General features: G+C 37.2%; 1 protein-coding gene across 1 annotated transcript; it reads left to right on the top strand.

The window, feature by feature from the left end:
• Positions 1–31535: 31535 nt before the first annotated feature.
• On the top strand, positions 31536–51518 carry rab11fip2 (RAB11 family interacting protein 2 (class I)). The gene is made up of 6 exons (XM_084093039.1): positions 31536–31746; positions 32479–33079; positions 40653–41056; positions 41776–42124; positions 44411–44507; positions 48041–51518. Exons 2-6 carry the CDS (start codon positions 32727–32729, stop codon positions 48269–48271), a joined length of 1434 nt encoding a protein of 477 aa, XP_083949165.1. The 5' UTR covers positions 31536–31746; positions 32479–32726; the 3' UTR covers positions 48272–51518.
• Positions 51519–72089: the final 20571 nt, after the last annotated feature.

Genomic DNA, 72089 nt, shown 5'->3' with positions numbered 1-72089 from the left:
ATATATATTTATTTATTTATAGCATATACTTATTTCTTGTACACACACACACACACACACACACACTGTATATTATATTTCTAAATTCTCACTTTTTTTTTATAGTTATGACTGTTTAGGATTTACATCTACTGTGTACAGTATATTCCGAATTATAACTATCTATTCAGATATTTAAATCTATTTAGACCTACAAATGTAGATATTGAGATTAACATCTGTATTTTCATGATATCCATTTATATATTCATATTTACATTATATTCACTTATATATTCAGATTTATAAATAAATATTCAGATTTACATTTATATATTTCGAAATGTGACATTATATTCAGGATTTATGCATGTAGGCTGTATGTATTTACTTAATGTCCAAATATACACTGACATGAAAAACAGTAGGTTTACTGGTCTACACACACACATCTGTATCTCTCAGTATCTGTTCTCTATTATAGTAAAGGTCTTTGTAAACGTGTGAGTGGCAGCGATATTACCTGTTGCTCATCTGTTTCTGCTTTCACGTATGAACACCACAAAGCAGTAAAACTTCCAGTGCGATAGACACCAATACAACCGACCTCCTCGTTTTGTTTTGATATACTTATTCTGGGAGACACAGACTGAAATGTTAGAAGAGAGTAAAATTTAGCAGAACAGGACAGATACTGTAACATGGTTCCCCTTTGTTGACAGCCAAAGTCACAACAGATGAGAAAATCCCCTCTTTTCAACATGACATGCTTACTGTATGGAAGAGAATCCTTAACATGGTCAATTTGAAGGCCATGTCACACACAGATGTTTATCTCAAGCGTGGAAAGACAGGAAAACTTTCTGACAGGAGAGCGGCGAGGAACAGGTGGAGCACTTCTGCTGCACAGGTTCTCTGGGAAAGAGATATTCTCTTTCACTAGCATGTGTTTGTGAATTGCCCCTAGACGTGAATTAAATGGTCCCATCTGTAGCCTTATAAGACGCAGCTTTGCTCGCAAGACCTGAGATCGATTTTGTGCACTTATTCTTTGAGAGGAAAAACGCAAAAGAAGCTCGCCGGGGATCCGTTTTCAGACGGATAATGGCATTGTGAAACAAGGGGGCAATAAAGGGCAGCGCTTTCACACATTCTTACATCTTTATATCTACATAACATGAACCATATTTACGATCAAAATCGCAGCCGCACACACAGAAGGTTCCACTTCATTCAATCTACCTCAAGCTATTACATTTCTACTGTGTGCTGTTCGTTCGTTTATTAGCTTATACAAACAGCTGTACTGGAACTAGATATTTCATCCACAAGGAATCATACGTTTTACTTTTCTTAAGTAAAAAAAACTTTTTTTCCCCATTTTGCTGTATTCCTTTTTATTCTTTCATATAGACTTGCATGTGTAATAATAGCTTTTGACTGACACTTGACCTTTGGCTCTATTCCTGCTGCTTGCAGACAGTGTGGAGAGGAGAGAGAGGTTTGCTGGCTCGTCTTAGTTTATCAGTCTAACCGGCTCCAGCCACTAGATGGGGTATGATAACCATGAAGAGATTCCCGGCAAGCTCTCAACTACTTGAAAACCTTTAGATCAGTGGCTCACTGGTTTTGTTTGAGCATCCATGTTTACGCTGGTCGTCATGTGGCGACCAACAGAGTTCTAGAATTATTTTGTGTGTAAATGTGAAGAATATTAAAATTTACAATTGAAACTTGATACATTCTTAATATGACAGATTGAACAGGACAATTGACATGTTTAAATCCATGAGCAACAGAAGATTTAACAAATGTAACAAACACTAAACTAAATATTACATTGGGCTATCCATATTGTGTAGTAGTTTTAGGCTTTATTTTTTTCCGTTTTATTTTTTCACTTTTAAAAACAGAAATTCTAAAAACCTAAATTCTTTACTGTCCTATGCACAATTTGATGGTTAGTTGCAGTTTATTATTTGTTTATTAGTATTTTGTTCGTTTTTACCTCTTGACTACATGAAAAAAAGACTAGAAAGAAAGAAAGATTTAAATCTCTTTTTTTCCACAGGTCTTGTTGGTGATTTATGGTTTCTTTTTCCTCAAATGAAAACTTTGCACTTGCAGTACACTGTAATAATTTTTATGGCTGTCTTTAAAGACGGGGAATTTCATAGTAAGTGGTAGACCAATAAAAGTCAATTGTAATTTACATTAACAACATGATAACTGGTCTGTATTTCTGTACTTGAAATGTGGTGACATACCAACTTGCCATGATGCCAGGGCTTGATAGGAAATTCTGCTGTTGTAATACTATGTAAATCTATGTGTGTAAACAACTGTTGAACTCACTATTTTTGTGATGATGAATCTGTAATATCAAAGCTGCAGTGAAGTTAGTGAATTGAATCAGTGAGAAATACTGCAAGCATTTTACAATTTTTATGTATTAGAAATAAAGTTAAAACAGTAGAAATATTTTTTTTACTTGATGTCTAACTTGAAACTAAAAATCGCAATTACAGCAACTTTCTGACCCCCAAAAATAAAAATGCAGGTGTGCAAGAATCAATTTACATAAAGTTTTGGTTTCAATTGATAAATTCCCAAGCTAGCGAAAATGTCAGCATGTAACCAAAGCAAAACACTCTGCATGGGTGGATATTCCATCCTTCATGAATATTAAAATCTTTCCAAAGTAATCACGGGTGTTTTGGGTTTCATCCATGTAACCTGATGTAGGTTTGTGTATGTGCTGATGGTCTGCATTGAATTTTTTTTACAATCCATACTGATATTTTTAGAGAAATGAGAGAAAATCACACACTGTATGTATGTGTATATATATATATATATATATATATATACATATACAAATTTTGGGGTCGGTAAGATTTTAAATGGTTTTGCTCACCAAGGCTGCATTTATTTGAAAAACATTAAGTAAAAAGTAATATTGTGCAATATTATTACAATTAAAAATAACAATTTTTCATTTTATCTTATGTGAAATATTTAAAAATGTAATTTAAATATTTTAAACTAACTTAATTCTGTGATGCAAAGCTGAATTTTGTTAAAATTTCACGTTTGATTTTTTTAAACCATTTTTTTTTTTCAGGATTCTTTAATGAATAGAACATACATTTTTAACATTATAAATGTCTTTACTGACACTATCAATAGTTTGATGAATAAAAGTATTAATTTCTTTAAAAAAATATATAGTTATGTAATATATGCACTTATTGTCACATTATCTGTCACATGGCAAAAATGTTTTACATCTACAAGTAATTTTTTCATAGCCAGATTTAACCACCGAGTCTGTGAGTAAGAGAAGTGATAAAGCTCTACTGGTCACTAGAAAATTTAAAGCAGGTCCTAGATTACTAGAGAGAGACACTGAGACAGAATATTTCCCCACCTGCTCTGAGTTCAGCAAGGGTTCACTCCTCAACGTTAAGCCGCTTTGAGTTCACTCTCCTCAGGGCACCCTCAGTGTAACACCAGTCAGACTCACACTCACACACATGCACAGTTCAAGCCATCTGATTGTAAGTGCTCGAATATTTTTAATGTCTTTAGTGGTGCAGTGAGCGGACAGGAGTGGAGGAACATTCCTGGGACTGAGTTGGTACTGACGTGCGCTTCTCACCGCAACTGGCCAGGCCGATCGTGCTGTTATACCGAATAAAATACATAAAAGCAAACATTTGCTCCCCACAGTTTAAACACACTTTTGGATGAGATGGTGTGGATATATTGTAAGTGTGGGACATACCGTATCAAGGGGAATTTATTCCCTGCTCAATTGTAACACCCACCGACCAGCACCTCTATTAAAATCAACCTACACCATCCCCATCTCTTATTTGACCTTTCTTCTGAAATTTTCCCTCGCCCCAAAATAATGAATGCCTCCTGACTACTTCAGAGAGATGACCTAACACGTCGTCCTGCAGTAGTGGAATGTCATATCGCTCCAAAATCGCCCAATCAGCATGCCGGAGCACAGAGCAAACAGAGAGGGGGCCCGGTTGTGGGCCGAGGATGAGTTTGCGCTAGGCTGAAGTGCGCTCCTCGGGATGTCAATGTAATAGACTGGCTTATGATGTGTAAATAGCACGCTGCTTTAATGGCGGCTGTGTCGCGCCGATGCTCTCAGCGATTGAATTTAAATCACAGGGGAGAGGAGATGGAGGTAGAGTGAGGGGAGGCTCACACCAGGCCATCCCTGGCTTCCTCTCACGTTCCCCGGGCTAATCTCGTTGACCTCCGGGGTGGCAGGAACTGGTGGAAGACCGGTGAAACATTTTACGTGACATACATTTACTGCAGAGCAGCATGGTATAGTTCACATTTAGCATTCTCCTTTTGATGTCAAGAGCTGTTGTTGGATTCACATTGTTTCATGTGAAAAGTGTAGATATTTGTAAATGTGTTTTTCTGTGAGCCTTTCTGTGTAATTACTGAAGTTACTAATCAACATAGAGATTGTAAAATAAGGGAAGTTCATAAATTCACACTTTTTTCCTTGTACTTATCTGTTTTTGTATCTTATACAAATAAATCTGTAGTCATTTTTAGTCCCATGTATGAATATATATCGGATAGCAGACAACTCTTTTGTATTTTACCTATGCATCATTGACAAAAAGGAAAAAAGACAGTCTTTTAGAGGAAAAATGCATTTTCAGAATGCCCTGCATTATACATTTTTTGTTGCATATATATTGTCATATGTTATCTTTAATTTAATTATAACAATATATATTTATTTAATATTTAAAATAATTATAGTGTATTTATTCTATTAAATCATAAAAATGCAAAATATTCAGATAAATGAAATAAAAAAAGAACACGTAGCCTTTGTCTGAATCTGGCAGCTGAAACTCCTCAAGCCGGGAATTTCTTTTAAACACACACAACGTTCACACACCAAATGCTTGTGTCTCTGCTACTGTCAAGACTTTTTAATAGCTGAGAGAAAGGTTTATAATGTAAGACTTATAGATTTAGTGTAGAGTTTAAGTAGTGAAGCTTTAGATTAACATCACATCAAGGATTTAATACTGAATCAAAGGTCAAATATAAACCTTTTATTATTTTATTTTGTTTTCACTTCAATCACAGATGCATGGAAATAATATTAATAACGTATAACGTAATAAGTTAATACGTTTAGCAACCAAAATATACCCACCATCTCCGTCCTTTATTAATCTCTTTCTTTTTCATTTTTTTGGGGAAAAGAACTCACGTGGTCAAAATGATTTTTGGATTGACAAGAATACCATGTTCATCTGTTTATATTTACTTATGTGGTTACATAAGTTTCACATTTTAATTTTGTACTTGGCTGCATGTTTCCAATTTTACTTTGAATTAAATGTGGTAGATGCAAACTTACTTTTAACTACATTTAGCCCCCCAGTTATGCCACATATACTTTACAAGGCCTCCATCAACATGAAGTAGACATATGATAGTGTCCGCTGAGAGAGGTGAAAGCAAGAGTTTGAATCCAGCCTCCGTGGAGGTAGCAGCCTTTGATACGTTCTCCGTTTCCTTTTTCATTCTGGCAAAAGTGTCGGTTCCCACAGCAATTGACCTTGGAGTCTCTTCAGAACTTTCTCCCCACCCAATCTGCTGGTGCTAAAAGCTTGCCTGGAATCTGGATGTTGTTTCATTACATCACTAAACTCCGACTCTCCCGAGATCCTCTTTTGAAAAATAACACCTGAGTTTTGGTGCAGCAGTGGCACGGGAAAGGAGGATCGGATTGGAAGCGGCAGGTTGGAGAGGGCAGATAAAGAGAAGAGGAAGAAATAAACAAAGTAGATGAAGTGAAATATAATTTGGCCTCCTGTGTAATCCAGGGCTGCTGGAGACACCTCTGATCTGGTGGTTTGTGTGGTTAGCTTAGCGGGACTGAGCGAAGCTCGACTGGCTGCTGCTTTTCGCTCTGATCCTGAGAAGCAATCAGGCCTAGGTCGCTATCTCAGGAGCTGAGGAACACTCTAAGCCCACGTGCATCTGAGGCAAGTCAGCACAAAGTGGAAAAACTGAAGTGTGGCTCGAAATCCCATGATGCACTGGGGGAAACAATATTTAATAAACATTTGCTGAAACAAATTAAACATCTTAGTTATTATTATTAGTGGTGGTTCAGCCAATGTATTTTTTATATTTATTATGATTATTATTATTATTAATAATAATAAATATTAATATAAATAAGAACTACTACTACTACTACTAATTATAATTATTATTAGTGGTGGTGGTTCAGACAATAAAATGTAGCTCTTATATTTAGTAATATTATTATTATTATTATTAGTAGTAGTAGTAGTAGTAGTAGTAGTAGTAGTTATTATATTTAATAATACTATTTATTATTAATATTATTATTATTATTAGTGATGATATTAGTTATTAGTGAGGCAATAAAATGGGCAAAAAAATATCCCATAGAGATTTTTTGCAATGGCCTATCAATTCCCTAGCAACCATCCACAACACCTTAGCAACAGCATAGCAACACCCTAGCAACCACTGAGTACACTCTAGAAAGTTTTCTAACTCCAACATTGTGGAGGAAAGTTTTGCACGAGCAAACAATTTTCCATAAAAAATATAAAAAGTACATTTAGTAGTAGTAGTACTTATATTTAATAATATTTTATAAAAATAATAATAATTATTATTATTAGTGGTGGTGGTTCAGCCAATATAATTTAGCTCTTATATTTAGTAATATAATTATTATTATTATTATTATTAGTAGTAGTAGTAGTAGTAGTTCTTATATTTAATAATAATAACAACAATAATATGTATTATTATTATTAGTGATGTTATTAGTTATTAGTGAGGCAATAAAATGGGCAAAAAAATATATCAGAGATTTTTTGCAATGGCCTATCAATTCCCTAGCAACCACTCACAACACCTTAGCAACACCATAGCAACACCCTAGCAACCACTGAGTACACTCTAGAAAGTTTTCTAACTCCAACATTGTGGAGGAAAGTTTTGCACGAGCAAACAATTTTCCATAAAAAATATAAAAAGTACATTTAGTAGTAGTAGTACTTATATTTAATAATATTTTATAAAAATAATAATAATTATTATTATTAGTGGTGGTGGTTCAGCCAATATAATTTAGCTCTTATATTTAGTAATATAATTATTATTATTATTATTATTAGTAGTAGTAGTAGTAGTAGTTCTTATATTTAATAATAATAACAACAATAATATGTATTATTATTATTAGTGATGTTATTAGTTATTAGTGAGGCAATAAAATGGGCAAAAAAATATATCAGAGATTTTTTGCAATGGCCTATCAATTCCCTAGCAACCACTCACAACACCTTAGCAACACCATAGCAACACCCTAGCAACCACTGAGTACACTCTAGAAAGTTTTGCACGAGCAAGCACTTTTCCATAGAAAATATAAAAATCTAGTTAATATTATTTTGGTCTTGTAAATGTTATGCAGTCTTTTAATGTTTGACACAGGCACATTACTTACTCCATACTTCCATAGAGTATTTTTGCTGAAGTCGTGGATTAATTTACATTTTGCTCCGGCATATTCACAGTCCATCTTGAGCGGAAACTGCACTTTAAAATTATAAACACAAGTGCTTGTGTAAAGCATATTTCAAGACATTAGTCTCTCAGATGTGTTTGTGTTCTCTGTTTATACAAAAATCTTTGGTGGTAAAATGATATATCACAGGAAACCTAATTCTTCGATAAACCTTAACACAAGGGCAAAGAAAGAAAAAGAAAACAGTGAGAAAGAAGAAAAACAAAGTGCTATGTCCTCCAGAGGAACTCGCACTATATGCTAATAATGCGTCTGCAAATCATCTGGACAGACAGACCATCTCCCTCTCCTGATATACTGCTTCCTTTCAGCCCGTTTCAAATTCCTGTGACACTTCTAATAAAGGGTGACTAATACACATTAGTCATCATTTACTAATTAAAGTCCTAACATGTTTATACACTTTTGCTTCGCTGACATGTCAAACATTTTGAAGAGTAGTTAGATGAATCTACGTGAATTCAAATGTTTATTGTGTTTAAATTACTTACTGGCACAGAAAGAGAGTTTGACAAAGCACATCTTGGAAATTCTGTTTGCGTTGTGTTGGATATTTGCGTAGCATATACGCTGGTCAGGCAGTATGAATGAATTAAACTCTGATCATGTAGCTAAAAGTCAAAAAGAGATTATGCGTGGAGCTGAAACACTTTACCAGCTCTTGCAAAGACCATGACATAATTTTAAGTTTGTTTATGAAACTTTTACAGCGGAACTTTGATGCACAAACTTGTGTTTGAAGAAGCAGCTTAGTGTGTGAACATACCATTCTTCATATCAAGAATCAGTAATGCTTTCTAACAGAGACAATAATGCACACTATAAAGTCAAATGTCTTGCATTGAGCGCTGAACATGATATAATTCCCATATTACTTATGTCCCACCTTGATACCTTTCTGATTTCTACCTTGTGAAAAAAGATTTACAAGAAAATACTATTTCAGTCTTTCTAGTTCAAAATTTCACGTTTAATTCAATGTTACTTGCCATTGTTTCATTGTAATTATTTGTGAAAATAATTGTAAAAATTTGATTGGAAACTTTTGAAAACTTTTTTAGTGTACCTGCTTCATATCCCATTGCATTCCATGTTACCATAATGTTCATTTCCTTTAATGAGTGTCATGCTATAAGAAGTTTATTGTGACATCCTGAGTAGCGTGACCATTCAAATCATTTGATATGTGCTTGTTTAGAACCGCAATCAACTGTATTTCAGTCATTTGGTTCTATTTAAGTTATTTGATCCATTTCACTGATCAGATTCACTCCTAGAAATGTGTTTAGACGAAGCTTTTCCTCCTTTTTGAGCACCACCAGATGACTGGTTCAGGCTACAGCGTTTATCCCAGGCCCAAAGGCATGGCGAATTCCATGCATGTGCGTTTATTTGATTGTTTAAGAGTGATTTCCGGAAACCAAGTATTAAAGCGCCAGGAGCTGCCTTGTAACAATTAGGGGGTTAAATGGTAGTTGGCCACACAGGAGGGCATCGTCACACTGCACCCCTCTTCCTGGTCCCCACAGGTCAAAGTTCAAGGAACTTTTCAGGAAACGTCAATTTCTCAACTGCCCCAAAGCAGGTGGACACCAGGCTGGCACTGTTTACCCAAACAGAATGAGGGAAGTGAGGGAACGGCCAGCGAACGAAGGCTCACAAGAAAGTCCAAGGATGAGGGTGTCCCGTTGTCTCTCCTGAAACCCTCATCTCCGAACTGTGTGGCGTGACGTGTGCAAAGTGGAGTTTGTTATTATTATATTAGGTTAATCCTGCCCTTCGGCAATAGCAAGTCTAATTTAACTTAAACTTTAGTTCAGGTACTCCAGCTTTGAAGCTGATGCCCTTAAAGCTGATGGTCCCTCAGAGTTATGCACTTCCACCATGTTATTGTATTGAGACCTGAAGATGAACCCTCCGGGGAAGAGTTAGCCATTAGTAAAAGGATCAGACTGTTATTTGAAGAGCCAGGGTCAGATTTAGAAGATTGAAGGAGAGATAAGCTTTAGGCTTCAGTGTTTTGATTATGAGGTAAACATTATAGACGAGGTTGGGACGTCTCTTGAAGGAACGCTCCGCCCCTTCTCCACCGATCGCAACGCACCTGCGAGAGGAGCTCGAGGAGTACAGCAGGGGACAGAGGTCCCGGGAACTCTGTGGCGTTGTTCTCCTTGACACCAGCTGCCATCACCAGCGTGGCCAAGGGCAAGGTCACTACGCAGACCAGAGGGAACAGCAGGCAGATTGTTTTCGCTCCAGCAATAGACAAACAGCCGCCGTGGACACGCTGAGAGAGCCAGCTGTGGCCGTGACCTTTATACCCCACAGCCTGACCCCAAATTAGCACTATAAAGGCAAGCAGGGATGACAACTAATTATTGGCCTTTTGGCCGCCTCTGGCCCCACCTGAGAAAAATGCAGCTTAGATGTGCTGCTATGTGCTGCTTGTTTAAAGGCATAAATTTGAGTTATTACTTCAGTGGGTTTTTCATTTTATACAAGCAGCAACTTGTATCATTCATTCATTCATCAACTATGACTTTTGCTACAAAAAACTACTAATTACTGTTTATTAATAGTTAGTAAGGTAGTTGTTAATTTTAGGTATTGGGTATTAAGGGATGAAGAATATGGTCATGTAGAATAAGGCATTAATATGTGCTTTATAAGTTCTAATAAACAGCCAATATCCTAGTAGTATGTTAATAGTGAGAATTGGACCATAAACTGAAGTGTTACCATATATTTACAAATCTTTATATATGAAGACTTCAGATGCAAAAGCCTCTAAGTCCGTCTAACGTTTTTGTTTAATATTAACATTTTTATCAGGCTCCTATGTTTCTACCTAAGTACTGATATTTCTGAATGGGCTGAGGCTGGGATTTAGTGAGTTTGAAGTGAAAGTATTTGATGAACGTATACTATGTGCGGAGAGCATTCACTCAATATTATCTAATTTTTTACATAGGTGGCTTTTAGAGGCTTTTGCATCGGAGGTCTACTTATATAGTACTGAGCAAAAGTCTTAGGTGTTTTGCTCCTTACTGCCTACATAAGCATTGCCTTCTAAGAAAGCATCAGATCTGAAATGGGACTTCATTAGTGATGATTTGAAATGGTCAACATATGGGCAGCAACTCTGCACAGCGCACAAATAACGCTTGACAATGTAGACTTGACTTGCAATTGATTTCAATTGAGTTTAATGTTAGCATGTTGCTAAGCAAAATACTCTACAAAAATTACAGCACAAATGTTCATGATAATATGATAATACATTAAATATTTGATGATTTGATTATATTGAACTAATCTGAACAATGCTTTTTTGTAATGAATTAAGGAATTGTGAGTTTATATATATATATATATATATATATATATATATACTGTATATATATTATAATTGATTAATTTATATATTTTTGAATTGTAATATAAACATTGATCTTTTCTCCCATCTTGGATTTTTTTTTCAGTGAGCTTGTTACGCAGCATCCTAGGATCGTCTTTTCTGTGAAGGATACCATGCCAGAAACATTATAATGGGAGGAGATGGGCCATAATAGATTTTAGTCACGATTATATATGTTTTTCAAAAGGACTGTTCATTTCTTAATTGTGCACCTCTAATTTTTATGTTTTACTTGTAAGTAAATTTAGCTTGTAATTTTATCTTTAACTCTTAAATACTGTTATGCTCAATATTTGTCCATGTGAATTATTAGTATTATTATTGTGGGTGTATTTTACAACACACACATTCATCCCATGACCTATATTCACCGTCAGACAAGCCTCTGTAATGACACCGATTTTGTAGTCTGTCCCCTGACAGCCTGCTTGTCTAAAACATAGGTTTTATAGGTTCATATGACATAACATTTAGCGCTAAATTAAAGAACTGCATGTAGTGTTGGCTCGGTTCCCTCTGATGGAAATACCCACATAGTCGTCTAATTATTATCATTTCAGCACTGTAATCACGGAAACGTTTGGTAAAAGCTACAGGTTAGCATTTGAAAACGTTTTGCACAAACACGATTCTCACGAAGATTGTGCTCCACCTGTTTTACCACCCAAATGAAAAAAATATAGTTCCATTAAAACAACTCAATTTTTCCATTACGTTTCCCATCGACCACAAGCTCGTGAGCTCATAGCACATATTGTGCTGATGTTGCCTGGTGTTCTTTGCGCAGTATGTCGCTAAGTTGGCCTTATCCCATTATTAGGCTAATGTAATGGGCTGGCCTAATCCAAACACACCAACTCGCTGGACCACAGGGGGTGAAACGTTGGGGCACCATGTTATCTGGGCACAATGCGGCTTCTTCCACTGATACTCTGGCAGGCATTAGGCCTGTTCAAACAAGTCCTTCACACCAGCTCTCTTTTAAAATGATTTTCTCCCTTCAGTCTCTCTTTTTCTCTCGCCCCGACTCTGACTGACAATCACATCGCTGGCTGTGCACATTCTACGGTCTTTAATGCCAAATTAAGCTCCGGACTCTTTTATTTTAAATGGGGGAGCCAGAGAGAGTGCTGACAATCACGATTGTGCCAGAGAGAGGAAAAATTAAACGGTATTTAAAAAATACAGAACCCCACATTAAAACCCTCCGCCACAATTGCTGCTAATTGGTAGATTATCCGGCCGCTCTTGGAAGCCTAATGCACGGGGTGAGGAAGAGGAGACCCGGCCCCCGTACTCTTCCTCGGAGCGGCGGGGTGTGGGTCCAATCGCGTCTGAGTGGGCGAAGGATTAGAGTAGCGCCATTGTCGGAGAACATGACCTTGAGTGGAGTTTGGTTTAGCCCCTCCCTGTCCTCTCCGCAATCTCTGTCACCATATTCTTTAACGGCACATAATGATATGCTTTGGGAGAGCCGCCGATCCCACAACAGACAGGATCATGCTCGCCGATGCCAAAGGAGGTCTGATTTACAAGTATATAAAAGTGTCACGTTTCATGTCCTTTTGAAATAAAAGAGAAACAACTGGTAATGAATTCCTCCAACTTGACCTTCCAGAGTGACAGACATAAAACACACTGATTTGGGATTTCACCCCAAAAAATATATCCTCATGTTGTTCCAAACCTCTGTGACTTTCTTTCTTCTGTGACACAAAAGATATTTGAAGAAAATAGTCATATGGATTCATTTCATGTTAAATACACTATTGGTCAAAAGTTTGGATTAATTATGATTTTTTAAATGTTTTTGAAAGAGGTCTCATGCTTACCAAGGCTGCATTTATTTAATGACATACACACTACAAACAGTAATATTATGAACTATTATTACAATTTAAAAGAATTGTTTTCTGTTTTAATATATTTTGAAATGTAAGTTAGTCTGTGTATAAGAATGATTTCTGAAGGATCATGTGACACTAAAGACTGGAGTAATGGCTGCTGCATCACTAAATTACATTTTAAAATATAAGTTATTTACTGTATTTTTCATCAAATAAATGCAGCCATGGTTAGCAATAGCATATTTCTTTCAAAAGGATTTAAAAAAAGTAATCATTCCAAACTTTGAATGCATGTGCTTTTTAGAGCTTGAAGGTTTTGCACTGCACTGATTTTCAGAATATGGTTAAAGGAGATGATGCATTCTTCAAAATATCTTTTGTTTCCTGAAGAATAAAGAAAGTCCTACAAGTTTAGAACATCGTGAGGGTGAGTTTTTGGTCGAACTATCCCTTTAATATTCAGAATTTTCTCCAAAGTTGTGCTTGTTCCATTTGAAGGGAGAGATCAAATGCCCAAGCTGTTGACGAGCAATTATCTTCATTAATAAGAAAAATATTTAATTCCTGTACATTATAACTAACTGCTGTTCTATCTCCCTCACGTTTATTGCAAAGCCTCTTTTAATTAATCACTACTGCACCATAATAACACTCAAATTACATTTAAACTTCATTACTATTTGGCTTACTGATCCATAAACAGGGGGCTGGGAACAAATTAGCAGTGTGTTGTCCAGTATTGCGCTCCTAATAATTTGAACCCTAATCCTTTAATTGCGAGTGTGTGTGACTCGGATATCGTAGCAGGAAGACGTGTACAATGTCCACACCTGTGCAGGCGACTGCTTTTCAGCACTCTGAGTGGACACTTTACACAGTCCTTGGCTGTGTGATTTCCCAGAACGAGAGCGAGACCCATTACCGTCCCAAAGAAAGAGATGTTTTTCGGTGCTGCTTTTGATGAGCGTCCATTTGCATCAAAAAAGGCCTCAGTTTCCGACTGTAACTTGTGAACTGATCAAAAGGCCAAGCGATGTCTTAAAAGCTGAGCGGCTTTTCCCCTCTTTTGACATAAGAGAGGCTCTCCAGAGGCCCCCTTGCTGTTGTGGCCTTGGAGGTTAGCTAAACCAGCCTCTCAGACTGTACTGAACAGATCTGTGCGCTCCTCTCCACTGTGGCCCGTTTCAAAGGAGAGGCTCAGTCACAGCGTATCGACGCCCCCTTTCACGAAAACACAATGAAAGCAACTTGTGTGCCTGCAATATGCGTATATGTGCGTATCGGTGGTCATAATGTGCGCTGCTGTGAGTGCATGTTGGAATGCGTTGGAATAAAACGCCTGGAATTCTAGAATTATCCCTCGAGTGGCATTATTTGCATTTATACTCCTGAATCTGCGTAAGATATATGAGAAGAAATACAGTGAGGGTCTAAATGTCTGAGAGCACTATAGTGAAAAAAATTTTTTTTGCAAATATTTTATAAACATAAAAAATTTAATAAAAATGTATTGTTGTTTTTTATAAAATATATTTTCATTTTAAAATATTTTTTTAATATTTTTTATATTTGAATATTATTTTACAAATTGTATTATCAGCATGACAATTTGAGAGAAAGGTTAAACTTAAAAATTGTGAATCTCAGGACATATTTGGTCTGTGTTTTAATGACAGCTGTAGCTGCATGAAGTTTGTGTCAGACCTGATGATCATGTTTTCAGCATGATTCTAAAGAGTATCTTATGCTGTAATGGAAGCAATAATGTTTGCATGATCAATGTCATAAATTAGCTTTTTGAAATTTGCTATTTTATTACTGGCATAGAAAAAGCACAGAACATTAATTATATATTTTAAATAAATATAAAAATATATTTTACATCATAATTTTTCATAAGCCCTCTGTTTATTTCCGTGTTAAAAAAAAAAAAAAAAACAGATTTAAGATTTTCAATTTGAACCCCACTATACTGTATGTTCCCATGACTTGCTTTCCTCCATTTGTTCTGCTAAGGTAAGTAATAGAGCACTTCCTTTTAAAAATAAACGTCAATTTAGTTAATTTAAGAGCTATCGTTCCATCTCAGTTTTAAAATATAAATATTTGTAAAAACCTTTACAGATGTCATATTGACCCTTCATAACATTTAAAAGTTCTACATTTTGTGAAAGGGTTTACATGTTTTCATTGACCGGCACTTTATTACAACACAGAATAGAGATGAGAACAGGTTGTATGTGTGCGTGTATGAGTGTGTACATGTGCAAATCTCTCCTGATCTGCACCCAGCTGCTTTCACTTACAGGACATAGGGGTATAGGGGTCACAAGGTCACAGCATGACCTCATCAAATTAGCCCCAACCGAGCGAGGTGTTTAGCACGAGTTAACGCTCGTAATCTGAAGGGCATTAAATGCAAATGCAGCAACCATATGCCCACTTCAAACAGGCACCTCTCTCTGCCCCCCCACCCACCCCCACCCCCACCAGTATGTATTCACTGCCCAATCATTCACATGCCTGCCTGAGTAGGGGGCTGTTCAAATGACAATGGTTTTCTCTCATACTGACCAGGTGCAAAACATTTCCATCCCTGCAGAGGGAAAGACTGGGAATGGAAAGGCATTTGATATCTGTTACAGAAAGATTTGCCATCAAAATATCTAATGGTAAGCACCAAATTGTGTATTCTAACTCTTCCATGCATATCTCCTGATGAGTCAATGACGTGATGCAGATTTTTTGTCCTAACTATTACTTTATTTAAAAATCCATAGTGCAATTCAGATATACTGTATAATTTGAATACAGAAAAAAAAGATAAATATGACATATTTATGACAAGGCACAGGGATTTCAGGTTATAAAATCCCATGAGGTGCAACTCCCAGAAAGAGTGATCGAGACATTCAATTTAAAAGTTTTAAACATTTGCCACTAACATTTAAACTATAACTTTGTTAAAGGTTTTTTAAAGGTGGACATTCTTATGACCCTTATATCTATATACTAGAGTACTTTAGGGATGTTGATCTAGTGAAGTGAACTTTAGGGTGTATTTACAAAATGGTTTGCTGCCGTAGTCGATCTCTCATGAGACAGAATGAGTGAGTAAAAGAGAGAGAGTGAGTGCTGCCAGGGTTGCTGATGATTATGGGTGTGAGGGCTGATTGTACACCCTGAGGCTGTGTTGCATGCTGGGACATATGGCAGCTCCTATGTGCTAATAAACACCTGTGGACAAAGTGAAACAGGGGAGACCCCCACTGGGCCTGAGGCCTTTAATGCCACCTGTGCAGACCTCCACTATTCATACTTTTGTTTTTTCTCCTCTTGACTTTGTAATTTTACCCAATAGTTATCTTTTATCTCCTTTTTGGTCTGGATTTCTTTAATGATGCACTCAGGGGTTTTCTGATTTAAAAAGTAACCCAACTAAAAATTACTGAATGCACCTTGAATTACTCAAAAAAAAAAAAAAAAGTATTTTTTAAGAAATTTGAAGATACTCACCATTAAAGCGTAATGCAGTGTTAAAATGTGTATCATGACCACCACGTACTATTATTATGGTGGCATTTGAATAAGGAAATGTTTTCATAATGCTCTCAGAGTGAGATTCAAGTGTTGGGTTAAGACGCACCTCTGCACAGCTGCTGTGGAGTAGGAGGAGTTCCCGGCAAAAAGAGAGCATTGTGGGAGAGCTCCCCCCTGTCACTCAAAGCTCCTCTGATTAAATTTGTTTAAGCTGTAAAAGCACTTTGACAAGAGTTAGACTGTGTGCCTCATAACATATTCCAAATGGTAAACCTGAAAATTAGGGATGCACTATCAGGGATTCCCAGAGAACAGTTTACTGCTTTGAAACCAAGTGAAATCGAGTCTACTATTAATGTCTTTTAAAACTAATATCACCACTGCTTTTAATATAACCTCAGAAAATATTTATTTCCCACCATTAATGAATGACACACTATCCATTATTGTTATGTGTTGGTATAATATTATGTTGGTGAGATTCATGATCCCTTAAGGCCTGGACAGAGTGGCCAGAAAGCACATGATGGTATGTGTGTGAGATGTACACACGCATTTATACCCACTTAAAACTCTGAGTCTTGGTTTCCTCAGATAATTAGATTCTTTACTGTGGGTCCAGTCTGCAAAACCACATTACAGAGGGGCAAAATATGTGGGGCTTTAATCTGGGAAAAAGGCTATGAGCGATGTCCTGGTACATATTTCAACTTATTTCAAAATAATTTATAGAATTTCATTTTAAACATCTGCTTTTCATTAAGAGATTTGTGTGATGTATGCTGACCTCTGTGGACATTCTGTGTATTTCAATGAAGATTTGAAATTTATTTTAATAAATGTTTTTCTGCTTTTATCCGTTTTTGATAAATTACACAGAAATTCTGGAAAAAAGAATACATCAGTCGGTATAAAAGAAGTATATTGTAACTGAAGAATAAGTGTATCTTTTGTCGTCCAGGTGCTGATTTTTTTAAAACATTCTAATCAATAATACACATTAACAATAAATAAAGAGTGATTTTTAAAAAGGATTATAATTTTTAAGAATAGCTCAAATGTACCAATGCACTCACCATAGAAATATTTGTAGACACACAATTCAATCCTTTACCTTCTGTCAAAATAAAAGTTCCACAAGGACTTTTTTGTTCCTAAGCGGTTGTCAACTTTTTTGTACTGTCTGTCCGTCTACACGACTTATTTATATGTATTATTTGATTGCATGGACTTTCATAATATCAAGATGTAAATGAAATAAAAATGAGTTTAATTCATTTGCAGTAGATCACATCATCATTTATCACTTTAGTCAGTTGCCACTCCTACAAAGGTTACACGTGTTTTGCGTCGTTTTCTTGTTTGTTTTGGTGGCAGTATTACAAATCTGAGATTTAGTTCACCCTACACTGGCAGGATTCTCAAGATTACGTCAGTTCAATTCTCTGTTACGCCATTTATGTGAAGACTAACATTAGACTACCCACCTTTAATCCTTTTCTTGAGCCTCTGTCCTAAACAAGGGCCTTTTGACCCATTCATTGAGCCTGTGCCCTTTGATATTGAGGACTGGTTGTAGAGGAGCGCAGCCCCTTTTGCAATGCCTTAATAAGTAGCTTCAAGCGCAAGGTATGGAGATCTGCTCTTGAAGGTGAAGGGTTAGCATTGCTAGGGCATGAGATCAAGCACTGGTTTATCCCAGCATGGTATTGAAAAGCAGAGCCACTTCAGACACTAACTGCCCGGACAATGCCGATCGGGTCGAACAGCGTTTGGATGAAGTGGTGCCCCTTTCACATCCGCAACAAGTGACAAAAGAGGCAGAATGAGAGACTAACCTGCTGTTTAGATAAATAAAGCTACTCTATCAGCTCTCATAATTGCTCCGGCCCCCTTCTCCTCTTCAGAGTCCCAGCACCCCTATTGTCCAGCGGCGAGTGCTGCATGGCCCCCTCAGATCCTCCTAATTGCTGACAGATTTGATTTCTCAGTGACGGCGGGAGCTCTGTTCGTGGCCTTTACATCCAGTAATTGCTTTCTCTTCTCCCCCCTCGTTCTCCCCTTCCCCTTCCCCTTCCTTCTTCACTCTGCAGTCCGTTCTGCCCCCACTCTTCTCCCAAAACGGAATTCCCCCCTCCCCGTTCCGAACCCCCTTTTAATGGTTTCCTTCTATGTTAATAAATCCTCGCCATTTAAATCACATTTAGAGATGTTTTGAATAACTGATTCCAATTACCCCGTGCCCCTCTCGCAGAGGAGAGTCTCGGTGCGAGACCGAGCTGCAGTTGGAAAGTGGGAAAAAGTACAGGGTTTAAAGTGAAAGAGGGGTCCTCGAGTGACGAGTCTCTCTTCAACCCTCAATAGTGCATGAGCGCATACTGCGGAAGTTTCCAGAAGCCCTCTGAATCGCAGAATCATTTGACTTTCCTCTTGAATATTTTAGGGAGATTGAAATGACACAATTGTGCTTCGTAATTCTTTTTCCTGTCTAAAAATTATTATTATTTTATTAATTATTATGAATACTGTATATCTAATCATTTCCATTTTAAACAAGAAAAGGAATTAATAAATTAAAAGTAATAATAATAAATATTTCTAGATAACAGTTCAATGCAGCTTCAATGACATGAAAGACAAATCATACAAGTTTTCTTGTTTTATGTTCTTATTCATGTATGTGTGTGTATACAGTATTATATATATATATATACACACACAGAGAAATTAATTGATGCAGTTTAGCCAAACATGTCTCAAATATGCTTATTTAGCCACTAAAAATGCAGCTTTTCTGAAATATCAGTTCAGTACTCTTTTATTCTATTTGTGTATTATATTACATATTCTAGTTTAAAACCAAAAATGTTTGATATATCAAATATATAAAAAAATCTTTCTTTATATATATATATGTAGAGCGTAATTTTTATATACATACTGTAAAATAATATTATAAAATATACTGTAAATAATTACACGTGTAGGTGCACCAAAATATTTTACAATGAAATTCACGAAGCACATTCAAAACACAAAGCAATTTTGGCTCTGTAAATGTGTTTTAAACATGAATGAAGGGGCAATTCAAAAGCAACTAACCTATTAATGCAACTCCATTAAAATATGTACAAAGCCTCAAGCATAAAATCAAAAAGAAGTCTAAACAAACAAATATGCTGAACTACAAAGTTATTTACAGCCAGAAAGTCACTTTTCCCCGCTAATAAAAGTCCTCAACACACATACACAAGCAAACAGAAGTCTCATTCCCCTCAGGAAAGCTAGAGGGCCCACTTGAAAAAAGAACAGGCGCCAGAGCACAGCTCCCACAATCACTCCAGCAAACATTAAAAAGCTAATTATCCCGGGAACAAAAGTGCCAGTTTATTTTCACTTAACACAATTAGTCATAAACTGCATTTTGAGTTGTTAATCCAAGCCAGCTCCCATTCTCTGCCAATTATTCATAGTTGCATATTCATGCCGACCGTATTCAAAGTTTCAAAGCAAATGTTTTTTTTTTTCATTTGGTTGTGTGAACGTTAATCACCCCACCCACACATTGCATGGATTAGCCATTTAGATATGAGGCCGTATCAGGGCCCGAACGCAGCACCGCCAAGTGCTCGCTTTAATGTATATAGTGTTTATTCTCTTACTGTGGTAAGTGGCTAGGTACTATGTTCTCTGTCGAAATCATTCTAATCCACTCTCAGAGTGGGTGGAATAATTAAATGATTAGCAAAATATAGAAATATTTAATGCGTCTTGCCTTTTATTCACTGAGCATCAATGTAGCCCCTTGAAGTGTCATAGGAGCTTGAAATGCTCAAAATCAAATTGGCTTGACGTTCATTTTCAAATGCTTGAAACTAATTCAAATGAACTCTGTCAACGCATGACCCTGAAAGCCACAACTTTTCATTACCGTCCTGCAGACTTACACGTTCACAAGTGTGCGTGTGCTTGTGAAACTGACCAACTGCTTTTTTGTTTGTCGTGCCCACCAAAAATTTTGTGAATGTTCCATAAAGAGAAATGTGCAGAATCACTTGTTTGGAAGTTGCATCTCTGTTCCGTATGTTTAAAAATATCACCTCTGAAGGTCATAAACCTCAATGTGTCAGTCAAACACGTCTAAGGAGCATAATGTCATCTTGGTAACCTTTAATGTTAAGATATCATTTTTTAATCGAAACACCTCTCTGATGTGAGATGCCCTTTGTTCAGCCAGCAAATATACAAATAATTATGTGGCTTGTGATTCAAAGACTTTCTTGCACTCGACGCTGTTGTATGCAACCTCCCCGTTTGTTTGACTATGACAATGAAAAATAAAAGTAGATGATCTGCAGGCCACGTTCAGGATAAGGCACAGAGAATAGTAGGTGTACAAAAACATCAAACATAAAGCCGAATGCATAACATCTGGATAGTGCATTAGCAGTCTGGTCAGATATAAGTGATTTTTTGGTAAGGTCACTAACACGTCTTGCGCAGCGCAGGATGAAGAGTGATGGTGACAGTAAAGCAGTGCTGTGACTCGCTGACCCTCCTGTGCTACCACTCCTGGGACACCTGGGAAGAGTTTTTAACAATACCCATGACAGCTATGGTCTACACAGAGGCGTTATTTAAAACATTTAGAAGTTACGGCATTTCCGCTGCAACTTACTTCATTTTAGCGTCCTAGTGCAGACTTATAAAATACACATACAGAAACATCACATACACAAATAACATGAAAAATGTAAAGTGTGACCAAATTTTCTCTGATTTGATTGGGTACAATTTTTCAATAGTGCACTTTAGACATTCTACTAAATATAAGTAACTTTGCAACTACGTCAGCTAACTTAATTTGCAACATCAACTAAGTGTACGTTTACACAACAAAGATGTATTAAAAACGGGGGGAAAAAAAACGTTGCGTTTTTTTGCATACAGACGTTTTCAAAATGATCCCCATTCACACGGATCCTCAAAAATGATTAAAAACGCTGTAAGCCAGGCCAGTCGTTGATGATGTCCCTTTGTTTTAAAGAAACAATATGTGCCGATAGACTGAAAACATAACTTGCATGCACATGACGTCACCGTTTTCATTTTTTTAGCTTACACAAAAACGATAACGGTATCGTTTTTAAAAACTTGCACTCTGAAACCTGTTTTTAGGCCTCCAAATCGCTGTTGTCGCGTACATGAGCGGCCAAAACGCATAATGTCGTGTAAATGGCCAACACTATCTCACGACCAATTCGTACGAATTCGTACGAGTGATAAAAAGGTGGCTAATTTGTATGAATTCGTACGACCTCACTTGTACGAATTTGTACGATTTGTCTAAACCCACGTGATTGGTAGGTTTAGGGGCGGGGTCAGGGGTAGGTCATTCGTATGAATTCATACAAATTGGGCAATTCGTAAAATATGTACGATTTAGCAAAAATCGTACTAATTCATACGAGTGAGGTCGGATGAATTCGTACGAATTAGCCACCTCGTTGAATTGTTACGAATTGGCGTGAGATCAGGTTGAAATGGCCTTTTACTCTCATTAATTTGCAACTACATGTCAACTAACTCTCATTAGAGTAGTTACTGGTAGCTTATAGGGTTAGTAGAATAAGTTGACTTGTTATAGTCAGTATAGTGTCTTTTGGGGAGCATCAAAATAGTGTTAGCAGATATTAAGTCTACTAATACTTAAAGGACTGCTAGATGACATGTAGTTGCAAAGATATATTTAGTAGAATGTCTAAAGTGGAATATCAAAATAAAGCGTTACATTTTGATTTTCCTTATCATTATTTTCTTGCCTTATTATTCTTTTCTTTTCACTTGCATACATCAGCAAAACTTGATTTATGAGTACCTGGCTTTTGCAGGTACTTGCAACACCATTTGCGGTGTTAAACAACCATAAATAGCTCTGTCTCTGCCAGTGGATTTGTACAGTACTAGCCTTGTAACCGTCTAGTCCCAAAACATTTGTAAATGATTTCTAAGCTAGACGAAAGCATGTCAAGACCCCGAGATGACTTCATCACAGCTGCGGAGTGAAGATGTGTGAGTGTTTGTACAGTAGTTTTGTACGCCGCTCTCTTCTGCTTCAGGGATGAGATGAGTGTGCTGATGTAGCTGGAGTAGAACTTCGCCTCTAGTCAACAACACAGCGCTCTGCCTGCACTGGCCTCCACTCTCACCATTCTGGCTAACAAAGGTAACGGGAAAAAAAGCTATTCAAGGAAATATTGTCTAACCAAATGCATTTGTTATGTATATTTTTATGGATTGTTCATTGTGTTTTTTAAAACCATCTAAATATATTTTGTGTGAGTAACTATGTATGTTAAAAAGATATTTTTTAAGTAAATCTCTATTTAAATGATTAAATAATTATTTGTGAAGTAATGAATTTGTGGTAATTATATTAGATGAATTATAATATTTGTTGCTTTAAAAGGAACGATAAAGACAATCAGCAGTAAATGAAGCATGCAGTCACCTGATAAATTAGTCAACCTAAAAATCATTCATTTTAAAATGTATTTTCAGATTCAGAATAAAGCAAAATGTCTCATATATCAGTGTTTTTACTTAAGGATAGATAAATACAGAATGCAGTTTTCAGCTAATTTTTCATCCATAAATAAATTATAAGGTAACACTTTATTTCAGTGTCCTTGCTACATATCTTACATGTACTTATAACAGTAAATTATGTATAATTACATGCAACTAACCCTAAACCAAACAGTAAATCTATAGTAAGTATCCTATAGTAAGTACATGTTGTTAATTAATATTACTTAGTATTTAAATAAGTAAAATAAAATGACACCTTAAAAAAATACCAATTATAATTTATATAAAATATTATTTCACATTCCCTGTAATAGCTTCGGTCTCACTTCATGATGTGTCTTTAACTACTTTTACTATGTGCATTTAAATTAATCATTTGAGACAATGCACTTCTTGTGTGCATACAAGTTTTTGTACTTTTTGTTTTTTTTAAATACCTGCATGTAATTACAGCTGTAATTAATTTCTGTAATGACATCTATAATTACACTGTTGACCCTTCCCTTACCTCTTAACCCTCCCTTAAACCTAACCATATTACTAACCTGACCCGTATCTCACCTCAATAGCAGCAAAAGTGTTTTGCAATACAACATGAACACAATAAGCACACTGTACCAGACATTTTTGTTGTTGTTGTTGTAAGTACATAGTAGTTAAATACACCTAATGAAAAGTGTGAGTGTGACCATAGCTTCATTTTATAATGGGCAAATATCTCTTTGGTTGTGTTTTGAAGCTGCTCACAATGCAACAATTTATCAGTTATGGTATCGCTCATGTGCATGGCAGGTCAAGACAACCTTTATCGGTGTAATGCATTCCCGTGGGAGAGAGAAGACCTTCGCCACAATCCTAACCTTTGGCACCAGGTGCACACAAAGGGCATCAATTTAGCTAAATGTTACCAATAAAAAGAGATGTATCTACTTATCTCATATATTACAAAAGAAAACTGCAATGACATTAGCAGCTAGATAATATTTGATGGATAAATATCATTCTGTTCATGGTAGTAAAGATCACCAAATGAAGGCTGTCTGTAAAATTATGAAACTGTTTCTTATACAAATATGCGTATGGCCGAAATAATCACTAGTTACAAATCGCTACTTTGCAAATTTGCTAAAATTTATGAATTATTATTATTATCATTATTTTGATGAGAAAGACTGCAAATGCTGTTAAATCTTGGAGGGAAAGATTCTGTATTTGTTAACGCTAATCAAAAATAAATCATATATTATTCTGTATTTAATGCATTTACACAATGCGGCGACGAGCACAAAACGTGTCCATTATTTTATTATTAACCTGAGTGTGTATTCAGTACATGTAAAAATGTTTTTTTTTTTAATTGTGCAATTTCTGTTTAATTGACATTACTGATTACTGTAATTGCATCATGTGTTTGTCTGTGTTTAGAATGTGAGAGGTTTTATAAAGCTGTTGAAAAAGTCCTGTCCATACGCATTCAATAATAAATCTTTGCACATTTTCACAAACATCTTCAGGAATTTTGATTGATTTGTTTAAACAGATTGAGAAAAGCCTCGTCTTGTGCTAAGATTTTGCTTATTCGGCGAGGCTTTCAATGTGGGTGTCTTTTCATTGTGTATGTGATTAACCGCATGGAGTTTGATTTATATATGTGCAATGTGTTTATTTAATTTATTCTAATATGCTGCTCAATATGAGCTATTTTCAAGCATCTTAAATAGATAAGGCTTTATCACTGAGGGAAGACATGAAAACAGTACGCCGTTTAGTGCGGAGTTGAGCTTCCCAGTGACTGCTAATAGGCTTTCACTAGAGCGCTTTAGCACTTTGAAGCCGAGGAGACTTAATGATCCCACAGAGTGCATTTCCATGCAGGGTAAAGCTGTTTCTCACACATTTTTTTGAACTCATCATTACTTTAGATGTATAGCCCCTTTCCCCGTAACACTTCTCCTGCATGTAATACAGCTTAAATATGTCCCTGGTATGCAAATAACACAGGCTCTTATACTCCTACATGGAAAAAAATGGAATGCCGTAACAGCTTTTTCTCCATTTCTCCTACTTCAGGCTATAAGCAAAAAAAATGTGGAATAATAATTTCAAATTCTGAGAGCAAAAATGTTTGACTGCCTTCCTCAAAGACATCTGTAGATTTGCTCATCCTTGTTACACACAAAAAAAGATATAGGCCTAAAGAATTTACATAAGAATATACACACAAACACATTACTCTATCAGAACAATGTTTTTTTTTTTTTTGGTAAAACAGCTATTAAAATGTTAATATAATGTTGACAGTCATTATATTAATATAACACACGATAGATAGATAGATAGATAGATAGATAGATAGATAGGAACAACTTTAAGAAAGTATAGTGTATGTGTGTGTGTGTATATATATATATATAGAGAGAGAGAGAGAGAGAGAGAGAGAGAGAGAGAGCATTACCGTATTCTTTATTTTAGTATTAAATAGTATTAAATTATATATTAAATGTGTGTATTCTGAGACTGAAATCATCAACAACAACCACATTAGGTTACAATCTCTCATGAAGGCAGTGATGAAGCATCGTAAAATTCCAGCGGAATTTTTGGCTTGCGAAATCTAACCTGTCAGTTTCCATAGGGCAGATGCCTGATCTTCGGTTGCCCAGCACATTTCATCAGGCGTCAGAATTACTGACATGCTATAGCTTAACTCATCAGCACCAACAGAGAGATCTTACTGAGAGATACAGTAAACTCACATGGCTCCTGTGTTAAAGGACAGGTCTTTGATATGGACTTGACACGTTTTCTTTCGTCAAGTGTAAAATGAAGATGGGTTTGAGCATTTTACAGTTATTCAAACATTAATGTCACTTTGAAATCAAAATTGATCATTCTTATTTATATGCAGTATCGCAGTATTTATTATAAATGATTTATCCATGCACATTATTATCATTATAATTTGTATGTGCCCTCAAAATATCAAAATAACTTCCCCTCCCTCTTGTAGCGACCTCTTCTCTGATGACTTGTTTACTTGGACGAGGGCGGGACAACCTGTCACTCACATGAGATCACAGCAATAGCAAACCATCCAATCAATTAAAGTAAAAAAAAAAACAAGTCCCGCCCTACATTTTTTCTTGTTCGAGAAGCTGTTTCTCTCTGATATATGGCACAATTAACAAGAAAATTCTATTGCAACTTCCGTTTCATGCCGTCCTTAAATGGAATCAGTCTGCAATCTGCTAATAAGAAATATCTCAGCACAAATGCAGACTGTGGCAGTCAAAAAGATGAGTAATTTATTAATTGAAAAGCAATTAACACATTTCTATCACCATGCATACGATCACCACATTAATCAGATATAACATGTCATTCAGTTCTAACACTGTCACTCCATCCCTTTACGATGACTTCTGGTTGTTATTTTAATATTATTGCTGATAAAACCTATTATATGCCCATAACTTTCTCATCTTTCAGAAAGCCCCTGTGTCTTTTAACACAACACCTTCAAAGCTTTTCTCCTTCGTCTATTCCCAACTTATTTCTGGGAGCGCATTAGCATGTGTCTGAACTATGGCACTGCATACCTCCCCATCACTCTAATATATACATACACACAAGGGGGAAAAGAGGGGCCGCGGGGCACACACATGTGTGTCTTTTCTTTCTTTCTCCCTCTCTCTTTCTCTTTACTATCTCACTCTCTCAGGCTGGGGCACAGGGGACTTCTCTTAAACTCCAGCAGGAGGGACACCTGTTCACTCGCCCCCTGAAGACATGAGTTTAGTATTGCTCTGTCAATCTCTCAGCATCCTGGCTGTTGAACACATGGCAGCGGCTAACCATTCACTGACTTCATTGAGAATGGAATGACTGAGTAAAAACCTGAGCAGTTTAGACATGCTTTACAATTGAAGATGTACATTTGAAAAAGAACAAGAGAAAATAAACTGAATTACAATTCTTTTAACATAATTTGCGTTTCATGTGGTAACATCTAAATTAATTGAGTTTTATTCAAGCCATGAATGTTTAATCTGACTAAATAAACTTGGCAAATCACAGTTTTTTTATTCACTTTCATACTGTTTTCGGAACATTTTCAAAACGACAAAAATCCAGACTGATCACACTAGCAACACTACTAATCACACTTTCAAAACCTAATTTACTTTCATTACTGTTATACACATTTTCTTCACATAATCAGCTTCAAAACACAATATCATGTTTGTAATGAGGTACATTTGGTTTAATCACTGAAACACAATAGTATGATTTAGTACTTATAACAACCATTTAATTCAGTAAATAATGCAAGATATGTGTTTCAAATCAGCTTTGTTGCTGAATTAAAGATGTTAGAGTAATACAGGCCACTATAGAAAATAAACTTACATTACCTAACTTAAGGAAATTACATTAATCCATAATGTTTGTAATATTATATGTGCAGTGTGTTATTAAAAGGTTTGATATGGTGTGAAGTGAAGAAATGACATGACTACAAGGTTTTGTGCTAGAACAGTTTGCTGCAAATACAGTTATGACTTTACCATATGACATATATATACTGACATATAGTATACTATATACTATACTGTTTTTAAAAAGGTGACCTAACTAATAATTAATCTATATCTATAATCTATTCCAAAAGAAATCTACTGATGTAACAAATGCAACTGAGCGAGAAGAGATTCAAATGAAAAGTTTGATAGTAAAAGCATTATGAAAGGCAGTTACTGTGAATAAAATGTTTAAATAGATGAGCTTTGATGAACATTTTTTGATGTAACTGATTACTTGTTTTTTTTTTTTTAGTTTTGCCAGCTTATTTGGGTTTACAGTGTGCATCAGTTTCTTTCTTGAAAAAAACCCATAAATAACTAAAAAACTATGATTTTAAACTCCCTTGCAAAAATTACACTTCTTGGAAAGCCAAAATTAGTTTTAACAAAATGATAACACATAAAACCCAACCTTATGAAAGTATGTTTTTTTTCTTCTTTTTTTCTAAATTTCCCAACAATATTATGAAATGCAATGCCATTTGAGGATTTCGACATAAAGAACTCTTACTGCAAATGAATTGCTTTGGAGAGAAGAGCTTTATAAAGACTTCAGCTGAATAACAGCAGAAGGACACAGGGGATTCTACTGCTAATTTAATGTAATATGAATTGCACAGTAGAAACAGACCATTTAAATTAATGCATCTGAGAAGCGCAAAGTGGGTGTACCTCATTTACTATATAATTGCGTGCATTTGCCTCCATAATTCCCTGAATTGGTCATGCCATTTGTGGATCCAGCTGTTTTAATCACTCTCATTTGTTTAATTTGTTTGTCATATCCCTGGTCTGCACGTCCTCTCATGCATACAAAAGAGCGTTCAAAGGCAGCACTTGATTCATGCAGTGGAATGTGGATAAAATCCAGATAACTTGTTTATTTTACAACAATACCAGCAGTATGTTTACATTTGCAAATGACTTGCTTGCCAGTTCACAATGCTCAGCATCATTAAATAAGCACCACTCGACTGTGTCATCCTGGTAGCAGTTTTGCACTTCTATGTGCAGCCATGAAAAATAAAATAAAAAGACTTGTTTAATTTACTGTAATTTGTTTGTAGTCATAAAATAGTAACCTCAATATCCTCATATGACTATTCAGACATATGAATGCACACAAAATACACACACGGACAGTTGCATCATGAAGAGAATTTGTGCTGACACAAGATAAGATAAAAGAAATGTGCTCTCATAAAACATCTTAATGTTACCCTTGACAATGTTAACATCGTTTTTTTTTTTTTTTTCATACCCATCACCGTTTATGATTTGGCCTCAGAGGTTTTCTCGACGCTCAAAGTGCAAACCTGACTTCCGTGACAGTCTTGAGCGGCTATGAAGGGGTGAGAGGTGATAGCCTTTAGTGATACTCAAATAAACACTCTTGAAGTATTGTTCCACACAATGGACCTTTCGGCAGCCGTACGCCCCCAACAATTTCTGCTCCAGCCGTCGCGGGCTACATGCACATCTGCAGATCTATATATCACCATGCATTGCACACCCTAACATTCCACAGAGTGCAGCGCCGGCAGTGATTTGTGCTCTTCTCTCCTACTTTTTTTTTTATTATTATTAAATTTTCATCTGCAATCTGAATGTCCTCTTGACTAAAAGCACAGCCTTTTAAATCAATCTCGCAACCCGACCGTAAACCTGAAGTGCATTATGAGGCTTACTGATGTTACAATGGCATCCGCTCACCTTCTTTTGCTCCCTCTGCACTTGGAGCGCATATATATTGTCGTGCGCTAACAGATGGGCAATCTTGCAGCCAGAGATGCTTAAAAGTGTTTAATAAATGTAAAACAACCTATATAGTGTTGAAGAAAGGGGCCTAAAGCAGAACCAGCTGTCTGACCGTGGCAAGAGACCTTACAGAGGATCCAGGCCCATAAAGATGATGCCTAATACAGGCCAACACGTGGACCTTACTGATACGCAATACAGGGTCCTGTTGAATATTGGACAGTTTATGGGCTACAACATCATTCCTCTGGAAAAGTGGACTGAGGCCATACGTTGCTCTTGGCTAATTTATGACTTGATGGATTTTTTTTTTCCCTTTATATACTCTATCAGAGGAGAACAATAAAAGGAAGCAGGTGAGGTTGGAATGTAGAGCCTTTCATGTTTTTATCCCACTCCAGAGGCACACAGGCGTATTATGGTCTTAGAAGGTAATACATGAAAGTGTCTAACAAATTGTCAAATTAAGGATTGGTGTCATGACCCCTGGTGGTGTCTCTTTACAGCCATGAGCCTTTAAAACTGAACAGAGCAAAATTGAGAGCTAAATTTATGGAATGCAGAGGAAAAAGCTGTCTTCTTTCCTATCTATCTTTACTTTGTCTGTTTTTGCTCCGCCAATGAAAATAGTTCCAAACGCTACAGGAGAATCAGTACAACACACAGTAGTGGTGCTTTATTATTACTACTAAAATTATTTTTTTGCCATTGAATCAGATAGGATAGTTGGACAAGAAGCAAATTGGACATGAGAAAGGATCAAGAGCCGAGATTCAAGCTACGCTCTATGTCGAAGCACTTCCCATGAGGCTGAAAGAGTCCCTGAACAAAACTCCACTACTGATTCACAGATAGTCTGTCTGCAATGTGTAAAAATAATCAACAGAGTGATACAAACAAGGAACGGCTATAACGGCTATTAAACATGGTTTCATTGGTCAATGAAAGGACCATACAGCTATCTCCAGGGCTTGTATGTGGAGACTCTTCCACTCTGGTTCCTCTGCTGTTTCCTGGTGTTTGCAATGAAGCTTAACTGGAAATGGCACATAGAAGGGCCCCTCCTCAGTTTAAGCTGTCTTAAATGCATTTTATATGACCTAATATTTCACCACAACAGGCCCATTTTCATCCTGAGATACAGTCCAGATAAGAGTGTGTGACAAATGTGCTCATGCCTCTGACTCTGGTATGTACACAACACTCTGCGGTTATGGCGGACTGATGGGGATAAGGAGAGAGAAAGAGAATAAAATGAAAGAGCAGGTGTGTTTGGTTAAGATCTACCTGTCAAGTGGGTGACACACACATTTAAATGAATCTCTTATCAGTACCTCAATGTCCCCACTCAAGAAACATTGGCAGACAGTATGTTAACATGGTTGGTTTAGTTTTGTCAAGAGCCCCCAATAGACATTTATTGACTTTACTGTCTACAAGAGAGGACATTATAAGAATCCCAGATAGCCTGAATGGGACACCGTTATGTGTGTCCCCCCATCTATCTATCTATGAATACTGCACTGTAAGAATTATTGTTGGTTTAACTTACCTGATTTCCTTAAAATTTTGAGTTAATTGAATTAAAAAATGTGAGTTAATACAATGCAAAGGAGGTTGGTTTAATAAATACAGACTCAAAATACTATGTTATCTGAACCACATTAATTATCAATGTTGATTTGACAGAAGTTGTGATAACAAATCATGAAAATATTTCCTTACAGTGTGGTGAAGTGGGACATGTTTTTAAAATATGATCCAGATCCATTTCACCTGTATTCATCTGACTTAATACCTATGCTTAATACACCCTACTTAATCTGCAAAATGAATTACTGATGAATGACCTGCTATTAACAATAAAAACTAATAGATCTAGCCTTCTACTGATTATAGCCTACTGTAAACTATCTAAAGGTCAGTTATATAGCACATTTGTTTATCTTTAATATATTGCAATCTTTTACAAATCTTTTACAAACAAGCTGTTGTTTATTCCTTTTCCTCTTTCTTTTTTCTTGACAAAACTGACAACAAAAGAAAAGAAAAAAATACCGAAATGCTCAAAAGTCTAATAATCCTCCCAGTCATTCGAATCCCAGGAACAGCGCCAGGCGCGCGCTGATCAAATCCTGTGTTTCTACGGCAACAGAGGAGGAGTTTCCACTTCGACCCGTGACCGCATCAGCGGAAATGAGGAACTAGGAAGTCGAGTACAAGGCTGATGTGGAATACCACACATATTTGTTTAAGATGAATTAGTGTCGACTAAAGCAATTTATTAATTTCCATCCACCACAGATGTAGAGAATTGATGCCGGTTCGCTTAAGCAGTCATCCCACATGCAGTGGCGTCGCGAGCTGTGCTCGAGGAAAGATGCTTCAGAGGTAATTATCAGAGCTTTGTGCTGTATGTTTGACAGAAGCAGTAACTGTGGCTAATAATAAAACTAGCTGTGATTCTTCAGTGGTTTTGTACCATGTCTGATTGAATCACATAAGGGAAGACCGCGAAGTACTTGGTCAGTAACCAATTTAACCCATGAACACCAATTGTAAATTGAAATTTGAAGTTGTAAATCTATATGAAAAAAAAAAATTTGTAAAATTAATTTATAAATTTCAGGTCTTGAATAAAAACAATGAATGTGACAGAACTGAACAAAGAACTTATTTGAAACTGCAGTTTTTTTCTTATTTAATTTAATATACAGTATAAAACAACCTATTCATCTACATCAATGGTATTTGTTTAGAATGACTCATATGTTAGTAGCCTATATGTACTATATATCTTTTCTGAATGACAACGTTTCCTATACGTTTAACATTTGGTTGACAAGACATAGGCCAACTATTATTTTGGATGCAAGTAAATTTGATTACCACAATAAATTCATGTGCGCAATGTAATAAAAAATGCATATGAGAATACTATATATAAGTTTGATACATATAGTTAAAAAAAAAAAAAAAAACTTTAAGCAATTTTAACTGTTTTTTGTATTGTTAAAGTCATTCGTTTAAGTCAAAATTTTAATTTTGATGTTATTCGTATTGTAATATGAATTTAAGTTTGATATTTCGGGTTCTGTTTTTTTTTTTTTTTTGTCTTTTTAGGTGACCTGAGTTGGAGCGGGGTCAATGTGTGGAGTGTTTTGTAGACACATATATTAATAGACACAACGTTTGTAATTACAAATTATGTTCTTCCCACGCTGTTAAACTTAACTTTCAACTTTTATCACCTCTTGGTCACTCATTTACTGTGATTAGAAGCTAAACAAAATGCCAAGGCCAAATTGAAGTAGCTACTACACTTTATCATTTCACACACCAAAATCCATAGTTTTACACTTGAAGTCATCATGTCATTGGGCGAACAGTCGCAGAAGTGGTTTCCAACTCATGTCCAAGCCACCGTTCTCCAAGCCACAGACCTGCAACCAAAGGGCAAGAATGGCACCAACGATGCCTACACCATCATCCAGCTGGGCAGAGAGAAGTACTCCACATCAGTGGCAGAGAAGACCCTCAGCCCGGTGTGGAAGGAAGAGGCTTCGTTTGAACTGCCAGGGCTGCTGATGGAGAGCAATCCAGAGGTTTATGAGCTGTGCCTCACAGTGATGCACAGGTCCCTGGTTGGATTGGATAAATTTCTGGGCCAAAAACTCATCAACTTAAATGAGATATTTGACAACAAGGAACGACGGAAAACTGAGTAAGTGGGCTATTTCATTCATTGTTGATGCCAGATCTTTTAACTTATTAATGCAAAAGCCTCGTAGAACTGTACAAACTTATTCTTTCAAATGGAGCCTTTTCACATTTCCAGGGTTCTCAGAAGCGGATATCTTCATAGTTGGGTAAACTTTTATAGTGGTGAATGGGAGACAACAGCAAATATCATTTTTGTATTCCCATTTGCTCTAATAGCAAAAGAAAAACAAAACATGAAAGCTTTGGCATGCTACTTTTGCCGTCCCTCTCTCAGCCGTTGTATTATAAATACCCTCGCAGCAGCGTTAATTTACTGCCAATGTAATAAAACAAACTATAGCATATACATTTATTTAACTTTCTTTTTTTTAAATTACGATGAAAAACTACTAGATGTTGATAAAGTGGCGCCATCACAGTCCTGGAAAAGGGTCCATAAGCAGAAGTGCAACTTAAAAGAGGAACCTGATACTAAAGCTTTGTCCTCTTTTAGTATCACAGTGAAGTTAGTGACTATGAATGGTGTTTAAACAATGCAGTTTAATGTTCCAATCCCAACGTGCAAATCTTTTTATGGTACCAGTGATCGTCACTACTGTATTTACACAATCTATACAATTCTTTTGAAATCACTGGCCTTTTTTTCTCATTTAGATTTTTTTTAAACTTTAATTGTTTTGAATATTTGTAGGTCACATGTGATAGCTGTTGACTGATTACCTTTATCATAAGAGCAGACCTCAAGGTCTGGCTCTGAAATATCAGCCTACACAGACCCTAGTGTTTAATGCTTGTCTGCATTTTGAAGCCAATAGTACTCAAAGAATAACATAATGAAAGGTTTTGAAATGGCCTGGGCTATTTTTAACTCCTGTAACTTTAACTCCACGTTACTGACATTGAACTTTAGTGTAAATATGTCTTTGTTTTTGAAACCTGTTGTCTGAGTTTTAAATGTCTTTGGACATTCCATTGCTGTTCAATACTATGGAAGGGCAACCATCTCATGTAGGCCATTTTGTTCTGGTATGCAACTCAGATAAAGGCCGTTTGACTTCTTTTAACGGCAGTTTTGAGTCACAATCCCATGGCGGATGAACCGGTTTAGTGAGGATGATTATCCTGTTATATTTTCCTTTCTTCTTGTCAGGCAGTGGTGACTGTATTCTCTTTAAAGAAACTTCATCATTTTATGTTCTTCTATCTTCTGACTTCCTCCTTGTAACAAGCAGAGGTGGACGAAGTACACAACTTCCTTACTTGAGTGAAAGTATAGATACTACTGGTCAAATATTACTCCGTTACAAGTAAAAGTTGTAAAGACCTATTTTTACTTAAGTAAAAGTACAGAAGTACTCGTTTTTAAAAGTACTTAAGTATCAAAAGTAAAAAGTAAATGTCAGTGCATTGTTTTATTATTGTTGCATTGTTGTATGTAATACTTAAAGTACCGTATGCCTCTGAATCTATGCCTGCATACCCTCATATCAATATCAAATGTATTTCTAGAATACAGTTCTAGTAGTGGGATTGAATGTGAGATTGAATGTGAGATTGAATAAGTGCACTCAATAACGTCCACAATGGTTTCCGACACCCAAATGGCTGTTCCCTCAAATAGTGCCCTTTTTAAAGTTTTTTGGCTTTTAGTATGAATATGTTAGCCTTACTGTTATCTATAAGCTAGTGTGCTCCAAAAAAGTGACAAAATTTGCATTTAGAAAACCAAACCCAACGTTGAAAATGAAAATCAGGTTTATGTCAGAATCCAATGTCAGATTGACGTTGATCTCCAACGTTGGACAGACGTTGTATTGTGGTTGAAAATGAAAATAGGGTTGACGTCAGAAACCAACATCAGTCGGGTTCTGACGTCAACCCGACTTTTATTTTCAATCAATATCCAGCGTCAATCTGACGTCGGGTTCTGATGTCAATCAGATGCAGGGTTCTGTCGTCAACCCGACTTTCATGCAAATGCAACCCCTGCAACCAAAATCATCCCCTGACTGCTGTTACTTTCTACTCAAGGACCTTGACAGATTTGTAGTGGAGTAAAAGTATGATATTTGTCTTTCAAATGTAGTGAAGTTAAAGTAAAAAGTTTCCAGAAAAAATAATACTAAAAATAAAAGTACAGATACTCAAAAAGTGTACTTAAGTACAGTACTCAAGTAAATGTACTTTGTTACTGATGTACTTTGGTAACAAGGTTAGATGTTATGGGAAGAAGGAAGCAGGAACCGGCGAACATTCAAACAGATTTTAATAAAATAAATAAACAAATACAAAATTAAAGTAAAGACGGCAGTCCCTCACGGTCGACTGCCGCCACACATAATAAAACAAAACACAACATAAATCCAGGCCTAGCCTCTCTCGATCTTCACTGTCGTCGCTCCTACTTTTATGCTTCTGCTCCTCCGTGAGATATACGAGACCAGTGCGTCTCGCAGGTGTCGCTCATTAGCAATCACGCCACCGGCCTTGCGCCGTTCTCCCACGGCCCTCAGCCTCGTGTTGCTCGCCACACTCCTCTTTTATTTTCAGATGTGACATAGGCTACTTTCTGTAAATAAATGTCAAGACTAATTCATTAGTGCGTCTTAATATTTTCTGATTTCACTTATTTTAGGCATGTGCAGACCAGTAATAGCTTATTTGAGTACTGAGAGAGAAACTGTTATGGCTGGTTGAAGTAGAAAAGGCAGTGCTGCATACCTCACATTATTGAATGCAGAAAATGACAGAAATTACAAAATGTAGTTTTTAAAATATTACTATTTGCTTTTATCTACATGTAAGTTAGTAAAGTGTAAGTATGTTTTGCACTGGAGATCTGTTGATGATTGTAGGATTTAAAGTGATAGATTCAACTTCTCAATAAAAAATCTAAATAGTGTAGGATTTTATTAACTGCAGTTATTGACCATAATATGAAAAATAATGTTGCATTCCATTTATCTTTCGGAAGTGGGAAAGTCCCGGTTCCTAGTAGGAACTTTTAAATGGAACACCCCCTCAAGTCAGAATTGCGACTGGGAAACTCTGGGGAAGCGCAACAACCCTGACTTCAGAATTCAATATGGCTGCTCTGCGCATCAACCATAGCGAATCAGTAGTAATATAAGCTGTGTCCCAATTCAGAGGCCTTATCCTTCGAAGGACGCAGACTTCAAAGGCCACGCCTTAAATTAATAATAATAATAATTTGTTACATTTATATAGCGCTTTTCTAGGTACTCAAAGCACTTTACATATAGAAGGAGGAATCTCCTCCACCACCACCAATGTGCAGCATCCACCTGGATGATGCAACGGCAGCCATATTGCGCCAGAACGCTCACCACACACTAGCTTATTGGTGGAGAAGACAGAGTGATGAAGCCAATCAGTATGGGGATGATTAGGAGGCCATGATGGACAGAGGCCAATGGGCAAATTTGACCATAAATGGGATGGTCTAGCCTATGGAGGATTGTTCTTGTTGCCTAGCAACTGTTACAGCTGCCGTTGACGAGCGGAAGTTACGTTTGTACTGGACTTTTTAAAGTTATATCAAAGACTTATATATTATATTTGTAAAGTTATTGCATCACTATAGCTGCCCTTAGAAGCTCAGGTTGCTATTGAAAGGACTGCACATGCACATTGTCTTGTCCAACCTGAAAAATGCTTTTTTTTTTTTTGGAAACAAAATTTCAGACAGTCGTCACAGATTTCACTGGTGATTTCAAATATGAAATTTAATCATAAGCTTGGTGAACAGCTTTGTAGAATTTGATGTTCCTCATTCAAAGAGATAGGATCTGTACTGCATGAAATAGCTGCCCGAGAGGCATTTCAAAGATGGCCGCTAACTGAAATGACTTGCCTGAAAGAGACTCTGGTTATATTCAACTGTCTGAAAACAAAACAGGTTTAACAACCTTCCTAAATATGTTCACCGTTGTCCATTTCTGTAAATATAATAAAGAGTATAAACTATAAAAGTATATCATGTCACTCCATAATAAGTAGTAACTATCTTAGTAAGATATGTCAACATTTGAACCTCTTTAAAGTTTTTTTTTTTTTACACATTTGTATCATTTTGATATTTGATTAAGTTGAAACCCAATACTTACATTTAATAGTGTAATCCAGCAATTTCTCTAAAAATACTGTCGTCACCGGCGTGCAATGAATTCTGGGGTAGGGTAGGCCGTGAAGGATCCATCTGTTGTATCCTTCATTGCTTGGGAAATGAAGGATGCATTTCGAGGTCGCTTTTAAAGGAGATTTGGGACAGCCTTCGCCGTGCCGCTCTGAAGCAATCGGCCTTCGGAATACGGCCTTCGAAGGATGCAGCCTCTGAATTGGGACGCAGCTATATTGTTTATTAACTACTTCCGTTTGTCTGTGTCTCAGCAAACTCAGTGGAGCACACAGTACTAACCAAATTCTGTTTGTGGGCATGATACTTTGGGATTATCTGTGCAAAAAAAAAAAAACACAACAAAGGTTTGCTTGGATGCGTCCAGCTTAGTTTTTCATCTTAGTAGTCCATTTTAACTAGGGTGTGACATCATTCCCAGCTATGACATCCCTACTCCGAGGTAAATGGAACACAGCATAATTATTAGCTTATTGGTATTTGCTAGAATATTAATATAGATGCATCCTTACTCTCCTGGATATTTCAACACTTCCTCCAAGCTTATAATTATTGTCAGTATGTCACAATCAGTGCCTGTATTTATTCAATGATACTATGGTGTCACACCCTTGGGAGGGAGTTATGTACTGTAACTGATTGCTGAGATCATTTTTGACACTCGTGGTACAAATCACTCTACCAACCTTGCATCCCATGGTCTCTCAGGGTTAGCAGTCCCCAATGACACTGTTCATGCAAAGGTTTCCTACTAACTGACGCTAGGGTACAAGAGTCCATTTCGACATTGGAGTCGACAGACCCTAATTATCGCACACCTGTGTTTGTTGATTGTACGCTGGTTCCCAGCGGCCCTCGCAGAGTGGGAGTATTGTGGTTCCAGGCAGAGGAAGATTTATCTTGGCCTTGACTCCCATGTGAAGAACAGGGGCTGGCTGGCTCTCCACATGCCCAGATCAGAGCTCCCTTACTGGGCCTGAGACCAGGTAAACCCTCTTCCCTCGGATCTACAAGCTCCCCAGTGTGTGGATGGTCTTGGAAAGAAACATAATCACCATTCACTAGCTGTGCCATGAAGGAAGAAGAGCACTCAGCAAGATGGCAGCCTGTGACGACCCCAGAGGGAACCGTGTTCCGATACTGAAGGAGTGTTTACAGTAGTGTTTGCATGAAAGAACTGTGTCTAGGGTGGAAGTGTCGAACTACATTTCTGCAGGGCTGGTTTATAAGTGTACAGAGTGTCTTTTTAATCAGTGCTGAGGTCAAAAAAGGTCCCAAACTATGTTTGTACAAAAATATTCAATCCCATTCAACACAGTCTATCAGGTTTTATTCCTTTTTCAGTTGAATATGGGTGCACAGATATAATACCGATAAACCAATAATTATTTTCATGTTAGTCCAAAATTTTAATTCTATAACATTTTGTCTTAATAAATGATCAAATACTAAAATCAGTCAATTTAAACGCAAGTGAGTCTAGACATCACATCATTATAATGTACAGTATGAAAAATGGATGGAAAAAATTGTTGTATTATCCAAAGGAACAACACAAAATATAGAACGATTACAACTTTCCCACCTCAAAAAATGTCTAATAATAAATGTACATAAGAAAATAACTTAAATTATACAGTTAATCTGTATCTGTTATTGTTTAAAAAAATCTCACATCATGATTTGTTCACAATCATCATTAATTATTTGTTAAATTGTATAAAGAGATAATTATTAGTGTTTTTAATAATTCACTTTCTGAGCGTTAAATGATGGCAAAATGGCATCTAAAAAAAATAGGGAAAATGAGCATGCACAATAAATAATAAATATACAATATCGGCCTACAAATATCCAATATTGACTAATAAAAAAATCTCTAATATCTTTTGAAATATGCTTTGCCACAATATGTTTGCCTATGCAGGTGTAAGATGATGTATTGCATAATTCACACATTGAACACTCTGGCCAAGTCTCTGTCTAGTATTGTACCTACATTAAGTGTTCACGATGATCATTTCTAAATGAATGATCCTGCTCCAAGTGTATCGCAGGAGCATCACGCGGCTCTGCTGAAATATTGTCCATTTCATAATCTCCAAATACCGGTGTGAGCATCAATGAACAAAGGCCAGATTTGTGCAAATGCCACCTCCTTTTCACACAGTTACAGCATCAATCACATTACTTCCAGCTGAAAAAAAGAGCAAGAGGTTAAATAAACAGGCGCCGGGGAATGGCCTAGATGGGGGCGTATTACTTCACATTCTTTATGTGGCCCAAACCTTTGCAGTTACCAGGGAATTATGTTTATCCCTGCTATAATATGCGTTCTCAGGAAGGGGGAAGACTTTCAAATTGACTAAATGGACTATGCTGTGGATTTTTGTGAAGTGAAATTGGGTTTCTGGCCAGACAAACACATTGCCCCCATGTCGTTTTTGTATGAATTATACATACAGAGCAAAGCCTGAAAGAGAGTCTTACCACCAGGGGGGTTTCACAGAAAAGGAGAAGTGAAAGAGTGTGTGGTTTTCTGCTGTTTGTTTTTATCAAGCTGTGAAAGTACACTAGAACATCTGCAAATTACTGGCGCATGTAACACCAGCCTAGCTGTTTCCAATAACACCTAAGAGGCCAACCATGCATGTGACACAACGATAAAAAAATAAAATAAATCTAGTACAACTAGTCAACTTCACTAATTGAGTTTTTGGATGAATAGTGTTGTGTTAGCTGGAAAATAGATTTATTTTTTTGGTCATTTACCCAGTTTAAACATTTTTTATGGATAATGTGAAATACTTTCTGCTGTTTTGAAGTATAAACAATAATAAATATTCATAGGAAATCTTTCTTTAAAAACTAATTGTTATATAATAGTCAAACATTACATTATATATTGATAAGAAGAGCATGACTGAATATGCACATGTAACCGGTCCTACTCAACCCGCTCCGAGTGGGATTTGAACCGTGGTCTTTGACGTGGGAGGCGAGCACGCTAACAAAGTCGCTAAAGACTGCAGTCGCGTGTGTGCCTCTTGAGCACAGGCGACTGAGGTTTACACGCACAGCTCTTTCTGGCCTACGTCCGTTACACTTACTCCCCTAAACCTCACTCCCATCTGAGTCAGGGCACAAAATGAAACCGGTGAGGGGTGGGCGCGCTAACAAGGACAATAAAGACCGCATCCGCTAGCATCAGTCGCTAACATGCCTCTTTAGGCCAGGGGAGTGAGGTTTACACACACAGCTCTCGCTGGCCTTTGTCTGTTACACATAGCCCAGTCCAAAGTGACATCAAGTGTATCTCTGTCAGTTAATTTGTCTTTTTTCAATGTCTTCTGTATTTCAGACTGTTTTATTGAAAATTTTGCTATATGCCTCATACTTCCTGTCTCTCTCTTGTCAGCTGGTACAATCTAGACTCACGCCCAGGTAAGAAGAGGAAAGACAGAGGCAAGATTCAAGTTAGCATCCAGTTCATGCGGAACAACATGACTGCCAGCATGTTCGATTTGTCGATGCGAGACAAACCCAGATCGCCGTTCTCCAAGCTCAAGGAAAAGATGAAGGGTCGCAAGCACGACGGTGCCTTTTCAGACACATCTTCTGCCATCCTTCCACGCTCAGGACGGAGCGAGACTGATTCTCTGCCAGACCAGCACCCGTACCCTCAGGCTGCACCTGAACCCAAGCCAAAACGCTCGCTGCTCACTGGGACGCAGAAACTTTCTGCTGCTCACTCCATGTCTGATCTGATAGGAACTCACTTCAGGCCTAAACTCGACTCTATGAACTCAATTGAGGAGAAAGGTGAGGACATAGAGCACATGGTCTGCTCAAATAGTTCACTGTGCTCAGTATAGCAATTTTATTCTTTTATATTTTCTTTTTTCATGCGTTTAATTATTGTGTGATATTAGCAGCAAAAGGTATTGTTTACTCTGTGACCAACAAAAGTTTATGATTCTTAAACGTATTGTTCACCTTCACAAATGAACAACCAGCGTAAACAACCTTAAGTAAAAAGCTAAACATAGTCTTTAAATGAACTTCAGTATAGCCACATGACTTTAACATCACCATCACTAAGCTTCTGACAACTCTTTCTGTCTTTATTTAAAAAAACAAAACATTTACACCTAAAGTTTGAGTTAGAAATTAGAATAGTTTGCAAGAGCAGGATTATAAACACAATAAGGCTGTAAAAGCGGACTGGTAAGTAGATGAGATTACCTGTTCAGTGTGATGTTTAATGTCCCGACAACTTCTGTAGTCCCATTTAGCCACTTGTTAGCAACTGCCTTTTGCTTAAAAAAAATCACAAGGGGTATTACTATTGTATTGTATTTTACATTGTAAAACAAAACGTGAACATTTCTTGAGCTTGTTCACCACAGACCTAATTTCATGCGTTTAACCAAAGTGCTAAAATACTAAATTGTTTTTGGGTTTTGGACTACACAAATATGTCATCCCTGCTGCACTCTATGGAGAAATGCTAAAGAAAACATTGTCTTTCTCATCCGTAGGGGGCACTGCCTCTCACCGACACTCTCAGAGCGATGGATATGGTGTCCCAAACAGCGATGTGCCATGTGACCCCTTTTCCGACATCGGAGACAACATGCCCCAGAAGTTCGCCACTCTCCCTCGCAACCACAATCCCTTCGAGGGAGATCAGGGGATGATGTGGGGGGCAGAGAAGAGAGAGAAGAAGGAGAAGGTCAGTCTTCTGGGTAGAGTGACTGGGAAGAAGGAAGGAAAGAAAGCGGCCACTGGAGCACGGACCGGAAGCTCTGGAGACCTGCGATCTCCAAACCCCTTTACCAATGAAACCTCAAGTGAAACCAACCCTTTCATCTCACAGTACAGATCCAGGTACAATTTGTTTTTAGCCATTTTGTTTTAGTCTTAAATTTGTTTATCAAGCTTTCATCATAGTTACTTGAGGTCAAATGCCATTAGTATTTTTTTTACACCATACTGTTCAATGAGGGAAAAATAAATAGATTAAAATTAATTAAAATTAATAATCAAATATATATGTAAGTATTATATGTAGTGCTATAATTTATGATAGTATTATAGATAATATTAAAATAATTACTTCCAGTACATTCCCAACTTCTGCTCTTTTGTCAGTAGAGTTAGGTGAGGACAGTCAAGCACTTAATGTTTATCAGAGAAAGTCTGTCATTAGGAAGGCCTTATCGATGTCATTAGGCCCAATCCAGACTACAGGGGCCTGACCAAGTCACAGTAATGAGATCTGAATGAGAGATAGACCATTCAATTAACAATTTATCTGCCCGTAGCCTACCAGGCCGCTCATCCTCTCAGATTACTCTTGCATCTTAAATCAGAGGTCTTCCAGGGGTCACAGGTTAGCTGAAAAGACATTTAACAAACATGCTTAATGTTGTCTAGTGTACAAAGATATCTGTGATCTTTCCAACCTTATACATTAAGTGACTTTTTACAACCAGCATCCTTAATGTATCCCATCCATTTACAAGTTTTTATCATTAAAGGATCAGACCATTACTCATAACTGTACTCCCATGTAAGTTTAAAGTCAGTTTATTTTCCTGCAAGTTGCAATGGTTTGACTTTTGTGGCATGGGTGGAAAAAATGTGTCAACTGTTAAATTTCCTAATTTCCTGTTATGATTTTTTTTATCATAAGGGGGAGGGGGGGTTCTTGAGTGCACCTATGATGCTATATTAAAGGTTCCTAATTTTGTGTTGGATGTCTCCTACAATAGGTTTACATGTATCCAAGGTCAAAAACACATATTTTCCTCTCCTCCTTTCCGAGAGCATACTCTGCTCTGATTGGTCAGATGACCCAGCCTATTGTGATTGGTCTATAGCTTACAACATGTGTCGGAAACAAAACGTCCATCACCATGTCTGAATTTCAGATTGTATACACAGTGATACAGACAGTAATGGTGGTGTTGGATTTACTGTCAGTTTTCATCCTTTAAATTCAGAAAACAGATGCATAATGGTTTCCACAAAAATATTAAGCAGAACAACTTTTTTCAACTATAATAATAAAAGTTTCTTGAGCACCAAATCAGCATATTAGAATTATTTCTCAAGGATCATTTGACACTGAAGACTGGAGTAATGTTGCTGGAAATTCAAAATTGAAAACCGTTTATGTTTATATATATATATATATATATATATATATATATTTATGGTAACACTTTATTTTGATGGTCCCTTTTGAACATTCTGTTGAATATAAGTAACTTTGCAACTACATGTCAACTAACTCTCATTAGAGTATTAGTAGACTGTCTGCTTAATATCTGCGAACTCTTTATTGTGATGGTCCTCCAACAGATATTATACTGACTATAAGTAACTTTGCAACTACATGTCAACTTATTCTAACCCTAACCCTACCAGTCTATTAATACTCTACTAACACTCTAATGAGAGTTAGTAGACATGCAGGTGCAACGTTACTTATAGTCAACAGAATGTGTTAAAGGGACCATCAAAATAAAGTGAAACCATATATATATATATATATATATATATATATATAAAAAAAATCTAAAAACATTAAAAAAAAATCTTACTGACCCTAAGCTTTTAAATGTTTAAAACAAATAAGGAAATTAAGACATACACCGTTACTGTGGTATAAAATTGCTCATACTGTGATATACAATTTTGGTCGTACCGCCCACCCCAACTGTGCGAGCCGTAACTTACTGGCTGCAAAGCCTTTGTTGTGGTTAGTGACCAATTGTTAGGAAATGAAAAGTAGACTGGCTGTTTGCGTGTGAGGGGGCGTCAAACCATTTCCTGACCCCCTGTTTGTCACTTCATAAAGGTCAACTCAAAAATGATATCGAACTTTTGCTGGCAAGTGGCAGTTGCGCTAAAGGATTTGATGTGTTTTATGACCGTACTTGTTGGTGTTGAGCAAGATTTTACCAGTATTGATAGGTCAGAACGTTAAATAAAGGACTTTCTTGTAAGATAAAAAAGGCAGGTAACACTTTAGTTTAGGGTCCAATTCTCACTATTAACTAGTTGCTTATTAGCATGCATATTACCAGGTGTTTTGGAACACAATTTACACATTTATTGGAGTAAAATTTGATCTCTGACATTTTTCTTTTTTTTCCTGTTTAACAGTGACAACATGAGAAATCCCACTAGTAATGAGGACCTTACTCAGAGATTCAAAAACTCTCCCGAGAAGAAGCATGGCATGAAACATGCAAGAGTACAGGTAAGTTCACTCAAAATAAATATTGCACACTCCATTTCTTTTATGCTTTACACTATTGTCATACATATAAAGTTGAATTACATGTGACCACACTAAATGTGAGAATATTATTTTCTATTTCTACGCATTGGTAAACAAGGGTGTATTTTCACATTGTCACTGTCCAATCTGTCCAGACACAGCTTGACCACATTTCTCACAAGTTTTCCAAACTTGCCCAAAGTTTTAATTGGTCATTTATTGCAGCCCTATTATACATGGAAGTTGATGATGCTGATCTCTGACTGAGTATCACTTGTGGCGCTCTGCTTGGAGGCCCATTTATCTAATTAACAGCTGAAATGGGTGGTCATCGTCTTTGATCTGCATGTAATTTGAAGTAGTGTGATGTTATTAGTGCGCTTCCATTTCGTTAGTGAACCATCTTGGACAGTATGTTCTCTCACTCAATAATTGGAAATCTAATCGTTAATAATACGCAATTTGTCACTGGTCTAATTTTACACTGTAGGTCAAACCACGGTCAGTGTTAAACGTGGAAAGGAGCCCTCTCTCACTTTGTCATAATTATACTGATTGTGATCGTCATCATGTCCAGCGCAGAGTAACGCGACGTTTGCTTGTCTGCTGTGTGAGAATAGCTGCTGAAGTGATGTTGAAACTGGAGACGCGTTGCTGAAAATGGCTTTCCTCACCCATTTTTGAGGTTATGTTAACACTGCATCCGTGAAATAGTGTCTCTGGCACTCTAAGGCCTTAATTAAAGGATGGGGGTGGGGGGTGGGAGAGTCGGCCGAGGCATTTCAAAGGACTTGGAGTTTTAGATTTTCAACGCAAAGGCCCTCATTAGTGCCCATAATGAGACAACTGAAGAATGCCAAGTGGAAGTCTTATCTCTCCCACACTCCTGATTGCCTAAATCTGCTCATCAGCTGCTTGCCAGTTCATGGTCATTTCCTGGGCTTTTTCCTGCACCCGCTAGCTTGTGCCCTGGTGGTTTTGCAATTCATGCAGCATCTCTTTGTCTAAATCTTCCTTTGATTCAGTGTTTGCTGTTCTGTATGTGCCAGAAAGTGTTGTTTTGGCCTGTGTTGTCTGTTGACCTGCATTACCAAACATTCAACTCAACAAGCACACCTAAAAATGTTTGAATTTTATTGCATGCAAGTGGGATCAAACGAATAATGGCCCTGCTATGAAATAATTATGACTTTTAGTGGATGTATAAGTTCACTACAGGTGTAGTTCATCACATTAACTAAATATTCCACTACCAGAAACAATAAAGCATCCAAATTCTTTTTGAGCGATATATCTTTCTTTTTATTTACTTTTTTCTTTCTTTATTTTTTACAGTCAATTCATTCTGCAAATGTTTTTCTTGGAAAGTGTGCCTTTTTTAACTGTACTTTAAGTGTACTTTTTCCATTTAAAATAAATGCTACTTGGTTTTCTATTTTGTTATCTAATGCAATGACATTCACATTTTGATTTACGCGTCTAAATGCTTTTTAGGGCCACTGTATTTTTGCATTAGTTTCTAGAATGGCAGTTTTATGGAGTCAAATTTGTTCTGCTGTTTCCTCAGGGAAAAAGAGAAGGAATGTTTTGTTTTCATTACCGTAATCTAAGGAGGATAATCATAATCAAAGTGTCACATGTATAAACATCTGTCCGATATGGTGGATCAAGTTCAAACCCAGAAGCAGTTCAGACTCTGAGGCTTCAGGTTAAAAGTGTAGAGGCTTGTTCCTGCATATTATTATTTCCTAACAAGTGCAATGTATTAGTCTTACATTTAATATTATACATACTATAAACACATCATTTATACAGGTTTTAATATTTTAATTATATTTATCATCACACACGGCTACCCATAAAATAATCAAATGTGTTTAATTCACTTTTCAAAATTTAAGGCTATAAAATATTGTTTGTGGAGGTTTTAAATTTGAGAAAGTAAATTTAATTTTCACTTAACTACTCTAATAGCCAAATGTGAGGCAATTTTGGTGCATATGAATAAATGTGGTGAAAATATTTTATGAAGGAAAATAAAACGTTAGAGGAAATGTATTGATTATTTAAACTAGAATTATACTGTATTCTACTCATTAAACATTTTATGATTTTTAAAAAAAATTCTATACTTACTGTAGTATGTTGCCTAGTCCTAATCTACGTAATCTTGTTTCCACCATGTAATAAAAAAATTGAAAAGATAATTGCGCCTTTTATCTCACAATTCAGTTTTTTTTCTCTCGCAATTCAGACTTTTTTCTCACAATTGCGATAAATAAACTTGCGATTGCAAAAAAAGTCAGAATTGCGAGAAATAGTTAGAATCGCAATTCAGATTTTTTTTCACGCAATTGCAAGTTATAAAGTCAGAATTGCAGGATATAAACTCGCAATTGCGAGTAGCAGCCTAAAGTCAGAATCGCAAATCTGACTTTATAACATGCAACTGCAACTTTATATTACGCAATTCTTAGAAAAAAATCTGAATTGCGAGATAAAAAGTCAGAATTGTGAGATAAAAGAATGCAATTACCTTTTTTATTTTTTATTCAGTGGCGGAAACAAGCTTCCATACTAATCACCATTGAACTAACAAAAGCAATGTTCGTCCCAGTTAAAACCTTTAGGCTATTTAATGACCTAATATATTCATTTATTATAATAATTTGCATCAAAAATCTATCTAGGGCGTAAATTTAATTTCCTTAAACACCCAGATAACCTTATCAGAGTAGATTTGGTACGAGTACTTCATTTCTGGAGCTATTTGGATTGTTTGGTAATTAGATGAATTACAGGTCTGTGTCCTGTTGTGTTGATGTTGATTTTGGGTGGCAGTTTTATTGTAATTATCTAAGCATCAGTAATTAAGCAGGACTGAGAGACATTGACTCATATTTTGACAACAGTGAAATGGATAAGCTCTTTGAGAGATTTTATCAACTGACTGCATTTTGTGCTTGTTTTCACCTTGACAGCAAAAAGTGTGAATTTGTCAGACACATGATAGCAGATGAGCAAATGTTTCTAAATTGCTGGTCCCTTAATATCATGGTTAAGTCAGATGCTGACACTTCTCATGTCAACACATAATCACTCTGCTTCAGAGAACTGAGGCTTGAACGTTTAGAGCAACACCTTTAATAAAAGCTCATTTACCAAGTGAGTTCTGTTTTGAAGGAAACATTAACATGTTTATTTCACTCTTATCTTTTACACTTTTTTTTTTGTCTCGTTTACTTTGTCCAGCTACTACTGTATGTGGCATTATTGCTTATCCACTTGTCCGTTTACAAACTAATGTGAAGTGTTTAAATTAACATATTGTTTCATGTTGGAAATTTAGCAAAAATATCAAATTATAGGTCAAAAGATGCACGATTGATTTACGCACTTCAGAGAACAGTTTGAATTCTCTGCATTCTATGAGCAATCAAGAAGTATTTTCTAAATGTATTTAATACATTGTACATTTAACAATCATATGTCATGTTCTTCCTCTCGCATAGGAGCCTGCACATCTGCATGCGAATATGGCGGCCTACAGCAATCTCTCCTTTGAGGAAGTTGTGCAAGAGCTCATCAAGCAGAAAGAGGTGGTAAGAAAGAAAGATGCTCATATTCGGGAGCTGGAGGACTACATTGATAACCTGCTGGTCAGGGTAATGGAAGAGACGCCCAGCATCCTGAGAACACCCTATGAGCCCAAGAGAAAAGCTGGGAAGATCTCAAAGAAGTAAAAGATCTCAGAAGCGTATTGTAACTTGAGATTTCTGGCAAAATATATATTTCTTATATAAGGATACTGCAATGTTGGTAACTTGTGACAGAACGCAAGTGTATTCTTTCACACACGGACACATTTCATGTCATTCAGTTACTCTAGGTTTGCAAGAACAACCGGATATATTGTGAAGAAAGACCGGCACTAAATGTGGAGATGCCAAATGGCCTTTTTCGATTTTTCCATAACTTTATTTAGATTTTTTTTTAAGAATCCTGTGAGCTGTTCACAGATACTTGTGAATGGAACCATTTTTGAAAATATTCACAAGCTGCCATTTATAGTTTAGAGCGGCGTTTTCGTGCGAGGAGACCAATGTTATGTTTGTACCGAAAATAACTGTGTTTAAGTTGACTTTTTCTTTGAATTCAGTCAGTATAACATAATTCAGCTAATATTCTTAGTAGTACTGTGTTTTGTAGTTTTCACTGGGATGGACTATCCATATGAGGCCTTTGCTGTGATTGAATTCAGTGAATTTGCTGTGACTGAATTCACACTGCAAAAGCTGTACCAGATCAATGTACACGTTTGTCCTACACACATATGTGGTGAGGCAAGGAAACACTTGGATTGATGGCACCACGTGACATAGAAGTGAATGTTTACTGGATGTTTTAGCACCAAGGCGGATTGGTTTACTGAAAGACCAGGTTGGGTTTGACAGGGTAACTCTCCTATCGCTCTTGATGGTGTTTACACTGTAGACAAAGAGTGATCAGACTCTTGATACTGGCATGTGTTTGGTGCCATATTGATATGTTAGTTGCAGAATGTTGGTAATGAAACCTTTTGGTACTTTTTCAGAGCATACGTCTATGAAATAATAGACTGGTACACTACTAATTATTTATTTTGAGCTTGATTGTAATGAGCAAAATGTGTATGCGAATAACACTGTTCACTTTACAAGCAACTTTACTAACACAAGTCCAAGAAACAAACTGCCTCTGATGTATAGTGACAACGGAAGTGTAGAAATGAGCATCCAGTCTCCAAAGACTTTATTCTGAGTGTCATACTGTTGCACTGATGCTCCATATCTTCAGTATTCTGCAGGACTGTCAAAACCTGTGGACTGCCTACAGTTGACTACACCAAAGTGTTGACAGTTTCTGATTAAACTTAAGTTAAGCCAGTCAAGTCGGTCAGTCAATCGAGCAAAGAAGTATTAACTTCTTTTAGCTATTTGAACTTAATTTCTAACTTTAACAGAGCAAGTCTAGCCCGTTCAAAATTGAAACCACAGCAAATAACTGATTAATTTTGGAAGTCTGAATAAGTCTTTAATTCAAAAGGCCTCTTTATACAAACTTTTCAATCGGTTTGATTTATTACAATGTAAAGCATGTTTCTTGCAAAACAATTATGAGCAATGTTGACGACAACTTTGCTAAAGAACAGTTGTTTACAGATTGCTTTATAGTTTTAAGACAGTACTCTGACATTGTACTACTTTTCCAATTCCATTTTCTCATCTTCTATCATGTTTAGTACATATCTGGTGAGAAAATGACATTGGCTGTAGGTCTTGGTAACTGAGCATCTTTTTTGCACCTTAGGCTGATAAGCTGGCCTGGAGCATCTGTGTAGTGAAATACTGTACTACAGTGGTGCATGTGTGCACCAGATACTAAATAATGTACATTTGAGAAAACTAGAATGATGAATTTAGTTTAACTGTAAAATAACCAGTTTTAATACAGCCCTTCATGTGAAGAACGAAACTGATACAGGGCAACTCTTTAGGCCATAATACCCCTTTTTTATGTTTATTTGATGAAAACACAATAGTGTATACTCTCTGTATATAGCTCTGCAGAAAGCTTCCCAGATGTAGTTTTTCTTATTAACATGGTAAAACACTGTGCTGGTTATTTGTGCTGGAAAGGAAGTCACAACATCTACTATATTGGGTCACAATGAGCAAGCGTTGTATTCAAGTTATAAATTATTGTATTGTTTTGTTTTATTTACTAACACTTTAATATGTATTTGGAGAGGTTTACATGTGTGTAGTTGATGATTCACGTTAAAAGCATTCAGTGCCACTTGCAGTGTTACACAGTGCTGACATTAAAACCCTAGTTTAATGCCCTATGTTTTTTTGTTTTTTTTCTAATGATTTCAATGAATAGGTTTATGCAAGAAGTTGGTCTTTAGTTAATTTTTTTTCTTTCTCAATATAGTTTTCTGTACATGCTAAATTTTTAACCTTTTTAATATGCATAAATGTGTTAACGTGTTTATTTACAAATTTCACAAATACGCTGGGCTTAATTACGTTTTTATTTATGATTTTTCAGCATTATATTAGTCACCGGCCAGAAATGTTCCATTGAATGTGATTCAGTTCAGGAAAGTTATTAGCTGAAGAGTAAAGTTTGTTATAATACAGTTTGCTCTTACTAACTCACCATCTCAGCTTATCGGTTTTTTTTTATTTTATTTTTTTATCTGGACTTCTATGCATTATGCTTTAATTTTCTTCTCGAGCTTTCGATCAAATAAGGTTCAAAACTACTTAAGATTTGCTGTAGATCTTATTGTTGGGCAGTTAAGATGTGTTGCCTCCATTGTTGTATTTTCCTCACATTCAGCCGAGCACTTTCCTTCTCCTCTCCGTTTTGTCTCATTGAACTGGAACTGCTATGCATCTCTCTCCAGAGCAAATCTGTGTGGTACTCTGAATGTATTTTGACCAATCAGCAATGTCTGTAATCACACAAACAGTGTTGATCACCCTGTGTAGATATTATCTAGCACTTCTTTTATCACTTTTTACAGTATATACAGCTGAAATGATAATTATACATTGTTTGCCTTCACTCATATTTACAGAATAATGATTGACACATTGTACTTGGTTTCACTGTGGTTGATTATCAAGAAGACACATTAATAAGTACTTTTTTTTTGTTATAATCATTGATTTGATTGTCTAAATGTTTAGACTACCTATTTTTTCCCTCTTTTTTTTTTTTTCTGATTCTCTCATGGCTGTTGATCTTTGATTTTAAACTTTTCATTGTTGTTTATTTAGCTATGTTTATAGCTACTTAAAGCTTAATGTGTATATGTTTTTGTATGCTGCTATTTTCCTGCAATTTCCCAACAGATGGTTTAGGGTGAATTTACGTATCTTTGTTGAGACTTGAAAAATCTGAGTTAAAAAAAATAATAATAAAAAAGATTATATTTGTGATTTTAGCAAAGGATAGTAGCAAGACAAACGTGAAATTAAAACATATGAAAGCCACAGTATCTACACAAAGTTCAAATAGAAAATAATATTTGAATATCAATTTTTTTCTTTTCCATTTGGTGTCTTATATACATTAATCTCTGGTGCTGCAGTCATATCTAATAAGTTACCAGTTTTTCAGTATTCCGCATCATATATGTTTCATTTTGATGTAAACTACTTTCTACTCAGACACTCCTTCCTTTAAAATGCTTATTCTCCTCCAAAAACTTGAATTTCCAATAGTGTGTAAATAACACTACTTAGAATATAGAATTTTACCCTAGGAATTTGCTTCTGGTTTCAGAAAAATCATAGGCGAGTTGAGAACTTTTCTCAACAAGACACTTTCCTGTTGGGTGGTTAAACATTTTGCGTAGATGTAGTTATTGATGATTCATCCAGAAGTAACATGTCTGTCTTTGCATTCTTGGCATGCGGCATGAATGAGTGTAGAAGAGAGAGCTGAGTGTATTGTCTATGTGACTACCGTACAAAAGGAGGAAAATTACGGTACAGCCCATTTCAATAAATCTCCTGTACTTCATGACGTGTCTTTCATTGCTTTGATATACGTGTAAAAGCTTGTAGAACAACATATTTTCACGTTCCAAGCTGGGTAAACTCAAATATTATTTGACAACAATTGCTCTTCACCACAAAAGCATCAGTCTGCATTCAGCATTCAGTGTGTATCTTTATTTCAATATACTGCAAGCCACTGGTGTCCACATCAGCATATCCGTTAAATGAAAATTCATTAGGCTTTGCAATTATCTCTCCAAGCTGAGGGATTTTAGCTTTCTATTTGCATTACACTGCGAACCTCACGGATGTTGTTTCTTTCAGGGAAATTAATGGGAAGGAAATTCTCATGCCCGCCCAAACAAATAAAATAGCCTCTTTAGTGACAAGGTAGCTTGTTAAACTTCTCACCTCATTTGTTTATGAGTAACAGGAGTGTGTGTATGTGAACGGCTGCATGTGCAAGTGCCACTCAAGCTGTTTACCATCTCCTCCTTCTGAGGAGCAGTATCATTGCTCTTCATTCACAAGACCGGCCCCTTTACAATCAGCCCAGGGTCCTCCACATCTCCGATTTGGATGAAAATGGAGCTTTTTCAGACGCAATGAGATGTAGATGAACAGAATTCCCCATTGAAACAGAACGCTTCTCAAAGCAAGGATTTCCAGTAGTTCATTCAATAAGAAACAATGTGCTGTGCCAGACAGATGCTTAAAAGTATTCAGAGAGCTTTTTCGTTCACTAGCTGTTTAGTTTTATTTATAAGGTTTACAGGCGAATAGGAAACCACTAAAGTCTGGCCAAAAAAATTAAATAATGCATTCATTCTTTCATTTAAGTTTATTTGTTAAATGTAATGACCTTTGCTGAGTATTTAAACAAGTTAAAAGTCTAACACAGCTAAATTATAACATAAATCTATAAATGTGTGAATTTTCAAAGTTTGTTGGGTCTTGCTTCACAAGTTAGATATATTTCCATTCTTGCTTAATGATTCCACAATCTATATATAAATCTTTTTTTCACACGTTTCTATGGTATGCTGGAAAACAATGATGTACATGTTTAAATGTGAATTAAGTGTCCAAATACTTCCTGGGGTCATTGTAAATGTTCCACTTTGTACCACTAAAGTTAATGATTATGCAGCATTAGACACAGATGGTGGAAGGTGTAATGTTTAATGAGGTGCACTGTGGATCATTTTAGACTGGTAATACATTAATTACCCTTTTTGAAGGACATCTAAAAGCCAGTAGTTACATTCATTACAGCATAATGTTTTTCCCCTCTGAATCAGAAATGTGATCCTCTTTTGGTCAAGTCAAGTGTATATTGTATTCTGATATCGGCCAGCAATATGCAACATAATCCTAAAAAATACATGAGGAGCATCTTTTTATGCTAACTTTTCATGAATAAGCAATGACTAACGCTGTAGATGTCCAGGCGTAGGTTTACATCTCATTTTCATCTGCTCTAATTGGAACAATAACTTCAACACATTCATTGCGAGATACTGTTTCGTTTTGTGTAGTGTCCAGTGGACGTGGCACGCGTCATCCCTCTCGATCTGAAGCCCATAAGGACAGGGTTTTGTATGATACGTGATAGCACCTGCTTGTGATCATAAATTACAGGACGGACAGCCGTGGTTCGAGCTCACCGGGCGGCGCGTGTGTTTACAGGAACACGCGTGCAGGTTGAGGCCACCCACAGTTCATCTGTGCTGGTGTTAAAAATGGATGGGCGTCATGGCGCAGGATCGGTGACACACGGCACACGTCCATTCAGAGAGAAACACCCGCAGCAATTTCTGTGACAAGATGTTCGACAAGTGAAACTCAACACATGGATGAGCTGTTCGGAAATGACAGGCATAGGTGGCTGTCGGCCCCTCCTTGTGGCCCGAGCTCTGTCTGAGCCTGACCTAACATAAGCCAGATGTCAAGGTTAGCTTCCACCCGGGCTTCCACCCTGCTCTGAAGCTTTAGGAGAGAACAGTAAGTTAATCTGGCAAAGCACTTGGTTTATAGGGGAAACCTGCACGCGGCAAGGTGTCAAATGAGCCTCTCAGCGCAAGGATGGGCCCCCATCAGGCCCTATTGTGTGTTCCATTGTGTGCTTGATTGGTGCCACGTGTCCTGGATCAGGTGAACAAAGGCCAGATGACACCCTGAGGTGCAGGACGAGGGGAAATCAGATAACAGGACAATTAAAAGAAAAGGAGGTGTAAGGACCTGAACCAAAGCTAAGAGAAAGCAAAGAGAAATTCAAAGCTGATAAAGTTTATAAAAGAGATCAGGGCAAGTGGGAGAAACAAGGACATTTTCAAACATTTTTAGAGAACTGCAATAAGGAATGACTTCATTTATCAAGAGATTTACAGAACTTTCATTAAAAAGCACAGATTGTTATGGAGCAAAAAAGGGCTGGAATATAATTTATGCTGTTCTAAATTATGTGCATCTATATGGCTTCAGTCCTGGCCTTTGGCACATTGCTTTTTACCCTAAACAACATTACTCGGTTGAACAAATATAAGTAACATATGCATATATATATAGTGTGTGTGTGTGTGTGTGTGTGTGTGTGTGTGTGTGCTAATACAAATATATTACAAATATTATCTATAATATTATAAAAACCTTATAAAATATTGTACAAAATGATTTTATGTTACTAGCCACTACACGTCATTAGACTGCTTGATAATCCAACAGATGAGCTGCAATGTCTAAGAAAACAAAAAAAAATATTCACATATTATAACTTTAGAATTTTATTTTATTTGATTGTTTTCTTGAGCAGGTTGTAGTTGATGTAGGTTTCAGAATGTCTCTTTACAAAGAATTACTTAAGGTTTCCCAAACTGGGGTTTTTGAACCCCTGGTGGTTTTTGAGGGAACTGCTGGTGTTTTGTGAGTTGATGAAAAATAAAACAATACATCATGTGACCATTAGCCAACATCAGAGAATCTTAATCAAAGGGGTTTAGCTGACAAAAAAAAAGTTTGGAATCGCCTTAAAGGGATAATCACCCAAAAAAATTAAATTCTGTCATCATATACTCACCCTCAAGTTGTTCCAAACCTGTATGAATTTCTTTCTTCTGTTGAACACAAAAGAAGATATTTTGAGGAATATGGATAACCAAACATTTTATTGGCCCCATTGACGGCCATAGTATGGGAAAAAAAATATGGGGCCCATCAACTGTTTGGTTACTTCAAAATATATTCTTTTGTGTCCATTTTATGCTTGTGAGGACTGCCATTACTTCTAGTGTCTCCTAATATGACTTTAATATTGTGATTTTTTATAATATACACATATACATTGTATTATGTGATTTTACCAGCTTATCTTATCTCTGGTCCCCCAGCCTTGTCAAACTGGTCCATATGCAGGTTTGAGCTTTTTTTTATTCTCCTCCAAAAACTTGAATTTCCAATAGTGTGTAAATAACACTACTTAGAATATAGAATTTTACCCTAGGAATTTGCTTCTGGTTTCAGAATCATAGGCAAGTTGAGTACTTTTCTCAACGAGACACTTTCCTGTTGAGTTGTGCAGCAATCGGTAAAAATATATGATCCGCGCTTGTCTGCATTACTTATAGCGTTTTATCTTAACTTAAAATATTTCTGTTTTATGAGAAATGGCAGTTTGGTTGCATAACTCCTGTCAGATAATTACCAACAAAAGAACTTGTTCAGATCTGTTGAAATGCAAATGACAAACTGAACTTTGGAATGTTTATTAAGGACGACTAGCATGAGTCAGTGTGTACGTTGATCTGTAAATGCCTCATTAGTCAGTCTTTACATTGTTCATAGTCGACCCATCTGGTGGTACCAGATTTTCTGGTTTAAGCTGATACGACACAACCTCAGGTTTCTCTCTTGCTCTCCTGAGCACTTTTACTCTCAAATATGCCGCTAAACACGGAGTAATACAGTCAATCAGTCAGTTGTCTGCCTGCCTTTCCTCTAACATGAAAGCCCAGTTGGAGCACCGCTGGACCCTATACCAGCCAAATTACTCCAGCGGGAATTACCAGCTCATAAATTCTAATGTGTCAGAGGGGTGGCGGGCTTTCGGAAGCAGAATGTTTTCACCGTTTTCTATTGGTTCCTGTGTAAGAGCTTCTCATTTTGCAGGCCAGACAAACAGTATCACAAACTGACAAAATGTAATGGTGTTTACACCAAAACACGGCCCAAAATCACAGCAATCTGGGCGGAGGGAAGCGATGGAAGCTGGGAGGCTGAGTGGCTTCCCACCATGCCTTAACAGGTCTCTTCAAAAGCAACATCTGTGATGTGTCAACTCCCAGAGACTCAAATCACCATCCTAAACCATGATAATCCACTTTGTAAATGTGGGGCAAGTTGCAGCCTGCCTTTTTCTATTTCCTATTTTGCTCTCTCTTGCACACTTTCTCTCTGTTTTCTTCACCGTAGTAAATGTTTATTCTTCCGGCACCATGCTGACACTTTTTGTGGTATTTAAATTCACATCTTCCTCCTCTATGCTGTTTCTGATCATTGAACAGATAGTGAGGAATTGAAGTGGATGGATTTAGATACACATTAAGGAAAGCTGCTCTGTGCTAAATGTGGTTAATGAAATTTCAGCAGAAAAGATGTTCAATGAAGAGAATATTAGGAATATTAGTCATTTTCCTTCCAAAGCAATTTCTAGCTCACTCAAATACATTTCAGGCTTTCGAAGGAGATTTTGGAAAATAACGCCAAACGACAAGTGTTGGGAAAAATTAGTATATTTTTAAAATATATAAACTACTGTTTAAAAGATGTTTGAAAGATGTCTCATGATCACTGAGGCAAAAATTTAAATATATTTACAATTTGAAATAACTTTTCTATATTAATGTATTTTAAAATGTAATTTATTCCTGTGATGGCAAAGCTGAATTTTCAGAATCATTATGCCAGTCTTTTTGGAGAATCCAACTGCTCTCATTGGCTAAATTAAGTCACCTGATCAACACCCTCTGATCTCCATATGCTTTTAACAACTATTCAGTTGAACTACATGTATATATCTCCCTGTTATTTCTTGATTTAGCACAGGGAACATGGAGACCAAATGGATGGACACCAAAACATGACAGGTGTTGTATTTGTTCCCCATATTTCAGTGCACAAAAGCATGTACTGAGTTAACGATGATATGAAAACATTCACAAAATGGAAGATTGAGGTGTCATTCCAGCAGCTAGTTTTTTCATTTAGTAAATACTAGGATGCTTGATGAATTTGTGAATTTTGAAGGAGTGTTGGTGAATTTTAGTGTTATGTTTATGAACAGCCTCGGGTGGGCCGGCAATGGGTCACATAACTGACAGTGCCAGCTAAACGGGCACCAATTTGTTTGTTTATTTATTTTTGTTTTTTTAGTATGCTGTCATCTAGCCAGTCTGAAAACGTCTGACCTGCTAGTTTTCTTGTGTCAATGCTAACAGAGGCCACATTCAGATGTCTGATCATGCCTAATGGGCACAGAGAGAAAGAAGGACAGGATGACCGTGACTAGACTAGTCTTGATATATTAAAGGATATGATACCAAGCTACTTTTTAACCTATCGCCTCAGAGTTATAAAAGCACAATCTGTAACACTGTAGCTTTGGCTGTCAACACAGACAGTTAGCATCAAGAAAACAGTGTTCATGCCTCACTGTTAAGCATTGTGACCGTACTTTCCCTGTTAAGAAAATGCAGTGAGGGATTAAGCATAAAGAAAAATTGTGGCACTTTTTTTGTTTTTGTTTGATTGTTATGAAATTTCAATGGAGGTTGTACAATAATGCAGTGTTTAGATGTGATTCAAACAGTGTTGTTGAGATGTTCACAATGACTCTGTGCAATGATAATGGGTCAATGATGTGAGGCTTTTTTTTCCAACTATTGAAATATAACACATTCGCATGAAAATATCTGTTTTTAGAGGTAGGTCATTTTTGTAATTTTTCTAAAATGGCCAAGGTTTTTTTTTTTTTTTTTTTTTTAATGTATGAAACCAACATGAATACTACACAGAATTTGGCACTTGCATTTTGATCTAGATAAGCATAAACAGTTTATATCATTAAATAAGTATTCCAATTTTGTATTGTTTTTTTTAATTCTGCCTTTCCAATTCTTGTAATTAATTTTAAAGAGTGATGATGGTCCCGTGCACTTTATCACAAAGCAAAGCAGTATAATCTTTCTCGATGGGACGGAACATATTATTTTGGAAAGCTGCTGGCATAATGGTTTGGTATAAGATTGGTTTTGATAGATCATGATGGCGGGACCCAATCCCTCTTTACACCTGCCACCTCCGTTTTACAGGTGCCTAAAATCAAACCGGCTTCTCCCAGTGTGAAAGTCACTTCACCTTTATTGCATCTCACTACGTCTGAAATCTTTGTAAAGCTTTAACAGTCAGTCTCATGTGAATACTCTAATTTCTCTGCCTGCATTAGAGGTGTCAAGGTACTTAGTGTAATTTCACTCTAATCCTCTCTGCTAGCCGCTAACAACAGGTGATATGATTTCCCAGCTGTATTTTTTCCCATTATTCCAATTTTTTGAACCTCAATAGAATAATTCTTTGGGACTTTTTATGTTTGGATATTCTTTAGCCTATAGCTGAGCATGGATTGAATATACTGGCGGAATGAAAATTGGCAGTGTCTCCAGTGTGAAAAAGGTCACTGTGCAAGAGGAGACATCAGTCTCTCGGTGGTCCCTCATTAAGAAACAGGACAATTAGCCAATTGCCCAATTAATTACAATCCTCTAATCTACAGAAAATGACTGGCTGGAAAGATGCACTGCTGCTTTGGGCGCTCCACAGAAGAGACTTAAAAGCTCTTTAATCAAATTAATCTGAGATAAACAATCATTTACCCCACTATAAAACTGCTACCAGTGAGGATTACAGTGGTATTTAAGAAATGAATTAGCTCGAGTCATTCGCGTTCGCCTCTTTCTCTGCTATCGAGATACTTTCTCATTTTCTTCCTCCCTCCCTCCCTCCCTCCCTTCTCTCTGTATACCCGACCGTTTATATTACAGTCAAATACTCTTGCTGATTCGACACCACTTGACAACAAACCGTGGACTGAAAACCCATCTCCTAGTAATCCCAGAGTTCACGAGGTCACCATGGCTATAATGATAAGCAGCGATGCCAAATCATGCCGAGTGAATTTTTTTGTGCAGAAATGAAGCATTGCTGAATATGAGTCAGCACAGATGTTTTACCCTCTTCCTTTGACGCTGTAATTATCCTGGAGAGCCAATACGGCCTCACAATGCTTCATTTATTTTTCGGCCTTTGTGGCAAACTTTCTAAATGATTGTGGTGTTGACATGAAGAATGATCGTTCAGTTCCCAGTCACGGCCAACAACCCCAGGCTCTCACAATCCCCTCTTAGCGGCGTGCTTGCAAACATGCCAAGGTTTATTTTATAAACACGGGAACATGGCAGATAATCGCGCAGTACTTCTCAAAACAGGCCCACAGCGTCATTCCGGCCGGTTTTCGCCCATATGTCCTCATTAGGGTCTCTCGCGCTCCGTTTCCATAGTGCAAACAAGGTGGAAATTCTCCAATGTTTTGCAAGTGTCACATAGCTGGGTGATGAGCCATCAAACACAGGCTGGCTGGAATATCACTGACCCTCAGTCACCCCTCTTTTTTTTCCCACCCGTGTTTTTCTCCGAAACGTTCCTGATTTGCAAGTAAAATGAGCACAAGAGTTGGCCTTGTAAACTACTCGCAGGTGGTTCGATTTGAAGGGGTGTTTTGATACAATTAGGCAACAGATAGAGGGAGGGGGTTTCAAAAGTGGTCTATGACTGTGAGAGTTGGGAAAATATGAGTAATTAATTGTGAGGCATCAGTTTTGACGGGGCAAGAATTAAGCTGTCAGACTGTAAGAATGGAGATTCTTATATCCTCATCCAAATGGAGTAATTGCTGGCTGTCACATGATGAATTGAAAGAGCAAACCTGTATAGTAGAAGAAAAAGCATGGTAAAAAAAAAATCATGCATCATGTTCTTGATAGCAAACTGTAGAAATCAAAACAGTGCAGTATTTTGTTGCAAATATGCTTAAACCTTTGTGTGTGTGTGTAAAATGTACATTTGTGGTGTCATTTTATGTGCCCCAAAAACTTTTATCCAGATATTATTGTCAAAAAAGTAAATGTCACTTATAAGCAAATATTTTTGATTGAGCATCATTTTTATTGTGGCCATTAAGATGTAATTTTGTCAAATTGTGAAAAAGTGTTAATATTAAATGTTATTTCATTGGGTACGTTTGGGATACATAAAATGCTATCAATTGCTGCCAAAACGTAATGCATCATCTGGTGGGAATTTTCAAAAAAGTATTATGTGTAATCCAAAGGGCCAAAAGTGGCCATGTTGAAGAAGCGCCTGTGAATGTATAAAATGTCCTGCAGTCTTTGGCGATGGTATTTTCCCTCTCTTTTGACAGAGAATGTCCATTAGGACTGAAACTCTACATCACTTTCCAATGCTTATCAGCACACACTCAGATGTGATATACTGTATATCCTGAAAGAGCAGGAAGGGGCTGAAGTGAATAAGAAGAGAGACCGGGATGAGCATAGATACTGAGGGAGAAAGCAGATAGGAAGACGGATGGACAGATGGATAGATGTGGATGAGTTTAAGGCCGGAGTATGGAGTACCCTCTGACTCACTGGACCAGAACCAAGTGGGGCTGACTGAGCCATCCACAAGAGCTCTATTGTTCTCTTCATTAATCAAACTCCACTAGGGCAGGTAACATTCCCCTTATACACACATACACACGCACACATACTTAAACACAGACTGCCAGGAGGCATGAATGGGCTGCTTTTTTAGCTGGCAGCGATTGGCGTTTGAGCTGAGGAGAGGATGTGTTTCTGTTTCATTAGTGAGATGAGCTCAGCGCAGGCTCGCCACCGTGTTCAACAGCAGGTATTAACCTCCAGAGTTTGACCTCTGCTCAGATTCAGCTTCCATTTTCCGAGTCTTTCCCTCTTTTCTTCTCTCTGGCCCCCCAATTTTTTTTGTTCTTAGCACGTTTTTCTATATTAACTGTCATCTCTTTCTGATTTTGTTTTGGGATGAAGGTAATTGGTCATTTCTAGTCATTTCACTGTGCTGTATAAATCATGGTAGTCAACATCATATTTTTCAAACACATTTAGTACAGATTGTTTCTTTAAGATGATTCTGTTTCAGGGTGCCAAGAGTTTGTTCCAAAAAGAAATACAAAACTTGTCCTAATCGAAAGAAAGAAATCGAAAGTAAATCCCCCCCAAAAAAAGGTACAAAAATTATTCTTTTTTGGGAGAAAACTGTTATACCTGTGTGATCAAAGTCAGTAAATTTTAGTCCAATGCATAAACTATATAACTAGCACAATCCTCTCCGGGTCAAAATTACTAGAACACAAAGTAAGGGTTAAGCATATTTCCAGATAAATGCAAGCATATATGTATATCATTTTTCAATATGCTTTCAAACTTTGACTCGCCTGTATTGGTCACAATTGACTTTTTTTTCCCATATAGGTGCAAATAAGGATAGTCAAGCACAGAGATATGTCATAACCACCCTCAAGTGTTTCTCTCTCATTCCTTTCAACCATAACAATGTTCTGTTAACTACATTTGTTAACTAAGAGATAGCAAAAAACCATGAAATCAACAGCATGAGTGTCTATGCATAAATTCCCCAAAAGTAACACACACCTCTTCAGGCACAGTAAAGCTGTGAGCCTCGAATTCTCATTCATGATAAAGATCTAAATGGCACACTCATTAACCGATCAAAACAAACAAGAGGGGGCAATCTGCATGCTCAGACACTTGAAAACAGCGCTCTTTATGCACAGGACGCTTTTCTTTTTTCTCTTTAAAGATAACACATTTAGGTGTTTTGTCTATGGCAGAGCTTGAAAATGAGATACATGCAATATTAAGTTACAGGTGCTATGTTCCTCAAAAGTACCTGCTTTTTTGTGTGCGCATTCATTTCTATTGTGGTGTTTTAAAGAGTTTTCTATTAGACTTGTGTTCTGAAAACCTCATGCTGGTCTTGACCCCCCCACCTGAAGTACTAACTAGCCCTGTCATCTTTTTTTCTTTAGAATGCTTGTATGTGTTAATAAGTGTGACATTGTCACATGATGCCGGTCTGCACATGCAGTGCACTTGGTCACGTGGAATTTTTTTTTGTAGGTTTCTCTCATTAATGAAATAACTTTTAGTTATTAGTTATTAGTATGTAGAGCAAAAGTTCACTCAAAAATCAGATTTGCTCATGCCATCTCAACTTGTATGTTTTTTTTTTTTTTATCTGTACAAAAGAAAATATATTGAGAAATTAATTGTATGTGTGTGTGTGTGTGTGTGTGTGCGTGTGTGTGTGTGTGTGTGTGAGTGTATGGTTCAGGTAAACCCTAATTATAGGGACAAAATGTCCCCACAGAGATGTGGTCCCCATGAGGAAACAGCCTATAAGGCCTGTATATAGCTATTCTTCAAAATGAAAACTGTGAAATGCAAACTCAGAATATTATGCAAACCTGCAATACTTCAAATATACTTTGAACCTTGAACTTTCTCTTTCTTCTCCTGTGTCCTATTCCAGAATGGCAGCACAGCTGTAAGATTTGTTTGAGCTGCGCCTTCTACTGTAGGAGTGAATTTGCATTTCCTTCAGCCTGAGGCTTATTAATTTTTCGCCAAAAATATAACCTTTTTCTTGTTATTAAAAATAACAAACAAGCAAGCCCAGCCCAGCCCAGGTGAGAAAAAGTAACACAAAAGTAACGTAATGCATCACTTCCCATAAACAGTAACTAAGTAATGCTTCCTTTTTTGGGAGTAACACAATATTGTAAGGGCATAATTTAAGGTATGTAGTCATTGTTTAAACGTTGCCTCTAATTAACTGTACTTCTGTTATTTCAACGCAGCTGTGATTTGTTGCACCGGCAATAAGTATGCACAGTATTTCATGGTTCTGTTATTCTGGACTGCTAAAATTATTTTCAGACTAGTCATTTAATTGGCTTGTACTACTTTGACTGTGCTTATGAAAATAAAATAAAAAGTCTCTGGTGTATATATATCTTTAAAATCCACAAAACAGATGCTCACTTATTTAATTACATGTTAATTCACTTAAGCAGAGTGCTCCTTGACTCATGAATTCAAGGGTTCATGGATATCAAAAAAAGCTCTGCTTCTCTAAAGCACCGTGGATTCTGGGGAAAGGCCTTTTCGGAGTCTGACGCATTAATTAAAAAGCTTGTGGAAAGTGAATGTCTTATTTTCCTGTAATGAGTGTGGCTTTCATCATCCTGTTTTCCCCAACATGATGCTTCAGGCTTAAGTTTGCTTTTTTCAGCCTTTACGTGCAGTGCTGACGCTGAGGCGGGCAACAAAGGGCTGTGAGTCACAGCGTGTCAACTCTCTATAGCATACTGTTTTTCCTCACCGCCTTTGAAAACAAATTATTAATTGGATTTAGATATTTGCAAAATGATCTATTTAATGGGATTACTTGAGCAATAATGATCTTATTTGAGAAGGAAGCCATCCAGGCTTTTGGGGGCGGATTTATAGTGTCTTACTAGTTCTTCGGTAGTTAATGTTGTGTTTGGGGCAGAGATAAAACTCGGTTTGTTGTTTTTGTGTGCTTGTGTGAGTGAGAGCGCAAAAGTTTGGATGAGAGATGGGCAAAAACGAAGCCGGGCTGGCGAGATGTCGGATGAATCCGATGGGACCTCTCGCTCACTTGCATCCAGGGGGCCCCTCAGACACTGAACTCCTGACATGTTCAAGGTTTGAGAGAGGGAGCGCGAGCGGGACAAGTGAAATAAGGGAGAGGGATAGAGTCTCTCGTGGCTACATAATGGCCTTTGCTGGCGTCTTTATCCAGCCTGATATCTGGCTGAAGCTTTAACAGGCCCCATGTCAACTTAAGTGCTGCTATAGGTAATGTCCTTTTCACTATCACTCTCTCTCTCTCCATCTCTGCAATTTGTTCCCCTTCCCCGTTTGCACTCATTTTATCTGGTAATGAATTTTGCAGGGAAAAGAGTTGAAAAAATAAAAAAAGCTGAAAAAGTCGCACAGAGTTTACATTGTGTTTGAGTATATGAGAGAGGAGGTGCCTTTACACAATCTGATGACACATTTAGGTATTTGGAAACTTTCCTCATGGACGTTCCGACCTAGAATTATATATGAGTCTACTAATGCCCGAACACACTGCGCACTAATTCCTTCACAGTCCACACCACGTTTACATTAACATTTGAATATGTTTCTTTAATATACATGTATTTTAAAATGCGCTGTAATCTTTCACTTGGTTTATAAGGATGTAGTCAAATGTGATTATGCTAATGACTCATAATTTGCATAAAACGGGAGGATATATTAAACTAGATTAAAAATATTGAATATTTATGGCATTAATTGCTGTTAGTCAACAGACATTTGTATGAATCCTCAAGATAAATTCATTGCATTTTAAAATAGTGCAAGGAGCAAGTAAGAGATCTATTGTTTTAAAATACATTTTTTTTTGTCATATGTTCCCATTCTGGGAGGTCCACTATTAAATTTAGAACATCCGTGCATCCAAAATATAGTAATCCGTAAATTCTCACATAAAGACATTCAATTATTTTTAGTCTTTAATGCTGTTTATTGTACTAAAGTGAATATTTTGGTTACATTTTTTTCAATAGTCCACTTGAGACATTCTAATAAGTATAACTTTGCAACTACATGTCAACTAACTCTCATTAATTTGCTACTACATGTCAACTAACTCTCATTAGTTACTTCTAGTCAGTAGAATGTCTGTTGGGGAGCATCAAATAAAGTGTTAATGGATATTTAGCAGACAGTCTAATACTCTAATGACTGGTAGTTGCTAATGTAGAATGTCTAAAGTGGACTATCGAAATAAAGTGTAAGCAATATTTTTAATGTTGCTTGTTTAAGTCTAAGTGTGGTTTGTTGACACTTTTATACATGCAACAAAATCTCGACTGGATTTGGTGCACCCGTGTGTTCGTGTGTGTGCGCAGTGTGTAACAGGAGTGAGTTGTAGGTAATCCTCAGGCTTGGTCTTGAGGCCCACATGTGAAGCCATCCATAAAGGGCAGTCTCACAGACCGCCATTCAGAACATTAATCTGCAAACAAGTGTTTTTTTGTGTCCCTCTTCTCCAATTTTCATCGCCATCAATTTGGTACACAGATTGAATGTGATTCAGCTCATGCTATCGAGTTCCAGTCTTCTTTTTACTAACACAGATCCACTACCCCCATCCACACACACACACCCGCTGCGTCTGTGCACGAATTTACACACAGCACCTCTCCCCACCTCACCCCTGACCTGCCCCGACTCCAGCCGTGGATTTAAATTGGGTCGGAGGATGAGTAAGACAACAGGATAGATTTATCATGCTCCTGGCTGCACGTACGTCAATGTGGATAAACATTATCATAATCATATACATGCATTCAGGGAGATTAAACCATATGCATGAAAATAAATATGTGTTTACATACCTCAGAGACTCGATTAAAAGCGTTTAAATGCATTCACATGCACACACCTTCACCGATTTGAGGATGTCAGTTCAAGTGCATAGAAAGCAGCGTATTGTGTTGTATACGATACATTTAAATGAGAATACTGCATCAAATCACACATACACATGGACATAACTACAGCTTTTGTATAGTTCATTTCCTCTGAAACAATCAAATAATGAATTAAAGGAGTGAAGAGCAAAGCCTCCAGCAAATCACATATATCAAACTGGCAATATGATTATATATAAATGATATATCCCTGTGGTCAGCTTTAATTGCATTTTTGGAAAATTAATAGAATATAATTTAATGTAAATATGCCTTGGGTGGCAATGGCAGCCATGTTGTTCTCATCGTCTATTCCTTTGAGAGACTCAATTGATTGACTCAGGCCAAGACCTACATGTCACTCAAATCAAGTGGCTAATCGAGTTACACCGTTTCATTTTTCCCATAGCCATTCTCTTAATTTGCTCATCGTTGGATCATTCTTCCTCCCAGCACCTCAACATGGTGCAATATGGTGCAATCCATTAAATTAAACCATTAATGTTCTATATGAGTTACAGCTCACATTTATGACACTTAAGTGTCTGGAATTCCCTTCTGCATTAATTGGGAATACTTGGCCTTGGAAAATATCTTCCGGGGCATTTTTTTTAATTATTATTATTTTACTTGTATTAGGGCATTTTTCCCCTCTAATCATGTTCAAACTTAGTGTGCCATCCATTTAAGTTAAATAGCTAGTCAATTAAATTTCAAGTAGTAGTTTAAATAAATTGTCGATTTGAACATAATATGAAGTAACTGATTAAAAAATGTTAAACAATAAATTCTCTAGTTGCTAATAGACAGGTTAGACTGCATATTGAATTAGATGTACAGTCCTTACAATGGCAAGCACTGCATAAACATCCTAGATCACGTAATTTTCGCAACGCATAACTTTTAAAAAGTTTTTGTGTACTGAAAGTTTTTTGAAAAGACGTTCAGTCTGCTGAACAATGCATTCTATCCTTCACAACCTCATTTTAATTTCTGTCAAAAATGAAATACCCTGACTAAGGTCTATGTACATTTTAAAGGTACAATATGTAACTTTTTTTTGTTCAAAACGAACAACATTTAAATAATGGGTCAATACATCACTAATCCTTCTTCCAAAATGTGCGTTTGTCTTACTCTGATTCACTATGTTAAGTCTAATATAATAAGTGTCAGGATTTCACCCATGCATGTCTTGTCATATTTGTAAATAGAGAAAAGTTGCTCTGGCTACTTTGAAGCATGTATGGTGTGGGAATGTTCACGGACGGCTTTGACCGTTCCAACAAGTATTTCAACCGTCCCGATCGCGCATCCTGCCAGTTAAACCTGGTCATAGCCTATACTGCTCATAGATTCATATACTGTTCCTAGACTTGTGTTTCTTTTAATGCAAATTAATTTTCAATCACGCAACACATGCTATCTCTGTAATAATCATCAATTGTCCAATCGTCAATCTTCAGTAAATTTCATTTATCGTCTTCTGGTTGACCTCGTTTTCTTCATAATAACAGGCTATTCAACTAGCTCAACACTCAATATGACTCAAGGAAGAAATGTAAGAAAATTGCAAACGGATTTGTCTATCTTCGTCAAAATAGCCTGTTAGAAAGATTACAAAATGCGCATAGGCTTATCGCCTATTGTTTATTGGGCGACATAACAAAAATGGTTAATATGAACCTTTAAATTAAAATAAATTACAAAATATGTTTGTAACAATATGTACAATGTACATAAGTTACTTGTCAGGTATGGTTCATAAAAATAAGCAGAATAGTTGCCGTTTCAGGCCGGACGATTGAAACAAAGCACAACTACCGTTCAAAGTCAAATTTTACTTAAATCATTCTATATTTGTACCGAATAACACATGATACTAAGAGAACGCATATGTGAGTTGTTAATCACACACACAAAAAAAAATCTATCTGTAACCTTATCTTAGAAAACGACATTTATCTGAAAAGTGTTTCAACTGTCCACGCTCTCCCCTACTCAACAGGTGAGTAAGGTATTTTATTGAACAGATAAACTGCCATATTTGTTATCTCTTGTGAAGGGTCATATTTGTCTGCACAGTCATGCAGAGCCAAAGCACAATCAAAACAATGTTTTTCCGCAAAACGCATGCCGTTTTGTTTTTAAGCCGCTAGAGAGCCAAAACTTGCATAATGTACTTTGATATGACTTTATACTGTGTACTATCATTTTAATGAAATTGGTAGTGTTTACTGCACGTTCAGAGTTTTTAAAGCTATGTTTTTCATGAAAACTATCAGCATTTTAATTTAGCCTATTGAATGACATTTTAAAGTGTTCAAAACTGATTCACAATGACACAGCATGCACTGTGGTTGTCCGACATTGTGATGTGGTAGTTTTTGTCACTGACAGTTAAACGCTGCTATTGTCTGCAGAACATTAGTCATGTTTCAGTATCTTTGCCCCCCGAGCATCACAGCAGGTTTGAATATTAGTCTCTTCAACCAGCTTGTATTTCATATTAATAGTCCATCTGACATGAAGAATCCAGGGAAAGCTCTCCACGGGCAGCCGCGATTCTGTGCTGTACAATAACACTTTGATGCAATGATTAAGACTGTGCTGCATATGACAGGCTGGCCTTCACTCTCTCTCTCTCTCTCTCTCTCTCTCTCTCTCTCTCTCTCTCTCTCTCTCTCTCTCTCTCTCTCTCTCTCTCTCTCTCTCACTCTCTCTCTCTCTCTCTCTCCTTCTCCTCCCTCTCTCAGAGATTATTAATGTAGTTGGAGATACTGCCGGAGCGAAATAACTTAGACATTAGGATTAATGGGGGCTGGTGAGTGCAAAGGATATTGAAGTGTAGGGATGCACAGCTGGGATGAATAACAGACCCATCCCTGTTCGAGCAAAATTTTGATGAAAATTTCCATAAGGCCTTGAAATGCACCTTTAGATACACACCGTTACTACAGGGGCATCATGTAGTCCATTCTCACTTTGTGAACCAGGTAGCATTTTTAAATTATTCTACATTATTTTTTTTAAATTAGCCTAAATGTTTTTCTTTAAATTGCATGTAGCCTAACTAAATTTCTTTTTTAAGAATTGTTTTTTTTTGTTTTTTTTTTAAACATGCCTCTCCAAAACAAATATTTGTGGTAATGTCCTGTTGGCAACTTAAGAAATGTATAACATTTTTTAAAATTGAAAATGCATAACACATGCAGTGCCCCTGCTGGGGAGGAAATTAATTACACACATACTCCGTTTACTGCCTTGAGTAAGAGGAAATAGTATGGTCTCATTATAACTTTTTTGCACTGCATCATGGCCAGTTATGCTCTTTGAACACGCTTATGATAAAATCCTGTTTAATAATTGTTATTTCTTCAGACAGTGCTGGTTCATGGTCCGCTTAGAACCAGACATTTAAAAGCCAAAGTATGCAGAGAATTCTTCAGTCCAGGTGCTACTGTTTTAGCCATGGAATCTGAATTTGGCAGTTTAAACAGAAAAGGTGTGTATTACCCCCCCACCCCCCAAGTGTAGCTCTCAGACATTAACCACGCTTAAGTTTTCTATCCCAAGCATAGAAAATTAAATGTAACATTTTTATGGCCTTTTACCCTTTTTATTGCAGATGGCACATTAGAAACGCTACTTTAACAACAAATGTTCCGCTATTCGGTAGACAATCCAAAACCTTTTTGGTATTTGAATTTTCTGTTCAGCAAGCAATCTTGCTCAGATGGGCGCACAAGCACTCATCCATATCTAAGTCCGGCCAGGTACCAAGCAACCATATTCTGACATTCACAAACATGCCCCACACAAGCAAACTTTTTTCAGCTCCTAGGTTACAGCATGTTGACTTGGAATGCGAAATTTAGCACTTTAAATGAATTGCACACCTTATGAACAAGTGAAAGCTATACTGAAACAACCGTAAACCTTTTGCTTAATACTTGACATCAAACGCATCCTCCTTTTGGTTAATTTGTGCGATTGTAATCAGCAGCAGATGCCTGCCTCGGTTCTTCTTTATCAAGACACACAATTTATTACTTCCTAAATGATTGTTCAACAGGTGGCTCCCTGTGCATCTGTGAACCTTGCCTTTGTGAACTTGAAGCATGCTTTAAATAGCTGCAAAGTTAGATTAAACATATTCCCTGCTGCGTTTTCCCCCTTTTCCCCCTTCCATCGCTGAATGTTGAATATGTTGATTTATGAAGTGTTTGGGACTGAGGTCAGCGGCCCATTGAAGATTTATGAAACGGCAACTGAGAACGATTAAAGAAACCCAATCTATCACGCCACGCTGTTCTAGCATTGTTGTGACTCCGCCGTTATAACCTCCATCAAATGCATCACTCTCTGTAAATTGTGGAAGTTTGTTTGAAGTCAAAAGGGGATTCAAAGATCAGTGTAGACGGCACACTTCAGTGGATTGAGCCCATCCCTCTTTCTCAGTATGAAAAAGCTTCATCTAAACTTCCACTGTGTAATGCAGAACATGTTCCTCTATATGTCAAAGCAAGTGGATGAATAAGCCTAATTGTTTTTGTGACCCAATGTATTACGGTCTCTTTAGGACTCTTTATATCACTGAGTATAAAGTGGCACAGTATTCGAAGATCCATAGTGTGAATGTGTTTGCATTTTTAAACTACAAGGATCAATGATAAATAAGCGTGTCCACGATAAGAGTAAACTATCTGTAAGAAAAACGTCTCGGTTACGGATGTAACCCTCGTTCCCTGAGTAGGGAACGGAGACGTTACGTCGGATGACGACGATTGGGGTTTCGCTTAGAAAGCCTCTCACCTTCGAGTATATAAAACGAGCCAATGGCAATGAAATGCCATGGGTCTGCGGAATTTGCATAGCGTATCTCCGCCCACCGCAGGGGGTATATAAGGAAGTACGCTGCAATATGCAGATATGTCTTCGCTGAGGAGCCGAGACTGAACTCAGGCGTTTTTCAGCGATACAGCGGAAGTGGCAGGAAGACGTAACGTCTCCGTTCCCTACTCAGGGAACGAGGGTTACATCCGTAACCGAGACGTTCCCTTTCGTGGTCACTCCGAGTTACGTCGGATGACGACGATTGGGGTTCCAGTCTAATCACGCCACCTCGGCTGTCATCCAGTGCCCTGCGTAAGTCTGAGCTCCCTGTTGTGAGACTAGCACGAACGAAGGAGTCCTACTTAACACAGGAATACCAAGGTACACTGGGAAGCATATCTCAGGAGAAATATGCAATTATGCCCAACCATTAAGGGGGGGACTTGAGAGACACATATGACCCAGAGGGATGCATATGGGGTATCACTGAGGTGTCCAGCCGCAGGTGGAATATTTAAACCCCAGGGGTGGCAAGGTGGCTTGCCAAGGGAAAGACACACGCTCAAAAGAGACTTACAGTGGAATACACATGTGGGGGTCGCCCAAAGGGGGGACCATGCACATGGAGGCACCTAGTCAAGCGCAAAAGCTGTGTTATGGCAGATTGGCATAACTCAGGCGTTGACGTAACCAGTGCTGGAGGAACTCAGAGCTTATCAGACTCACCTGAGAAGATGATCGCACGTATCCCGTCCGTGGAGAGGAATGGCGAGCAAGCGAAGACACCTGAGCAGAATCTAGTACCGGCTGGTTGAAGCGAGTACATGAGAAGAAACTGGCTCTACTCGGAGATTATAGAATCTCGCGAATGTGTTGGGTGTCGCCCAGCCTGCAGCTCTACAAACGTCTGTTAGCGAGGCGCCATGCGCTAGAGCCCAAGAGGAAGCCACACTACGAGTGGAGTGGGCTTTCACACCAAGGGGGCATTGACGACCCTGCTGCTGGTATGCCAAAGCAATGGTATCCACTATTCAGTGAGATAACCTTTGCTTTGAGAGAGCCTTTCCCTTCAGCTTCCCACCATAACAGACAAAGAGCTGGTCTGAGGTCCTGAAACACCGCGTTCTGTCTACGTAAGCACGAAGGGCGCGTACTGGACAGAGCAGTGCCAAGGCTGGGTCTGCCTCCTCCAAGGGCAGCGCTTGCAGGTTCACTACCTGGTCTCGAAAGGGACCTTGGGCACGTATCCAAGCCGGGGTCTCAGGATCACGTGAGAGTTAGCCGGCCCGAATTCCAGGCACGCTTCGTCAACCGAAAATGCCTGCAGGTCCCCTACCCTCTTGATGGAGGCCAATGCAACCAGGAGCGCTGTCTTCAAAGACAGGAACTGATTGCAAAGGCTCAAATGGAGCACTCTGCAGGGCAGTTAGAACCACTGAGAGGTCC

Source organism: Abramis brama (assembly GCF_963993115.1).
Source record: "Abramis brama genome assembly, chromosome: 19".
Lineage (NCBI taxonomy): Eukaryota > Metazoa > Chordata > Actinopteri > Cypriniformes > Leuciscidae > Abramis > Abramis brama.
The sequence above is the reverse complement of the archived record's forward strand: the minus strand, read 5'-3'. Positions and strand labels throughout refer to the sequence as shown.

Bases quoted from the DNA above. Each gene is read 5' to 3' on its own strand.
- rab11fip2 (XM_084093039.1), top strand. From the start codon at position 32,727: ATGTCATTGGGCGAACAGTCGCAGAAGTGGTTTCCAACTCATGTCCAA. The intron at 33,080-40,652 runs GTAAGTGGGCTA...CTCTCTTGTCAG, and splicing joins AAGGAACGACGGAAAACTGA to CTGGTACAATCTAGACTCAC. The intron at 44,508-48,040 runs GTAAGTTCACTC...CCTCTCGCATAG, and splicing joins TGAAACATGCAAGAGTACAG to GAGCCTGCACATCTGCATGC.